The following is a 71,709-nucleotide window of genomic DNA, read 5'->3' as shown; positions in this document are numbered from 1 at the left end:
ATAAATTGGTACGGCTTCTCTTCTCATTAAACTGAACTAGTACAGCTTGTGTACAATTTTGTACAGACTAATCCCAAATTTCTGAAAAAATGGAAAGAACATGGTACGGAGGGAGGGATGAGAGCTTGGATTCCGGCCGGCACACCGGCAGGGAGGCGGTGGCAGCTTCAGTTCCAGGCGCGCATCGGCTGGGAGACGACGGCAGCTATGAGTGGGCGTGCATGGCGGTGAGGTCGGCAGTAGCTTCGGCAGCGGCGGATGGGTGAGGGAGGCTGCGACCGGAGCTCCAGCGGCCGGCGCCGGTGATCCCTATCCCAACTGGAAGCCTGGAAGTATTGGCCGGCGTCTCGTGTAAGGTAGATTTGGTTGTTCTACCGGTTTTGTATGTAGACAGAAATCAGTCTGAGACCGATTTGTCTCGGTCCAGACCAAACCAAACCAATCTACTAATTACTAAAGCCCATACCAAACCAAATTGAAACAGGGCCTCAGCCCATTACAACCAAACTTAAGCAGCACAATGAATAAACCAAATTAAAACTATGGTTTGAGACCAAACCATTCCCAGGTTTAGGCGCGCGGCTGCCCCTTGGCCGCCTCTCCTCTTCCACCAATTGGGCCCATGAGGCCCAATAACCTTCGGGGGGGTCCGGTAACCCCCCGGTACTCCGGTATATATCCGATAACCCCCGGAACCATTCCGGTGTCCGAATATAGTCGTCCAATATATCAATCTTCATGTCTCAACCATTTCGAGACTCCTCGTTATGTCCGTGATCACATCCGGGACTCCGAACAATCTTCGGTACATCAAAACATATAAACTCATAATATAACTGTCATCGAAACTTTAAGCGTGCAGACCCTACGGGTTCGAGAACTATGTAGACATGACCGAGACACGTCTCCGGTCAATAACCAATAGCGGAACATGGATGCTCATATTGGCTTCCACATATTCTACGAAGATCTTTATCGGTCAAACCGCATAACAACATACGTTGTTCCCTTTGTCATCGGTATGTTACTTGCCCGAGATTCGATCGTCGGTATCTCAATACCTAGTTCAATCTCGTTATCGGTAAGTCTCTTTACTCATTCCGTAATACATCATCCCGCAACTAACTCATTAGTTGCAATGCTTGCAAGGCTTAAGTGATGTGCATTACCGAGTGGGCCCAGAGATACCTCTCCGACAATCGGAGTGACAAATCCTAATCTCGAAATACGCCAACCCAACAAGTACCTTTGGAGACACCTGTAGAGCACCTTTATAATCACCCAGTTACGTTGTGGCGTTTGGTAGCACACCAAGTGTTCGTCCGGTAAACGGGAGTTGCATAATCTCATAGTCATAGGAACATGTATAAGTCATGAAGAAAGCAATAGCAACATACTAAACGATCAAATGCTAAGCTAACGGAATGGGTCAAGTCAATCACATCATTCTCCTAATGATGTGGCCCCATTAATCAAATGACAACTCATTTCTATGGTTAGGAAGCATAACCATGTTTGATCAACGAGCTAGTCAAGTAGAGGCATACTAGTGACACTATGTTTGTCTATGTATTCACACATGTATCATGTTTCCGGTTAATACAATTCTAGCATGAATAATAAACATTTATCATGATATAAGGAAATAAATAATAAATTTATTATTGCCTCTAGGGCATATTTCCTTCACATGGCTGTGTGCCTTATGGGCCCACGTCGCCATTTGGGTGGTATTAGGATCTTTTACTCCTCGATCCTTACTCTGGGACTCTGAACTCTCTTCTACTCGGGTTAAACGAATTTACTAACTCTAACATTAGAATCCCGTGACCGCGTTCACCCCAAAGTTGGATAAGCCCTAGTTATTTCTTAGAGTAGTATATTGAACATTATCCACACTATCATTTGACTCCTTTGAAACACCTTTGTTTTCAGATGGAACCCACGAGACAGGTCGTGCGCCACACGACGGCCATTGGTGCCTCAGGATCACCTACTGTGTTGGTTGAGATGATGACCTATCTGAGTTATTGCTGGCATCCTGAGTACACCATCTACGAGGAATACCAGGACTTTAACCAGGAGCAGTACCGGGCCATCGTCCACCTCTACTCTCGGGAGTATGACTCCACTACCGTGATGCACACTACTCATGGTGTTGGAGTGACTGTCGACATGGCGGTCCACGATGCTGCTTATGCTGCTCTGACACGTCTTCATGGAGAGTATCGGGAGTTGGACACCTCCCCTTTCAGGCACATTGCTACCGCATCCGATGTTGGTGCGGAGGGGTACTACACTATTGCCTACTCCACTATCACCCGAGAGCCCTTCTACCATCAGAACCTGGTTCTGCATGTTGATGGACTGGATAGAGCTAACCGAGCTCTTCTCCACGAGATGTACACCACCTGTCAGCACCTGTACCGTGCTCTGACGCTGTTGCACCCCTCTGTCCGATCTGGTGATCTGTCGCATTCTGTGATCTACCCTGCCAGGACCGTGATGCCCTAGGGTGTCGGCTGGCTAGATGTGGGAGGCTACTCTCTCGCACTTGGTCCTCTTCTGCCACCCGCGCGTCGGGTTCCGCACCAGAGTATCCGTGGACCCTAGGCAACTCACGTGGAGGACTTCCTGTCGCGTCACTACTAGCTGTCAGGCTACACCTACCTCCACAGTTCCACCTGGGACTGATGTAGGCTTGCTTGTTAGTGTTAGATGAATTCACCGCGAGCCTGCGTGCCGCCTATGATGTTCTTAGCCTATGTATTGAGCTCTGTGTACCGAACTCCATGCATGATCTCTTTTGTAAGATATGCCAACTACTATGTAGCATCTAATGTGTTCCTTTCATTATGCATGTTTCATCATGTATGATTCTTGTCCTTGCAATTTCTCAATGCTGAACTACCCCTGTTATATATTAGCAGGATGGTTAGACCAAGTGGTCGTGGTCGTGGTGGCCATGCCCCACCACCGCGTGAGTACATGGTTGGTATGATCCAACAGTTCGAGCTGAACCGCAATTCATGGAAAAAATGATGGCTCAGTTTCCTCGCCCCAATATGAACCAGCAGCCAACCCAAGTGACTCTGCAGGATTTCATGCGCTTCAACCCAACTGTGTACCGCAGCTCAACTTAGCCTCTGGATGCTGATGACTGGCTCCGTGACATCACCTATGAGATGGAGTCTGCTGATGTAGCCCCTGCCAGCTATGTCACCTTTGCTTCCTTCCTCCTGAAAGGACCCGCTGCTCAATGGTGGGACAGCCGCAGGCGTACTCTGCCGGTTGGAACAATCATCACCTGACCAGACTCTCAAGCTGCTTTCCATGCCCGCTTCACTCCTCAGGGAGTCATGGACCGGAAGAAGCGCGAGTTCCGCAACCTCACCCAAGGCAACAAAACTGTGGAAGCTTATCAGCGGGAGTTTCTGGACTTGTCCCGCTATACTGAAGAAGACATTGCAACTGATGCACGCAGACAAGAGAAGTTCCGTGATGGCCTTCAAGCTGACATCAAGCTCGCACTTTTAGTGCATGACTTTGCTGATTTTGCCACCTTGGTGAACAAGGCCATCAATGTCGAAACTGGTCTGCAGGAACACCAGAGCTCTCATAGGCGCAACCGTGACACAGGCTCATCTTCGGACCCGCCCTCACAGAAGCGTAGGATATGGATTCCCAACAGCATGTACTAGCCAACTAAACCTGCTCCAAGGCACTATGCTGCACCTCATCTGCCTCCCCCACCAACTAGACAGCTAAGACTCCCAGCTCCACCACCCCGAGCTCCTGTTCCCACTCCCAATAATGGTCTGTGCTACAAGTGTGGCCAACCGGGTCACCTTGCCAGGAACTGCTATCAGAATCAGAACTAGAATCAACTGGCCCTTCCTGCAGCTGGCCGTGGAAACAACCAGCCCCGCACCAACAATGCCAAGTCTTATGGTCGTGTTCATGCCAACCACGTTGATCTCAATGAAGTTCTAGACCAGCCTGCTACCGTGATGGGTACACTCCTCGTAAATTCAGTACCAGCATCTGTTTTATTTGATACAGGTGCATCACATTCATTCATGTCAGAGGATTTTGCATTCATGCATGGCATTAAAAGCAAAGACATGAACGCTTCGCTATTAGTACACACCCCCGCGGGCCAATGTCGGACCTCCATGATTTGCAATGACGTCCCCGTTGAAATTGAAGGACTGGAATTCCTTGTCTCTCCCATCGTACTGAAGTCCTGTAGCATCGACCTCATTCTGGGAATGGATTGGTTGAAAGAGCATACTGCTTCTATAGTTTGTGCCATTAAGACCGTCCATCTGCTATACCCTTCTGATGAAATAATTACCTACCAAGCTCATCTAGTTCAGAACACCGAGGCACGGCTTTATGCCTTGAATGTGTTGAACGCTGCACCACTCGAGGGCATTGAAAATATTCCCGTCATTCATGAATTCCAAGACGTCTTTCCGGAAGAACTTCCAGTGATTCCCCCTGCTAGAGCTGTCGAATTCATCATCGACTTGAAACCAGGCACCACTCCTATAGCCAAACGACCCTACAAGATACCGCCACATGAACTCATTGAGCTTAAGGAGGAAATCGACAAATCTCTTAGCAAAGGTTTCATTTGCCCTAGTTGCTCTCCTTGGGGAGCACCTTCTCTCTTTGTTAAGAAGAAGGATGGGACAAACCGATTGGTCCAAGATTATCGACCTATTAACCAAGCCACTATTCAGAACAAATATCCCCTCCCTCGGATCAATGATCTTTATGATCAACTGGCTGGTTCATCAGTGTTCTCCAAACTCGACTTGAGGTTGGGTTACCACCAGATCCGTGTTCGTGAAGAGGATATCCCAAAGACCGCCTTCGTGACTCGGTACGGATCATACGAGTACACCGTCATGTCATTCGGCTTAACGAATGCTCCCGCCACCTTCTCTTGTCTGATGAACTATATATTCATGGATTACCTCGACAAGTTCGTCGTGGTTTATCTGGATGATATCCTTGTATTTTCCAAGAACAAATAAGAACATGCTGAACATCTTCATCTTGTGCTGGAAAAGCTTCGAGAGCGTCAACTATATGCTAAGTATTCCAAGTGTGAATTCTGGCTCCCCGAAGTAACCTATCTTGGGCATGTCATCTCCAAGGATGGTATTGCCGTCAACCCTAAACGAGTCCAGGCTATTCTCGATTGGACTCCTCCGAAGAATGTCAAGCAAGTTCGAAGTTTTCTCGGTCTCGCCAGCTATTGCCGTCGATTCGTCGAGAACTTCTCCAAGATCGCTAGGCCTATGACTAATCTGTTGCATAAGGGCGTCAAGTTCCAATGGACAAACAAGTGTCAGGAAAGTTTCCAGGCGCTCAAAGACAAGTTGACTTCTGCCCCAGTGCTTGCTCCACCTGATACTAAGAAGGACTTCGTCATTTACTCCGGCGCTTCCCGTCAAGGATTAGGCTGTGTCCTAATGCAAGAGCGCGGAGTGATTGCTTATGCCTCTCATCAACTACGCCCTCATGAAGAAAACTACCCAGTTCACAACCTCGAGCTTGCTGCTTTCATTCATGCTCTGAAGCAGTGGCGACATTACCTTCTCGGTAATCATTGCGAGATCTTCACCGACCACCAAAGTCTGAAGTATCTGTTTACTCAACCAGACTTGAACCTCTGTCAGTAGAGATGGATGGAGATTGTTGCAGACTTTGATGTGGGTATATCCTATACCCCAGGCAAGGCTAATGTAATGGCTGATGCCTTGAGTTGCAAGTCTTACTGTAACCACCTCCAGGTTCGCAAAGTTCAGCCCTCGCTTGTTGAAGAATTTAGAAAGCTGAACCTTCATATTGTTCCCCTGGAGCACTCGCTCCCCCTCCCCCAGAGTTTCAAAAGATGAATCTCCGTGTTATTACTAAGGGTCCTCTAAATACCCTGGCTGTCATACCAGATCTCGTAGATGGTATAAAGACTATTCAAGGTTATGACTCTGAAGTCCAAAAGATTAAACGCCATCTGATACGTCTCTGTCGTATCTACTTTTCCAAACACTTTTGCCCTTGTTTTGGACTCTAACTTGCATGATTTGAATGGAACTAACCCGTATTGACGCTGTTTTCAGCAGAATTGTTATGGTGTTATTTATGTGGAGAAACAAAAGTTCTCGGAATGACCTGAAACTTCACGGAACACCTTTTCGGAAAATATAAAAAATCCTTGCAAAATATGAAGACCAGGGGGCCCACCACCTGTCCACGAGGGTGGGGGGCACGCCCCCTTACCTCGTGGGCCTCCTGGAGCTCCTCCGACCTCAAGACTAACTCTATATATTTGCTTTCGGGGAGAAAAAAATCAGAGAGAAGAATTCATCGCGTTTTACGATATGGAGCCGCCGCCAAGCCCTAAAACCTCGTAGGCTTGCTGGACGGTGATGGGTTGGATGAGATTTATCATGTAATCGAGTTAGTTTTGTTAGGGTTTGATCCCTAGTATCCACTATGTTCTGAGATTGATGTTGCTATGACTTTGCTATGCTTAATGCTTGTCACTAGGGCCCGAGTGCCATGATTTCAGATCTGAACCTATTATGTTTTCATCAATATATGAGAGTTCTTGATCCTATCTTGCAAGTCTATAGTCACCTATTATGTGTTATGATCCGTTAACCCCGAAGTGACAATAATCGAGATACTTACCGGTGATGACCGTAGTTTGAGGAGTTCATGTATTCACTATGTGCTAATGCTTTGTTCCGGTACTCTATTAAAAGTAGGCCTTAATATCCCTTAGTTTCCATAAGGACCCCGCTGCCACGGGAGGGTAGGACAAAAGATGTCATGCAAGTTCTTTTCCATAAGCACGTATGACTATATTCGGAATACATGCCTACATTACATTGATGAACTGGAGCTAGTTCTGTGTCACCCTAGGTTATGACTGTTACATGATGAACCGCATCCGGCATAATTCTCCATCACTGATCCATTGCCTACGAGCTTTCCACATATTGTTCTTCGCTTATTTACTTTTCCATTGCTATTACTATCGTCACTACAAAATACCAAAAACATTACTTTTGCTACTGTTACCTTTTGCTATCGTTACCACTACTATCATATTACTTTGCTACTAAACAATTTGCTGCAGATATTAAGTTTCCAGGTGTGGTTGAATTGACAACTCAGCTGCTAATACTTGAGAATATTCTTTGGCTCCCCTCGTGTCGAATCAATAAATTTGGGTTGAAAACTCTACCCTCGAAAACTGCTGCGATCCCCTATACTTGTGGGTTATCACCATCTCGCAGAAGGAAAGCCCTCATTCTTCACTATCGCCGCTGATGGCGCCCTGTACTTTAAAGGCCGCCTAGTGGTACCATGTTCGAGGAAAAACCTGGATCAGACTAAAAAGGTTATGAAAGAAGCTCATGATACGCCTTTGTCTATTCATCCCGGTAGTACAAAGATGTATCAGGATATTCGTCAGAGATTCTGGTGGTCTAATATGAAGCAGGACATTGCTCGTTATGTTGCTGAGTGTGACGTTTGCCGTCGTATCAAAGCTGAACATCAAAAGCCTGCTGGAACTCTGCAACCTATCTCTATTCCTGAATGGAAATGGGACCATGTTGAAATGGACTTCGTCACTGGATTTCCCAAATCGCAGAAAGGTAATGATGCTATTCTTGTCGTCATTGACCGGCTTTCTAAAATTGCACATTTTCTGGCAGTCAAAGAAACAATCACTGCTAGTCAGCTTGCAACTCTCTACATGTCCAGAATTGTTTCACTTCACGGTATTCCACTGGTTATCAGTTCAGACCATGGCAGCTTATTCACTTCAAGATTCTGGGCAAGTTTCCAAGAAGCTATGGGAACTCATCTGTCGTTCAGTACTGCGTTTCATCCTCAGTCGCGAGGACAGGTTGAACATGTCAACCAAGTTCTTGAAGACATGCTTCGAGCTTGTGTAATTTCCTTTGGCAAGAAATGGGAGGAATCTCTTCCGTATGCCGAGTTCCCTTATAATAATAGCTATCAGGCTAGTCTGAAGATGTCCCCCTTCGAAGTATTATATGGACGAAAGTGTCGAACCCCTCTGAACTGGTCAGAAACTGGGGAACGTCCACTCTTCAGTCCGGATATTATCCAATGGGCCGAAGAACAAGTCCACATTATTCGCGAGAATCTCAAGACTGCTCAGTCGCGTCAGAAAAGTCAGTATGACCGTCATCACAAAGACATGGTCTATCAACCTGGCGAAAAGGCTTATCTTCGAGTTACACTAATGAAGGGTGCTCACCGCTTCGGGATCAAGGGCAAGCTAGCTCCTCACTATATCGGTCCCTTCACTATTCTCGAAAGGCGTGGAAAAGTGGCATATCACTTGGAGCTTCCACCGAACCTTTCTCAGGTTCACGATGTGTTCCACGTGTCACAGCTCCGCCGTTGCTTCAAGGATCCAATCCGAGCAATGGATCATGAAGTGCTCGAATTGCAACAGGACCTCTTCTATAAAGAGCATCCGGACCGCATTCTCGACCAAGCTGAATGCCGCACACGTCAGAAAGCGATCAAGTTCCTCAAGGTCCAGTGGTCGCATCACTCTGAAGATGAAGCCACTTGGGAAGGCAAGGACCGCCTGCGTGATGAATAACCATCACTGTTTCCTTCTACATTCTAAATCTCGGGACGAGATTTCTTGTAGTGGAGCAGTTTTGTAATGCCCGGGTAATTAAGCTACAATAATCCCACGCTAATGGTGCCACGTGACCACGGTTACTGTTGTTAACCTTGCGATGATTCGAAACCATTTCAAAATTCAAATTCAAATTAATGTCAACAATAAAAGTTTTTCAAATATTAAAATAAAAATGTTCGGTTTGTACTAAATATTACATAGATAAATATGGTGTAGTAAACACATTTTTATAAAATGTATAAATAGTTTAAAACAATTTAAAACAGAAAAGTAAATAAATAAAAATAAAAGAAATGCAAAAAAGAAAAACAAAACTAACAAAAAAACAAACAAAGAGGAAGCACCCCCCCCACTGGGCTCCGGCCCAGCTGGCCTGCCCAACTGGGCCAAGGCCCACCCCCACTCCATAACCCCCACTCCTCCTGTACCCCGAACCCCACCGACACTCCCCCTCTCCAAAATATCTCCCCCCTCTCCCCCGATTAGATCGGGATCGAGGGACGAGACCGCCGACGCCGCCGTCCGGATCGTCCATCGCCGCCCGGACCCTCTCGCCGGCCTGCTTCCGCTCCGCCGCGTCGTCCCCGTCCCCCCACCACGAGCCTCGTTGCCTAGTCCCCTACTCCCCCTCGTGAGCTTCCCCTCCTCTCTCCCTCGCGCCCGCGCGCTGCGCTCGCTGCCTGCCCGCGCGCTGGGCTCGCGCCCACCAGCCGCCCGCGTCCGAACCACGCCCGTAGCGCCCGCGTGCTGGAGCTCATGCTCCGGGCCGCCCTCGCCACACCGCGCCCCTGCCGCGCTCACCGCGCGCTGCGTGTGGCTGCCCCCTGCTTCCCTCGTCTCGCTCTGCCGGGGCCTCGTCGTGCCCGTCGTTGCCCCAGCGCGCGCCCACCGCAGCCACCACGCCCGCGTGCCCTGGTCCTCCTCCTCCTCATGCCCGCGCACCGCGCTCGCCCTCGACTTGCTGCTGCTGCCTGCCGCGGCCGCGCCGCCACACTCGCCAGCTTTCGCGTGCGTCGCACGCTCCACGCCAATCACCCCTGCCGCCGCCTGCCACTAACCTCGCCCGCGTGTGCTCGCCCGCGCATGTGCGTCTGCCCGCGCGGGCCATCGCCGCTCGTGCACTGCCCCCCTGCTCTGCTTCGCCCGGCGCCGCGGATCGGCTCCGCTGGCACCACCACCGCCCTGCAGCCCTGCCGCTACCACCGACCCCGCGCACCCCGCATCTGCCGCGCCCATCGTCGCGCACTGCGCGTGAACGAGCTCGGCCGCGCGCCCACGTTGTCGCGCCCCTGGTGCTGCTCCGCCGCCTCCCCTGCACCCGCGCCGCCTCTCCACTCGCCGCGTCCGCCCCAACCGCGCCGTCGGGCGCCCATACGCCGGCGCCCCTACGCAGCCGTTACGGCCTCGCCGGTGCCCCGCGGCGCCCTGTCGGGCGTCCGTGCCCGTAATCCCGCAACGCTCGATGCCCGCTAAGAACCCCCTTGCCTATGACACAGTGGGCTCACCTGAGAACGTTTTATATAAAAAAGAATTTAAAAAATATAAATAATTTAATTAATTAATTAATTAAGTTAATCAATCCTATTTAATTAATCTAATTAACCTGTTAGTTTAATTAAACAGTAATTAGTTTAACCTAAACCCTAATCAACCTAACAGTGTATGAGAGGTGGGTCACCTCTGTTGACTGCTGACGTCAGCGTGCACTGTTCTGGATAATGTTGATTTAAAATAATTAAATAAATGCTAAAAATAATTTAAATCTTTTAAAATCAATATAAAATAAACCATAGCTCGGATGGAAAAACTTTGTACATGAAAGTTGCTCAGAACAACGAGACGAATTCGGATACGCAGCCCGTTCGTCCGCCACATATCCCTAGCATAGAGAACACGCAACTTTCCCCCTCCAATTCATCTGTCCGAAAACGCGAAACACCGGGGATCTTTTCCCGAATGTTTTCCCCCTTCACCGGTACCACCTCATACCACGTTAGGGCACCCCTAGCACCGCTACTTGTCATGTCATGCATCGCTATGCATCTGTTTGCTTAATATTTATTATTTCTTCCCCCTCTTCTCTTGCTAGACACCGAGACCGACGCTGTTGCTACCCAATACGACTACTGTGTTGACGACCCCTCTCTCTTGCCAGAGCAACCAGGCAAGCCCCCCCCCCCCTTGATCACCAGATATCGCCTATTCTTCTCTGCTGCTTGCATTAGAGTAGTGTAGCATGTTATCGCTTTCCATTAATCCTATCCCGATGCATAGCCTGTCATTGTTGCTACAGTTATTGATACCTTACCTGCAATCCTACATGCTTAGCATAGGTTGCTAGTACTTCATCAGTGGCCCTACATTCTAGTCCGTCTGCCATGCTATACTATCGGGCCGTGATCACTCGGGAGGTGATCACGGGTATATACTTACATATATACATACTATACAGGTGGTGACTAAAGTCGGGTTGGCTCGTTGAGTACTCGCAAGTGGTTTCGATGTTGGGGGCTGAAGGGGCAGGTGGCTCCATCCCGATAGAGGTTGGCCTGGGTTCCCGAAGGCCCCCGACTGCTACATTGTGGCAGAGCGACAAGGCAGGTTGAGACCACCTAGGAGAGAGGTGGGCCTGGCCTTGGTCGGTGTCCGCGGTTATTTCAAAATAACACGCTTAACGAGATCTTAGTATTTGATCTGAGTCTGGCCATTGGCCTATACGCACTAACCAACTACGCGGGAACAGTTATGGGCACTCGACGTCGTGGTGTCAGCCGAAGCCTTCGTGACATCAGTGACTGAGCGGTGCGCGCCGGGTTGGACCGCGTAACGCAACTTCCTTTGAAATGGAGGTTGCTAGGTCTACTCTCTGGCCGCCCTCGCAACGTGCAGGTGTGCAATGGGCGATGGGCCCAGACCCCTGCGCCATAGGATTTAGACCGGCGTGCTGACCTCTCCGTTGTGCCTAGGTAGGGCTGCGGCGTGTTGATCTTCCGAGGCCGGGCATGACCTAGGAAAGTGTGTCCGGCCAAAGGGGGTCGAGCGTGTTGGGAAATGTGGTGCACCCCTGCAGGGAAGTTAATCTATTCGAATAGCCGTGATCTTCGGTAACAGGACGACTTGGAGTTGTACCTTGACCTTATGACAACTAGAACCGGTTACTTAATAAAACACACCCTTTCAAGTGCCAGATACAACCCGTTGATAGCTCTCTAACAGGGCGACGAGGAGAGGATCGCCGGGTAGGAATATGCTATGCGATGTTACTTGGTAACTTACCATCTACTCTCTTCTACATGCTGCAAGATGGAGGTTGCCAGAAGCGTAGTCTTCGATAGGACTAGCTATTCCCCTCTTATTCCGGCATTCTGCAGTTCAGTCCACATATGATACCCCTTTTCTATTTGATACCAATGCATACATATGTAGTGTAGCTCCTTGCTTGCGAGTACTTTGGATGAGTACTGAAAGGATCGATATGGTTGACTAGAGGGGGGTGAATAGGCAACTACCAATTTTTACTTTTCTTTACCAAATTAAACTTTGCATCAAAGTAGGTTGTCTAGATGTGCAACTAGGTGAGCAACCTATATGATGCAATAACAACAAGCATACAAGCAAGCAAGAGAAGTAACACTAAAGAGCTTGCACAAGTAAAGGTAAGAGATAACCAAGAGTGGATCCGGTGAAGACAAGGATGTGTTACCAAAGTTCCTTCCTTTTGAGGGGAAGTACGTCTCCGTTAGAGCGGTGTGGAGGCACAATGCTCCCCAAGAAGCCACTAGGGCCACCGTATTCTCCTCACGCCCTCACACAATGCGAGATGCCGTGATTCCACTATTGGTGCCCTTGAAGGCAGCAACCGAACCTTTACAAACAAGGTTGGGGCAATCTCCACAACTTAATCGGAGGCTCCCAACAAAACCACGAAGCTTCACCACAATGGACTATGGCTCCGTGGTGACCTCAACCGTCTAGGGTGCTCAAACACCCAAGAGTAACAAGATCCGCTAGGGATGAGTGGGGGAATCGAAAATCCCTTGGTGGAAGTGTAGATCGGGGCCTTCTCAACCACTCCCGAGCAAATCAACAAGTTTGATTGGCTAGAGAGATAGATCGAGCGAAAATGGAGCTTGGAGCAATTAATGGAGCTTGAGCAATAAATGAAGCTTGAGCAATAAATGGAGCTTGGGGAGGAAGAGGTGGGTCAAAGAGAAGAAGGGGACTCCCTTTTATAGTGGGGGCAACAAACCAACCGTTGCCCCTCACCAACCAGCCCCGCACAGGGCGGTACTACCGCTAAGAGGGGGCGGTACTACCGCTAGGTCAGCGGTACTGCCGCACCAGCCAGCGGCACTGCCGCGCAGAGGAGACTAGTAGGGAAAAGGACCCAACGCGGTACTACCGCGGTGGTAGGGGTGGTACTACCGCTCCTGAAACGGTACTACCGCCTCTACAACCGCAACTAGTGCCGCAAAACCCGACACGAGAAAAAGACCCCTCAAGTCAAGGCGGTAGGAGCCAGACAGCCCAGTGGTACTACGGCAGCGGGGTCACGGGCGGTACTACCGCTGTGGAGCGGTACTGCCGCTTGTGACCCTTCGGCCGTACTACCGTTGGTAGTGCGGTACTACCGCTGGGACACTGAAGAGAGAGAGAGAATATCTCCAAAGAGGCTGAGGACGAGGCGGTGGTGCCAGGCACCCCAGTGGTACTACTGCTATGGAGACAAGGGCGGTACTACCGCTGTGGAGCGGTATTGCCGCTTGTGTCTCCTCAGCAGTACTACGGCTGGGTTGCGCGGTACTACCGCTGGAACCCAGACAGGACAAGGAAAAGTGGAGAGAGATCTCTACAAAGGAATGGACAGGCTCGGAGGGTGAGAGGCTGATGTGTACGTGTTGATTCCACCCATGCAATACCCCAGCGGACCCCCTCTTGATAGTATGGTGCCCTCTATGCAACTAGTCCACCGAGAGAGAAACGAAAGAGCTACACCGTCTTGAAGGACACTCCGAAGGGAAGGAAACGTCTCGTGCCAGGGGTGAATCTATGAACTATTCAAAGCACATGATTAGTCCGCAAACATGTTGTCATCAATCACCAAAACTACCTTGAGAAAGATATGTTGTAACAGTCTCCCCCTTTTTGGTGGATTGATGACAACTAGGGATTTGCGCAAGGAAAAGAAATAACTGTAAGAAAACTAAGAACTACATAATATAGACGGGCTCCCCCAGAATGTGTGCACCTAGTTAGAGGAGCAATCGGAAAGCAAGACACACACATCCGGATCAACACTCCCCCTATATTTTATAGTCCAACAATTCTAAGCACAATATATATGAGAGAAGAGAATAAAACAGGACAAGCATGCAACTCATAATAAACTACAGTACTGAATAGACATAAGTAAAAAGGTAGCGATAGGGAGCATATGTCTCACACCATATGTCTAGAACTTAGGTCTCACGGGCACCAAACCAAACCAAACAAAGACACCAAAAGAAAGCACAAGACGACACAAGACGACAAACTCAAACTCAAAGCACGGCAGCACGGCAACACAAATCCCTACACTCTCTCCCCCTTTGGCAGCGAGACACCAAAAAGGGAAAAGAGCGACGCTACGACGCCAGGTGATGACAAACTGAAGATCTCGAATCATCATATCTCAGCGTGATCGTCTGCATCTCCGTCGTTGGTCGAAAACTGCTCGGCGTCGGAGTCGGTCCAAGGGCAGTGCTGATGAATCCACTCCTCCTCTTCTGTGATCTGACCCTCAGATCCACTTGCAACTGTCGCTCCCAACTGACGCATGAGCTCCTTGTGGCGCATCCTGGCATGCTTCTCCGCCACATGAGTCATGTACTGACCATGAGACTCCATGCAGAAAAGCTTCTTCAACTTGTTTTTAAGCTTCTTCGCCCATGAGGGTTCAACACTAGAGGGGCCAATATCCTTCTCGTGAGCATCAGTGGCTGCCCCACCCTCGGTCTCCATGGCAGCAGCAGCAGCAGCAGACGGACCCTCTATTTGAGGCATTGGGGTGACCCAATTGTTCTTCTTCCTCAGACGCTTGATCTCATGAGAAACCAAGTCTTCAGTCTCTAGCAACACTCTGGGATAGGTCTATGCCCAGGCCCTCTCAATGAGCCTCATGATGAATGGACCATATATCGGGCACTTGCACTCAGACACGGCAGATAGAAGTTCAGACCACATGACATGAGAAATATCCAGGCTCTCTCCAGTGCTTGCTTCCTTCTCATGCTGACAGAAAAGGAGCATGTCCACAAGGTAAGAGTGGACCATATCCAGATTCCCGATCCGAGGGAAGAGAGTCTCAAGAAATATGCGATGAAGAATGTCCAGATACGGAGACAGCTCATAGGTTTTCTTCTCAGTCACTGGGTGAACTTTCACAGTGCAGTAGGGCCAAAGGGCTTGCTTGTGGGTGGACGTAGCATTGCGGTGAGGGCGGAAACCGACAGGAGTCTCAAGCCTGTGATCCACCACATCAAGTAACTCCATAAAAGCCTTCCACTTGATGGAAAGCAGCTTGCCATTGGTCATCCATGTCAGAGTTCTGTCGACATCCGTCCCAAGATGGACGGTGGCATAGAATTGAGCCACCAAATCTGCATTGAAATCCTTGTTGAATTGCATGATCCTGAGAATGTTCAGCTGAGTGCACATCTGAAGGGCTTTGCCAAAGTACTCCGGGTCCTTCTCCATAGCATCAGTGTCAATGGAGCGAACATCAACAAAGAGATTCTTCTTGGCCTTGATCACATCAAAGTAGATGGCAAACTGAAAATGGTTCCAGAACGGGCGGTTGACCAAAGTGGGTTCTTGGTCCACCGCATAGGGGTTGCGGCGACGCTTTTCCCAAAACTCCTTGTTGGTCATCTCAGTCACAGTCTTCCCTTTTGGCTTGTTGGTGGATCTCTTCGTGTGCTGAGGAGGTGGAGGAACACTTGCGGATGCACTTGCTGGAGGCGGTTGGGTGCTCGAGGAACCACCGGCTGGCTCAGAGGTGCGGTAGCGCTTTGATGTTGCACGCCCGGGGTTGATACGGCGAGCTTGATGCTCAGAATGGTCATCACCTGGAGCCAAACACAAGAACATGCAAAACAACCAGAAAGAACGAGCATAAGCCAACAAACACAACAAAAAGGATCAAGGTAAGGTAGGAATATGATGGAATCTGACATGTAGTGGTAGTACCGTGACATGCCCGCGGTAGTACCGCCCCAAGGAGAGCGGTAGCGTTCATGGTCAAGCGGTAGTACCGCTCCAACGAGAGCGGTAGTACTGCTTGAGGCGGAGAGACAGCAGTTTCCTACAGCACAAGGCGGAGAAACAGCGGTTTCCTACTACCGTGGTCAGATCCGGCACTACCGGCCTGCCAAATTCAAAAATATTCCTACCCAACTCTAATCGAGATAGTCTAGTTGCCTTCTCCAACCAACTCAAGCCTAGATTTAGCCAAAAATCTAGAGATGCTACCACCATTGCCCCTAAGAAACAAGATCTGGAAACGAGACAAAAAGAGACAAGGAACGGGGGCAATACCGACATCCATGGCAAGAGAACGGGGTGGGGATCGACTCCACCAAAGGAAATGGAGAGGGACGCCCCGGAGACGGAGATCCGCCGGAGCCCTCCCGCGACGAGTTGAGGCTGGAGAGAGGAAGAGGAAAGAGGGGGTGAAGCGAATGGGTATGGGGGAGAAGAAACCTCCCCCTGCCCCGATATAACCCCCTGGTCCCGTCCCTCAGCGGTAGTACCGTGCTGGGGGGCGGTAGTACCGCTTATGAGCGGTAGTACCGCGCACCACCAGCGGTAGTACCGCCCAGCACACTGCGGCAACCAAACAACATGGCTTTTGCTCGAAGGAAAGACAAGAACGGCAAGAAAAGAGAGCACACCAGCAAACGACCAAGACACACCTCTTCAAAAGAGGGCGGTGGCCGATGCCACCTATGTTTGAGTCAAGAGGTATGGCGCCGCGAAGATTTTAACCTTGGGCCCATAACCACAACTCGTCTTTGAAACACAAGTACCACCAACAATGGCTAAAGTGAAAGACTTGATCAATTTATGCATAATGGGGGGAGGGAGAGTTCATTGAGAGAACAACACTCCCCCTATGTCCATGCCTACACCTAAACTAGAAAGCAAATCGAGCGTGGTGGGGTGTGCAAGGGTTCAAGCCACATTGCTCGAATCAATGATATTTAGCTCATGCCTTAACTCGTGAAATCTTGCTTCATCCAAGGGCTTCGTGAAAATATCTGCAAGGTTGTCATGAGTGTTGACATAGTTGAGCTCGATCTCTCCTCACCTAATGTGATCCCGGATGAAGTGATACCGAATCTCAATATGCTTCGTCTTGAAGTGTTGCACCGGGTTGAGAGAGATCTTGATGGCACTTTCATTGTCACACCAAAGAGGCACTTTGTCACAAGTGACACCATAATCCTTTAAAGTTTGCCTCATCCATAGGAGTTGTGCACAACAACTACCGGCGGCAACATACTCCGCCTCAGTGGACGAGAGAGACACACAACTTTGCTTTTTGGAAGACCAACTTACCAAAGAGCAACCAAGAAATTGGCACCCTCCGGAAGTGGACTTCCTATCCACTTTGTCTCCCGCCCAATCGGAATCTGAGTACCCTACAAGCTTGAAGTTTGATCCTCTTGGGTACCATAAGCCAAAGTTTGGGGTATGAGCCAAATATCAAAAGATTCGTTTGACCGCCACATAGTGACTTTCCTTAGGTGCGGCTTGAAACCATGCACAAATTCCCACACTCAACATGATGTCCGGTCTAGATGCACAAAGGTAAAGCAAGGATCCAATCATGGAACGATATACCTTTTGATCCACCACTTTACCATTGGGATCTAAGTCAAGTTGGCACTTGGTGGGCATTGGAGTGGAAGCCGGCTTGACGTCACTTAGCTTGAATCTCTTGAGCATGTCTTGCGTGTATTTGGATTGATTGATGAAGGTTCCTTCTCTTCTTTGCTTCACTTCGAACCCTAGAAAGAACTTCAACTCTCCCATGGAGGACATCTCGAACTTTGAGGTCATGAGAGCGGCAAATTCCTCATTGGAAGCTTTGTTAGGAGAACCAAAGATAATATCATCAACATATAATTGGCACACAAACAACTCCCCTTTGACCTTCTTAGTAAAAAGAGTGGGGTCGATTAGCCCAACTTCAAAACCACGGTCTTGTAACAACTCGGCAAGGTGGTCATACCACGCACGTGGGGCTTGTTTAAGGCCATAGAGTTCCTTATCGAGTTGATACACATGATCGGGAAAGTAGGGATCCTCGAACCCGGGGGGTTGCTTGACGTAAACCAATTCATTAATAGAACCATTAAGAAAAGCACTCTTCACATCCATTTGTTGTAACTTAAAGTTATGATGAGAAGCATATGCAATCAACATGCAAATGGATTCAAGACGAGCAACGGGAGCAAAGCTTTCACCGTAGTTGATACACTCGACTTGGGAGTAGCCTTGTGCTACAAAACGAGCCTTGTTACGAATGATAATTCCATGGGCATCTTGCTCGTTCTTAAATATCCACCTGGTTCCTATGACATTGTGATTCCCGATCGGTCTTGGCACCAATCTCCACACTTTGTTGTGCTCAAAGTTGTTGAGTTCTTCATGCATGGCATTGAGCCAATCCGGATCTTCTAGCGCTTCATAGACCTTGTGGGGTTCCACACAAGAGACAAACGCGTGATGCTCACAATAATTTGCTAATTGTCTACGAGTGCTTACCCCCTTTCTCAAGCTTCCAAGCACATTCGTCATGAGATGATCCTTGGTGGAGAGCTTGGAAGCAACCTTGGCGGCACGACGCTCTAATTCCTCCTTGGGGGTGAGACGAGGAGTGGTCACTTGATCATCTTGAGCATCGTCTTGGGCTTGTTCTTGATCTTGAACTTGCTCGGATGAGAGAACTTGACCTTGGGCATCACTTGATGTGTCAACACCGTCTTGAGCATGATCTTGCCCTTGGTCATGTTCTTGAGGATGAGGGCCTTCATGTTGTTCTTCGTAAGCGTGTGGGCCTTGGGTTGGTGATGGCTCCACTTGAGTGGAGCTTTGTCCTTCTCCTTCGGCCACAAGGGGTTCCTCAATGGGTAGGATAAAACCAACACCCATTCTTCTTATGGCTTGAGGAGGAATTTCATCACCTACATCACAAGTGCCACTTTGCTCCACTTGGGAGCCGTTATTCTCATCAAACTCCATGTTACACGTCTCCTCAATAAGTCCCGTGGATTTATTGAGGACACAGTAAGCATGAGAGTTTGTAGCATAACCAACAAATATGCCCTCATAAGCTCTAGCCTCAAATTTAGACAACCGAACACCTTTCTTGAGAATGAAACACTTACACCCGAATACCCGGAAGTACTTGAGATTGGGCTTGTTACCGGTGAGTATCTCATATGGAGTCTTGTTCAAGCCCTTGCGGAGGTAGAGCCGATTGGATGCATGACACACGGTGTTGATGGCTTCGGCCCAAAAGTTGTACGGAGACTTGAACTCCGCCATCATGGTCCTTGCCGCATCCATCAACGTCCAGTTCTTCCTCTCCGCAACACCGCTTTGTTGAGGGGTGTATGGTGCGGAATATTGATGCTTGATTCCCTCATCACTAAGAAATTCATCCAAGGTGTAGTTCTTGAACTCGGTGCCGTTGTCACTTCTTATTGTCAAGATCTTTGCATTGTGTTGACGTTGTGCTTCATTTGCAAAGTCAATGACGGTTTGTTGGGTCTCGCTCTTCCTCTTGAAGAAATACACCCACGTGTACCTTGAGTAGTCATCCACAATCACCAAGCAATACTTCCTACCTCCAAGACTATCGAAGGATGGAGGCCCAAAGAGATCCATGTGAAGGAGATCCAAAGGCCTCTTTGAATAAATGATAGTCGTGGGAGGGTGAGCCTTCTCATGTAGCTTTCCTTCGATACAGGCACTGCAAGCACGATCTTTAGCAAAACTAACATTCGTTAATCCACGGACATGGTCCCCCTTGAGGAGACTTTGCAAAGATCTCATATTGACATGGGCTAAATGGCGATGCCAAAGCCATCCCACATCAACTTTAGCCATTAGGCATGTCGCGATCTTAGTGGGTCGCTCCGAAAAGTTAATCACATATAGACCGTTCTCGACATGCCCAACAAAAGCTACTTTAAGAGTCTTGCTCCACAAGAGGGCCACGGTATCGATATCAAAAAAAGTGGCAAACCCCATGATTGCAAGTTGATGAACGGAAAGTAAATTGTATGCAAGGGACTCAACAAGCATGACCTTCTCGATCATGAGATCATGAGAGATGACCACCTTGCCAAGTCCCAATACCTTAGAAGATGAGGCGTCACCCCACTCGACATTGGTGGGCATAGATGGAACCTTGTGCACGTCCACCACCAAGTCCTTGCTTCCGGTCATATGATTTGTAGCTCCGCTATCGAGCAACCATGATCTACCACCGGAAGCAAACACCTACAAGAGATCAATGCTTGGTTTTAGGTACCCATTTTGTAATGGATCCTTTGATGTTAGTAACAAGGGTCTTAGGAACCCAAATAGACCATTCAATGTACTCATGAAGAGAACCAACAAATTTGGCATAAACATGCCCATCACTAGCACGGCATAACACATAAGAAGGATTAAAATTGCCGGCTTTGTTGGGAGGGGTGACATTGCCCTTCTTGACATTGTTCTTCTTCTTCTCCTCGGAGGCACTCTCTCCCTCCTTCACAAAGGTTTGCATGAGAGGAGGAGGTCGTTTGGTCTTGTCATTCTTCTTCTTGTTCTTGGAGTCGGGCACGTACCCAACCCCTTCCTTGGCCACAACTCCCTTTTGGTTGATCAAGAGATCGTTGAGGTTCTTCTTGCCTTGTATGCAAGTTGCAAGACCTCTCTCAAGTTGCCCATTTAGCTTAGCGTTCTCCTCAACGAGATGCACATGCTCACAACATGGGTTAGTAGCATTTGCATTATCAATTAACATCATGCGAGGGAAAGTGGCTTTTTCCTTGGTTAGCTTTACTTGAAGTTGATCATGAGACTCTTTGAGGCTACCATGAGCACCCTTCAAGACCTTGTGAGCCTTGTCAAGTAGATCAAACTCCTCTTTGAGTCGAGCAAGATCAACCTCAAGTTCGGCCTTCTCAGAGTTTAGCACATGAGAAACTATGAGGACATGATCATAATCTTTCTTTAACTTAGCATGATCAACGTTGTGTGACTCCTCAAGAGCCAAACGAAGACCACGCTCTTCCTCAAGAGCATTGGAAAGATCCGAAATCTCATCGGCATAGTCACGACTATGCCCTTCCATCTTAGTGATGGTGTCTTTGTGAGCCTCGATCATGTCATTGGCTTGACCAAGTTGTTCCAAGAGAGCAACAAAGTGCTTCTTGGATTTTCCCTTGAGTTTGCCCATAAAGGCCTCAAACTCGTTAGCCTCCACATTAGCTCCCTCAAGTTCATTAATGCTATCCGTTGGAGAAGGATGATTAATGATGGTAGTTTTGATGTTGGGGGTTACCTTGTTGGTGGCTTTAGCCATGAGGCACTTGGCGGTGATGCTCTCATTGGGTGAGTCGAAGAGAGACACCCGTGAAGTCGTCGCAATGTCAACGGAGGCCATGGCAACCGACTCATCATCTTCATCATCGTCATCATCCTCATTGTACTCTTCTTGTACCACCAATGCCTTGGGAGGAGTCTTCTTGGTGAAGTTCTTGTTGGGGAACGACTTGGCCTTGTCCTTTCGGATGAGCTTGCCACCATTGTCTTCCCTCTTCTCATACGGGCATTCCGCAACAAAATGACTCACGTTGCCGCAATTGTAGCAAGTCCTTACACGTTGCTTGCCCCTCGTGCCACTCGAGTTGTTTTTGCTAAAGTTTGGCCTCGAGTTTTTCTTGCTCCAAAATTGCCTTGAAGCAAGTGCCATGTGTTCACGATAAGCATACTTCGTATCTTTGGGGTTGCTCTCCTCTTCTTCCTCTTCTTCTTCTTCAACGATGAGCTTGGCCTTCAATGCAAGGTTAGGCTTCTTTGCCCGTTAAGAACGGAGCATCACATTGTCGGCGGTCTTGTCCAAAATGTTCATGGCCACAAACTCATCCAACACTTCGCTTGAGGTCAAAGTGTGGAAGTCCGGTCTCTGACGTATGATGGAGGACATGGCCTTGTGGTAGGGCATCATTGCCTTGAGGAATTTGCGCTTGATCCAATTGTCATCCGTGTCCTTACTCCCGTGATCTCGTAGTGAGACCGCGAGTTTGGTTACTCTCCGATAAAGCTCACGAGGTTCTTCATCTTCTTTCATAGCAAACTCATCGGCCTCATCTTGCACCACTTCATAGTTGGAGCGTTGAATGCTTGCGCTTCCCCGGTAGAGAGAGACAACACAATGCCATGCATCTTTGGCGAAGGCGAAGGGACGAAGATGGGGTAGGTCTTCGGGTGGAATTGCATCTTGAATGATGAAGAGAGCATTCTCATTGAATTGATTATCCGCGGCTTCTCGAGGAGTGAAGTTGCTTGGATCATGCGGATAAAAACCTTTTTCAATGATTCTCCAAAGGTTAGTGTTCACATGATTTAAATGACGTTTAAAGCGGTAAACCCAAGAATCAAAGTCCTCATTTTTCACAATCTTAGGGAGAGGACCGGCATGATTCAAATGAGTGGAAGGAACCGGTCCACCATAAACAAGTGGTGGTTCCACATGGGCAAAGATGCCGGTGCCATTCTTACCATTAGAAGAAGGAGCCTTTTCACTACTAGCTTCCCCCTTGTCGGGGATAGCATCCGTCACCTTGTTGGCAGGGTCACCCACTTTCAACGGTGCGGTGGATAGTTTAAGCCCCTCAAGAAATTTAGTAAACATGCTTTCAACTTCGGTCGTCATGGAGGTTTTCAATGTCTCCAAGGCCATATTGAACTCCTCATGAGAGACCGAGGTTCCCCCATCGCCTGTAGACGAGATCGGATTCACACCGGAGTGTTCCTCCACACCGTCTACGGTATCAACCATACTCTTTGGACGGTAAAGTCGTTAATAAAGAGACGAGGCTCTGATACCAATTGAAAGGATCGATATGGTTGACTAGAGGGGGGGTGAATAGGCAACTACCAATTTTTACTTTTCTTTACCAAATTAAACTTTGCATCAAAGTATGTTGTCTAGATGTGCAACTAGGTGAGCAACCTATATGATGCAATAACAACAAGCATACAAGCAAGCAAGAGAAGTAACACTAAAGAGTTTACACAAGTAAAGGTAAGAGATAACCAAGAGTGGATCCGGTGAAGACGAGGATATGTTACCGAAGTTTCTTCCTTTTGAGGGGAAGTACGTCTCCGTTAGAGCGGTGTGGAGGCACAATGCTCCCCAAGAAGCCACTAGGGCCACTGTATTCTCCTCACGCCCTCACACAATGCGAGATGCCGTGATTCCACTATTGGTGCCCTTGAAGGCGGCAACCGAACCTTTACAAACAAGGTTGGGGCAATCTCCACAACTTAATCGGAGACTCCCAACAAAACCACGAAGCTTCACCATAATGGACTATGGCTCCGTGGTGACCTCAACCGTCTAGGGTGCTCAAACACCCAAGAGTAACAAGATCCGCCAGGGATGAGTGGGGGAATCGAAAATCCCTTGGTGGAAGTGTAGATCGGGGCCTTCTCAACCACTCCCGAGCAAATCAACAAGTTTGATTGGCTAGAGAGATAGATCGAGCGAAAATGAAGCTTTGAGCAATTAATGGAGCTTGAGCAATAAATGAAGCTTGAGCAATAAATGGATCTTGGGGAGGAAGAGGTGGGTCAAAGAGAAGAAGGGGACTCCCTTTTATAGTGGGGGCAACAAACCAACCATTGCCCCCCCACCAACCAGCCCCGCACAGGGCGGTACTACCGGTAAGAGGGGGCGGTACTACCGCTAGGTCAGCGGTACTGCCGCACCAGCCAGCGGCACTGCCGCACAGAGGAGACTAGTAGGGAAAAGGACCCAACGCGGTACTACCGCGGTGGTAGGGGCGGTACTACCGCTCCTGAAACGGTACTACCGCCTCTACAACCGCAACTAGTGCCGCAAAACCCGACACGAGAAAAAGACCCCTCGAGTCGAGGCGGTAGGAGCCAGACAGCCCAGCGGTACTACGGCAGCGGGGTCACGGGCGGTACTACCGCTATGGAGCGGTACTGCCGCTTGTGACCCTTCGGCCGTACTACCGCTGGTAGTGCGGTACTACCGCTGGGACACTGAAGAGAGAGAGAGAATGTCTCCAAAGAGGCTGAGGACGAGGCGGTGGTGCCAGGCACCCCAGCGGTACTATTGCTGTGGAGACAAGGGCGGTACTACCGCTGTGGAGCGGTACTGCCGCTTGTGTCTCCTCAGCGGTACTACGGCTGGGTTGCGCGGTACTACCGCTGGGACCCAGACAGGACAAGGAAAAGTGGAGAGAGATCTCTACAAAGGAATGGACAGGCTCGGAGGGTGAGAGGCTGATGTGTACGTGTTGATTCCACCCATGCAATACCCCAGCGGACCCCCTCTTGATAGTACGGTGCCCTCTACGCAACTAGTCCACCGAGAGAGAAACGAAAGAGCTACACCGTCTTGAAGGACACTCCGAAGGGAAGGAAACGTCTCGTGCCAGGGGTGAATCTGTGAACTATTCAAAGCACATGATTAGTCCGCAAACATGTTGTCATCAATCACCAAAACTACCTTGAGAAAGATATGCCGTAACAAGTACTCACGGTTGCTTTGCTCCCCCTTTTCTCCTTTCCTATACCCGATTGCTGCGACCAGACGATGAAGCCCAGGAGCCAGACGCCACCGTCGACGACGACTCCTACTACACTGGAGGTGCCTACTACTACATGCAGGCCGCTGACGACAACCAAAAGTAGTTTAGGAGGATCCCAGGCAGGAGGCCTGCGCCTCTTTAGATCTGTATCCCAGTTTGTGCTAGCCTTCTTAAGGCAAACTTGTTTAACTTATGTCTGTACTCAGATATTGTTGCTTCCGCTGACTAGTCTATGATCGAGCTCTTGTATTCGATCCCTCGAGGCCCCTGGCTTGTAATATGATGCTTGTATGACTTATTTTATTTGTAGAGTTGTGTTATGATATCTTCCCGTGAGTTCCTGATCTTGATCGTACATGTTTGCGTGTATGATTAGTGTACGATTGAATCGGGGGTGTCAAACATATCTATATATTTCTACGATTTTTTTGGGGCTCAAAGTTGCCATGTCTATTGCACATGAATTGTCATGGTGTCTACACTGAAGTTGTCATGATATATTTCAGCTATTTTCTTCTACATTTAAAAGTAATTTTTGACATATTATAAAATGAGAAATTAAGAAACTAGACTTGTCATGAACCATAAACTAAAATTGCCATGATACATGCACTTAAAATTGCCATGGTTTATACAAAAAATAATTTTCACGGTCAAAGTACTGAAATTGCCATCATAAAAAAACTAAGACTGCCATGCTCTACAAACTAAAATTGCCACATGGCAACTTTACTTTAAGCACTATGGCAACTATAGTGTAAATATCATGGCAACTTTTGGGTAGAAAATTTTTTATCGAAACATATCAACATGGGTTCTAGTTTTGAAGATCTCATCGAGACGGATTTAACGGTGAAAACGGATTTTTAATTCGATTTTTTAATTAGGAGAGATAAAACATTTTTAAGCCGAAAATCAAAAAAATTCCTGCTGATGTTATATGTTCATACATGACAAAATGAGTGAAGATGTAGGCGTGTGGGCGATGTGCAAGATGCCACACGTGTGAGCGTTAGTTTTTTTCTTAAATAAATGTCTAGGAAATGTTTTGTGTTTCGAAAAATTGTTTAAAATTTCAGACAATGTTCTCGTTTTCAGAATTTGTACTCAAATTCAAAAAACGTTTGTGTTTAAAAAATTGTTTGGAATTTCAAAAAATGTTCCTGTTTTTTAAATTTTATTCACAAATTAAAAAATGTTCACCTATCCAATTTTTTATATTTCCAGAAAAATATTTGGATTTTTCTAGAAATATCCGTGTTTTTGAAATATGTTCCAATTAAAAAACTACTCTAAATAAAAAAAATCAAAAGATGTATTCATATTTTAAAAACATTATTTTTTAGAAGACGTTTGAAATCAAATAAATTGACTAAAAAACCAGTTGCTACAGTCACCAAGTCGTTATAGTACCCGAACCAACTCGCTATATTGCCCCCGAGCCGCTACGCTACCCTTTTTACTAAGCCACTATAATGCACCGGGATCGAGTCGTATACAACATCTTGCGTCACATAGAAACCCCACATGTGAAGCAGAGGGAAGCAACTATCCAAAAGGTACCCCTTGCGCTCGGGACATAACAAACGCTTGAGGACGCACATGCAGCTGTTAAGTGGTGCATCCAGTCGTTGCCATGTGTTGCGCGCTGGACCTGCGAGAGCGTGTATTTTTGTCTTCTATACACGTTTCTTGTTTTTTTGGATTTTGCTTTGTTTTTTCTAGTATCCTAAGAAAAAAAATATCAATTTTCCCAGTTTTTTTCCCGCGTGAAGCATAATTATGAAGTACAACTTGTGCTTTCCAAGAAATGAAAACACAGTGTGCATTGTGTGAAAGCACAAACATGTGCTTCCTGAAAAGTGAAAAGGACAGTTGTGCACCGCGTGAAGCACAACATGTGCTTCCTGAAAAGTGAAAAATATAGTTGTGCACCGCGTGAAGCACATGTGTTTCCCATAAAATGAAAAGCACGGTTGTCCACTGCGTGAAGCACAACCTTTGCTCTCTCGAAAGTGAAAAGCATACCTATGCACCGCCCGCGTGAAGTACAATTTGTGCTTCTCAAGAAAAGTGAAACACAAAAATATGCTTCCGTGTGAAGCACAGTCGTGCTTCCGGTATCCCTCCTTTTTTGATTTTCGTTTTTTTGTTCCCATTTTTTTCATTTTTCATTTTTTTAATCTGTCTGAAATCCAGTTTCACATATCTCGATGTGAGAAACACAAGCTAAAAAGGTTCGTGATTTGCATACAGAGATAAAAACATTTTGAAAACTCTAGAAGAAAAACAAAAAACTCCCAGGTTACGACAAATGAGTGCATCACTTCTACTTGTCACCTTGAGAGAAAGAAAGTGGGAGTGACCTTGCACCTTTGCAAGGGGTACACCTGATGATTTTGACGGGGTTGGATCGATTTCCATGGTTGATGATTGAAATAGCTGATTGCTAATGGGTCAGAAATGGAGCAGCCCTAGGGGATGCAGAGTCTGACCCCTAGTTTGTTAGTAAGACCCGGGCTCCTTGGAGCCCTTTTTTGAAAAAAAAAAGAAAATCATATTTAAAAGTTTTGAAAAAAATTTAAAAAATTCCATGAAGACTTATATGCGTTCACCACGAGCATGTGAAAAATCATTTGAAGATATTGTGATTTGTAGGCTGTACAGAAAATTTCCAGCCCAATAACAAAAAAAAGCCAGCCCATTTTGGAAATAGGTATTTGTCTTTTCTTGTACGCCACGTGTGAAAGTATGATGTTAGTATTAAATTTTACACATAGGTAGTATATATGCATATGTATGTATATCCACAAAAAAAGTTCAAAATTTTTCACGCTGTAGAAAATTATATTTTGAATGGCGCGTCTTGATGGGCTCGGGACATTCTAGTTTATCTCCTTTCTTTAAAGGAGGTCAAAAAAAGTGCAGGAGTAACGAAGAGTCAAACTTGCAACCCTTCGGTTGCCCACACTGCGTTCAAACCACCAGGCCATAAAATGCTCTTGTTACATTAACTTGTTTTTTATTATTTTATTTCTTTCTTTAGTTCGGTTTATTCTTTTTCTTTTTTCCATTCCTTTTTTATTTTCTTAATGTGTGGTTATTGTAAAATTCGTGAACCTTTTTTCAAAATGGATTATTTTTTTTCAAATTTGATGAACTTTTTTTCAAATCTGATAATTTTTCTTAAAATTTTATGAACTTTTTTCAAATTTATTGAACTTTTTCAAAATCAGTGAAATATTTTTCAAATTCAATGAACTCTTTTGAAGGTTGATGAACTTTTTGTCAATTTAATGAAATTTCTTTAAAGAATTGATGGATTTTTTTCTTCAAATTCATGAATTTTTTTCTCAAATTAGTTAACTTTTTCCAATTTCCTTGAACATTTTTGTATTTCGTGAACTTTTTCAAATCCATGAACTTTTTTTAGACTTGTGAACTTTTTTCAAACTCATGAACTTTTCTTAAATTAATGGTCTTTTTTAAATTTTGTGAAATGTTTTCAATATTCGTGAACTTTTTTGAATACGCGAGCCTTTTCTTTTCTGAAAAAAATCTGAAAACAGTTCTAAAATTTATGAACTTTCAATTATTTGGAACCGCACAGCCACTAGTCCTTAGGAATTCTCAAGTTTCAACTGATAACTAGTACTCCCTCCGTTTCAAAATAAATGACTCAATTTTATATTAATTTTATATCAAAGTTAATATAAAATTGAGTCATCTATTTTAGAACGGAGGAAGTAATAGGTAGCCGTATTGGTTTGCCGAGCGGGTGTACTATGCATGTGGCGTAAGTTCGATTCGTTTTTTTTTTTTGAGGGTCCGCGTAAGTTCGATTCGTGGGAGCATAAACTTTCTTTTAGGATTTTGTTTTTCGCTGGCTTTGCGCGTTAGTGGGCCGGCCCAGCAAGGCGGCGCTGTATAGGAGCTCCCTCCATGGACCCCCCGGTATTATTAGTTTCTTTAGGGAAGGCCCAGTATAGTTAGCCCAACAGCCCAAGCATCTTCTTCCCCCTCTCTCTCCGGCGAACTTCTCCGACGACGGCGATGGCAACCTACGCCGCCCCCCTGCCTTGTGCCGTGCCGTTGCTCCCCGCTCCTATCCCGCTACCACTGCCTGTACATCTACTGCATCCGGCGAACTTCTACTGCCACAACGCCAGCAATTCGTGCCGCGTTCATCCTGCCTCTTCTTCTTATTATTTTTGTCACGGGGATCCCCTGATGTTTAACTGGCTGGGCAATCGGACCAAGACGATCTCCTTTCTTCGAGGATCCCTTATCTTGGAGATACATCGTATCCGTGGGAAGATCTACCTTCGGCGGCTCTGCTGACGGATCGTGCTTCCGGGGGTAACCTCAAAGAAATCGCATGCTCGATACACCGTCCCCTTCAGCTTAATTTGCCTTTTGTCATTCGGTCACTGATGCCTTTTCCCTTTTTGGATGGTTTTTACTGGCTGAGGTAGATGATTGGTGACTGATGATGCCGTGATATGAGGTAATGAATCTGCACACTTCTATTCTTTCCTGTGTGTTGAAATTCTCTCCTTTTGACAGTGACCGGTCTTCAGTTCTTCTTTGTGCAATTTGTTCTTCTCTTTCACATTCCTAGAAACTTCACTCGGCACAACAGCTCAGTTACTGAATCACTGTCTTGTTTAGCTTAATTTACCTTTTGGTTTCACCAATGAAGTGATTAGTTTTTAAAATAATTCTGATCGACCGAGGTAGCTGAAAATGGTGCCACATTTGCTTCTGGGAATGTGAATGGCGATCTGGAGTACAATCTTCTCTTCAGAGAAACATATTACGATCTTCTTACAAATGTGAATGGCGATGTCATGTTCCTCGAAGCTGAGTCTGACCTCCTAACAAATAGTCTTGGGTGTCCACACAAGAAATTTCCACTGCCTTTTGTTTTTGCTCAAGAAAATTTCCTAACCTTGTCCGCTTCCCAGTTTTATATTTGCTATGGTGGTTAGTGTGTGGAGTCGTGGACTAATGTAGCAAAGTCCATATTTGCACAACTGTGTTAATTTACTAATCTGGCATTGGCCGCTGAAGTAATCACATATTACCTCGTGGTAGGTGATCATTACTTATTTGCTCCTGTTATGGGCAGAGGAGCGCACGGAGGCGCATGTTGACAATATTTTCTCCAAGTAACTAGGGGAAGTTATCTGGTAAAGGGAAGATACTTCCTCCGCCCAGAAATCTAAGGTGCACATACTTCCCAAGAATTGTCTTTGATTAAGACTTTGTTCGACAACACGTCGATTACGTTATATAAATTCATATTGTTGGATTGAAAAACACTTTCCAGTTGTGTCGACTTTGTATCAAATCGGCGGTCAAAGTTAAACCTTCGAAATCATGTGCACATATGGTTAGGAAAGATTAATTTAAATATGATGATGGAGATATGGTTTAGTAGGAAAGTGGTAATTCTGTTCTTGGTGTTCAAGACGATTTTTGCCCACAAAAGGGACACACCATGTAGGCTTCATCAATTAAGCAATGAGAAGAATAAACTGTAGTAAAGATCTAATCACGGTCTCTGTCTTCATCCCTCTTACATCAGACACCATGGCTGGCCTACCTTCGCTCTTCAGAGCCATAATCCCAACCTTGTCAGGTTCACTGGTCTCGAGACCGGTACCATGTTTAGCATGTGAGGAAGAAACCTATTCCTTTTGTTTAGCTTTATTGCCCTGCCCTTTCTTTCATTTACTAGTTTAGGTGGATCTATGGTGATTTATATCTTTCCACTTGATATACTCCTAGATTATTGGAATGTTGATATCGTTATACGTTAATAGTCTTCTCATTTGGTGGCTTATGACTTCTTCTCTTGACTAAACGACTGACTTTGCAATCGTGGTGCAGGCAATTCACACTTCCTTTCCTTCTTGACAACTTGACTGCTTTTGAAATGTGCTTTGTACCATCTGTGCTTTTTATATGGTAAGATTCTGCGGGCACCTGACCTGCTCACTCGCTATGCCGTCTTCACTTGAGCAATCATTTTAATGTCTTGTTTATGCATACTTTGAAAGGTTATGCGTGTATAAAAGGCTTGAACCTTCAAAGTGGCAGGGACACAAAAACTTAAGCCCAGAGACAGGGTGATGGAGGCCACTGTATGTGCAACACATGGGGCCATGGGTTCTGTGCTACGGAAGCTGGGTGCTTTGCTCTCTGATGAATATAAACTTCTCACCAGTGTGAAGGGTGATATCATGTTCCTTAAAGCTGAGCTTGAGAGCATTCATGCTTTCCTGAAGAAGATATCCGAGTTTGAGGACCCTGATGAGCTGTCCAAGTGCTGGATTAAGGCAGTGCGGGAGCTGTCCTACGACATCGAGGGTGGCATTGACAGTTTCATGCTGTCCCTGGGTGCCGAGTCCAGCCGCAAATCCCGTGGCTGCAAGGGACTCCTGAGCAGGTGCATGGATTTAATGACAAATTCCAAGACACGCCATCGGATGGCCAAGAAAATCAAAGTTCTCAAACAAAGAGCTATTGAGGTTAGTAGTCGGCGTGTGAGGTACAAGGTTGATGATGTTTTCTCCAGGCTGAGTAGGACAAGCATAGATCCCCGCTTACCAGCATTTTTCACGGAGATGACGAGGCTCATTGGCATCGATGGCCCAAGGGATAAACTCATCAAGTTGCTAACAGAAGGGGAATGTTCAACGGCGCAGCAGCTAAAGGTGGTGTCCATTGTTGGATTTGGAGGCCTTGGAAAGACTACTCTCGCTAATCAAGTGTACCAGAAGCTCGAAGGGCAATTTGAATATCAAGCTTTCGTGTCGGTGTCCCAAAAACCTGATCTGAAGAAGATTTTGAGAAATATACTCTCTCAGATCTGCTGGCAAGAGTGCACCAGCAATGAAGCATGGGATGAGCAGCAACTCATCAACAAAATAAGACAGTTCCTCAAGCATAAAAGGTATGCAACCTTATTTACTCATGGCAATCTTATTTTGGTCTAATATGCATGTGGTGTCATCACTAATTTATTATACATTCGTATGAACTTTGTGTTAATGCTACATCAATTTCATCCATAGGATAATATATGTACGCTTTGCTTACTACTGCTTCACCGGTTGCAGCTTTAGGAATACATGTTTTAACTTGTAAAGTTTGTGATAGGTACTTCATAGTAATCGATGATATATGGGGCACACCAGTATGGAGAACAATCAAATGTGCTTTTCCTGAAAATAATTCATCCAGCAGAATACTTACAACAACGCGTATCATCACCGTAGCCAAGTATTGCAGCTCTCAGCACCATGATCGTGTGTATGAAATAAAGCCTCTTAGTGCAACTCACTCTAAGAGCTTATTTTTCAAACGAGCGTTTGGCTCTGAAGGTGGATGCCCTCTTCAACTGAGGGAAGTTTCAGATGAAATATTAAAAAAATGTGGTGGCGTGCCATTGGCGATCATTACAGTAGCTAGCTTATTGGCAAATAAAGCTAGTACCAAAGAAGAATGGCTGAGGATACGGAATTCTATTGGTTCAGCACTTGAAAAGGATTTAGACATGGAAGAGATGAAAAAAATATTGTTCCTTAGTTACAATGATCTCCCCTACCATTTGAAGACATGTTTGCTATATCTAAGTATATTCCCTGAAGATTATGAGATCAAGAGGGATCGGCTGGTAAGGAGATGGATTGCTGAAGGTTTCATCAATCCAGCAGGTGGACAGGATCTGGAGGAAGTAGGAGAAGGCTATTTCATTGAGCTGATCAACAGAAGCTTGATTGAACCAGTTGAAATCCAGTATGATGGTCGAGCTGATGCTTGCCGTGTCCATGATATGATTCTTGACCTAATAATATCCAAGTCAATTGAAGAAAATTTTGTGACATTTTCTGGTGATAAAAAACTCAACTCATTGCCGTATGATAAGGTTCGTCGACTATCCCTGAACTATCATGCTCAAGAACATATTATGGTACCATCAAACATGATTGTCTCTCATGTTCGATCCCTCACTATCTTTGGATGTGCTGAAGCTGAACATATGCTTTCTCTTTCAAAGTTTCATTCCGTAAGAGTGCTGGATCTAGAAAATAGAGAGGTTTTGGAACACAATTATCTTAAACACATAAGCAGGCTTTCTCAGCTGAAGTATCTGCGACTCGATGTAAGAAGAATCACCGCACTTCCTGAACAATTAGGAGAGTTGCAGAATTTACAGACCTTAGACTTAAGATGGACATGGGTAAAAAAGTTGCCAGTGAATATTGTTCAACTACAGAAGCTGGCATGTTTATTGGTTAATTGTACAGAGTTACCTGAAAGGATTGGGAATATGCAAGCTCTTCGGGAACTATCAGAGGTTGAGATCAATCAGAACACCTCTCCGTCTTCTTTGCAGGAGTTGGGCACACTGACCAAACTAAGGATACTTGGTCTGAACCTGAATTGGCACATAAGTAATACAAATGGTGGCATGAAAGCTTATACAGATAACTTGGTCATGTCCCTCTGCAAACTAGGCATGCTCAACCTTCGAACCATACAAATTCAAAGCTACAATTTCTGTTCCCTTGATTTCTTACTTGACTCTTGGTTTCCTCCTCCTCGTCTGCTACAGAGATTTGAGATCTCTACAGAATACTATTTCCCCAGAATCCCAAAGTGGGTAGCCTCACTTGACCACCTCTCTTACCTAGGCATCTACGTTGATCCAGTGGATGAGGAAACATTCCGAATCCTTGGGGACCTTCCATCTCTATTATTTCTCTGGATATCTTCAAGAACAGCAAGGCCTAAAGAAAGGCTCATAATCAGCAGCAATGGATTCCGATTCCTGAAGGAATTCTACTTCACTTGCTGGGACAGCGGGACAGGGCTGGTATTTGAAGCAGGAGCCATGCCTGAACTTGAGAAGCTCCGGGTTCCATTTAATGCGCATGATGTGTTCCCTTTGAGTGGTGGTCTTGATTTCGGCATACAGAACCTCTATTCGCTCAAGCATCTCCACGTTGAGATAGTTTGTTATAGCGCGAAGGTTAGGGAGGTGGAGGCCTTGGAGGATGCCGTCAAGAATGCAGCTGGCTGTCTTTCAGATGAGCTCACTCTTGAAATGAGTAGATGGGATGAAGAGGAAATTGTTAAGGATGGGGATCATAAACTGGCAGAGGAGGTTGATTCCGACAATTGAGTGCATAACACATCACCGAGGTACTATTCATTCTCGTAGGCCACAACTGCTGTATATTTCAGATATATTACTGTTTGGGGCACTTAGAGGGGTAGAGACTGGAGTAGGCATGTAGGATGGGCATGGAAACCACATACAATTTGTGTTCTAAAATTTTGGATATACTAGGTGATTTCCCCGCGCGTTGCTGCGGAAATTTAAAGATTGATTTTGGATGAATTATGTATGAACGAATGACCTAGATCATGAGGTTTGCCACTGTTTGTTCTCCCCTTCTATCAATGGAATGATACGCTCCGCGCATATTCGCGAAAAGAAAAAAAGCTATTACTTTTGGAAGTAATTGTGTGTGGAAAAAGTATGCAAGTACGCTGGACCATTGGAGTTGCAACAATTATATGGACTGCTTCTATAGGAAAATGTGAGCAAATACAGATTGATTCTTTGTTAATTGATATTGCATATTCAGTGCAATTTTTGTTCATTGAGAAACCAGATCGGTTGCTGCTACTTGCGCATCATATGCATCTTTTTTTCTTCTTCTGAGAAACCTCATCATATGTATTTCTTCCCACTTCCTGAGTGGTGCAAGGATTGTCCACAATCAGACAGTTTAGTAAACTATATCATGGTTTTGCTCTGGTGTTGGTGCTACTATCAGTATTTTGTCTTCCCATTTGTTCAGTGTCCACAAACATTTTTCCACCACTTGATGTTACATTCTGCTACTGCTAATTTATAAGCAGGATCTTATCATTACTAGTTGATTCATAGTAAAATTTCATCTTTCTCAGTTTGCCAGTTATTCCTGGTATTTTTAGGAAAAAAAATCTCACTTAGCCTAGTTTCATCTGCAGGGTTCACGAAGGGTATTCATTCTGAGACGCTGAAACTCGCTGCCCCGGTGCCATGATTAGCTGAGTACTCCATGGGAGTGTGGACTGCTCTTACCAATGTTTTATATTTTGGTCGTTGAAGATTTTTCATGTTGGGAATGATCGACTGTGGCAACTAAATACTCGAAGACCCCATTTGGAACTCTGGAAGTTGCTCCTACATCTGCTGGAAAATGGACCAATTGATGCGAAACAGAAATGGCATGTGATTTCAGTTCTGTTCTTTTGGTAGGAATGGGTTGGCGGAAACCCTTTCCGTCTTCCAGTTCCACCTCATATATCTTATGTAATTTTTTGTTGATTAACGCATGCTAGAGTTTTTTTTTTTTCCGAAACGGAGACAAAAGATTTGCCTCATCTATTAAATGAGAAGGATAGAGTTTTGGAGTGTTACACATGCTAGAGTTTGAACATGATAACTTTGGTCTTGTAACAGCCTTGTTGTTTCCGAGACTTTATTGACTACAATTTTTTACTTGTCCAGTGGAAATTATTAATTACATGACATATACACACCTCTTGATGATTGTATGCAACCCAATAACTGGAAATTGCAGTGAAATATTCTACGGATCAATAATTCTATTTGTGTTTCTTTCTAGGCTACTCTCTGGGAAAAGCTAGAACCATAGAAAAACAATTGCCTGCTAACAGGGATGTTTTTTTTTGTCAGGGATGTTTTTTTAGTGAACAAGCAACCTAATTTTATCATTTTTAAAATCATTTTAATTTTAAATTATTAATATTTAAAATTAAATTGATTTTAAAAATGATAAAATTATTAATATTAGAATGTGTCAAGAGAGGGCGGGGTAGACCGAATTTGACATGGGAGGAGTCCGTTAAGAGAGACCTGAAGGATTGGAGTATCACCAAAGAGCTAGCTATGGACAGGGGTGCGTGGAAGCTTGCTATCCATGTGCCAGAGCCATGGGTTGGTTGCGAGATTTTATGGGTTTTACCTCTAGCCTACCCCAACTTGTTTGGGACTAAAGGCTTTGTTGTTGTTGTTGTTGTTGTAATATTAGAATGTAACTTGATCCATTGCTAATCCAGCCACAAATTACAATTCAAACTGTGTTAAAAAAATACAATTCAAACTTCTCTAGCAAAAAGTACAATTCAAACTGTAATTTCAGTGGCTAGATTTGCAATGGTAAGCAAAATGGGCCAGCGGCCGCGCTACCCAACGAGACAGAATCATATCAGAGGCCGGGCCACCCAACGAGAGAGACGACAATATGGGCCTAAGAGAGGCATGCGTTGGCACCTCTGTAAGCCCAAGACAGCCCAGTGAGTGAGCGCACACTTGAGACTTGACAACTCGACGCGACGAGTCGAGGTCGAAGGCAAAGGGAGAAGAGAACCCCCAACCTCGGCCGCAAGGAAGGAAGCAGGAAGGCATCGGCTGCGGCGGCGAAGATGGTGAAGGCGCGGATGACGACGGCGGACGTGGCGGCGGAGGTCAAGTGCCTCCGCCGCCTCATCGGCATGCGCCTCTCCAACGTCTACGACATCACCCCCAAGGTCGGTCGTCCAGTCCCCACGCCGCATCCCCGCTCCCCTCCCAGCTCTTCCGCTTTCGTCAAACCCTAGGTGCGGAACACTAGCGGCATAGCCGGCCTCCCGGGGAGGCGAGTAGATACGGCGCACGACGATTAGCTTGGGAGGCTTGTGTAGGTTTCTACGTGGCTTCCCCGGGGGCTGTGCTCCGATTTGGCGGTACTTGGATTGGTACTGGAAGGCTTTGTGTAGTTCACTTTAGCACTGGCGGGGTTCCAACGAACGAATTACTCTATTTGGAAATGAATCTGAACAAACAGCCGGGGTAGGATTGCTTAGCTGATGGTTATTCTGCCCTGATGGCGATTCTGGGTGCCGTGAGGTTACCTTGTGTTGGATGTGTAAATATTTGATTGTCTTAGTCTCTGAAAATTCTGTTATCAAAATTGCCAAATTGGATAGATTCACCGTGCTATTTGCCGCCAGGGAGGCGAGTAGAGGTAGATGCGGCGCACGATCAGGTTGGGAGGCTTGCGTAGGTTTCTACGTGGCTTCTCCGGGGGCTATTCTCTGACTTGGCGGAACAGTCAGTCGGAACTTGGATTGGTACAGGAAAGCTTTGTGCAGTTCACTTTAGCACTGGTGCCACTAGGTTCCAACAAACAAATTACTCTATTTAGAAAGGAAATGGGACACACGGTTGGCGTAGGGTTGCTACCCTGATGGCGATTCCACATTGCTGTGAGGTTGCCTTGTGTTGGATTGTGTAAATATTTGGTTGTCTTAGTCTCTGAAAGTTTTGTTGTGAAAATCGCCAAATTGGTTAGATTCATGGTGCTTTGTGCTGTCTGTCGTGTTATGCGGGCTGCCGGTACACATTTCATGCAATTCATTGGGATATTAGATTGTTGTGTTGTCTTCCGCTTTTAGAGGACCAATGTTTTTTTAATATATGCTGTTTCTGCGGAGGAACTGCTGGCAATCCAGTGCATCATCTCCTTTTCTGGAATATATTTGCTTCTGGTGGACCAAATGTTCTTTTTAAACTTACCTGTTTCCACCAAGAAACTGCTGGAAATCAAGTGCACCATCTCTCCTCTAGTGGAATGCATTCAAGCTCTAGCAATCTTGCACACCGTATCTGTTTTTGATATGTACTGTGATGTTTTACATAAGCCTTTTTGTGCTTGTACAGACTTATCTTTTCAAGCTGATGAACAGCAGTGGAATCACCGAGTCAGGGGAGAGTGAGAAGGTTTTGTTGCTGATGGAAAGTGGTGTCAGGCTGCACACCACTCAATATGTTCGGTGAGATGCTGCTCACCGTTGTTGGTATATATTTATCTGATGCCACTGTTTCAGAACATTAATGTACAAATCTCCTTTTGTCCCTATTTTTCAGTGATAAGAGCACCACACCTTCTGGATTCACTCTCAAGCTGCGGAAACACGTTCGTGGCAAGAGGCTTGAAGATGTTCGTATGCTGGGATATGATAGGGTACTCCTCACATTTCATTTGCTCTTGAATATCCTTTGAAGTTAGTGGAATTGTACTTGCTGAGGGTTCAGCCGTTTAATGATGTCTTTGTTTGAACTGCAGATGATCCTCTTTCAATTTGGACTTGGCAGTAATGCACACTTTATCATTCTTGAGCTGTATGCACAAGGAAATATCATTCTCACAGATTCGGAATACACAGTGATGACACTACTACGTTCTCACAGGTTATTGTCTAATTCGTGCAGTACTATTTTCGTTCTCACAGGCTGTTGCACAAGTGAGGACTTAGGACAAAAAAACGTCGATTATATGTTTGCAATCCGAGAATTTGATTATTCTCTTAAATTCTTATGCTTACTGTTTGTTTATTATACTTATCTTCTACTGTAAAACTTCCAGAGATGACAACAAAGGATTGGCTATCATGTCACGGCATCGCTATCCAGTAGAAGCCTGCCGTACTTTTGAAAGGACTGACTTTACAAAGTTAAAAGACACACTGAAGCTGTCTAATACAGTCGATGATAAAGAATCTTCCCAAGTTACACCTAGTTCAGCTGATGCTCAGCAGCCTTCTGAATGCGCCAATGATGGAGTGCCTGCTACCGATAAACTGGAAGAACCAGCTAATAGAACAGGAAAGAAGTCTGCTGCAAAATTTAAGCAGTCAGGTTCAGATGCTAAAGCCAGTAATGGCACTCAATCAAATAAAGCTACTCTGAAGACACTTCTTGGGGAGGCATTGCCTTATGGTCCAGCACTAGCGGAGCATATCATATTAGATGCTGGGTTGCTTCCAAGTACAAAGGTTGGGAAAGATCCAGAGAGCAGTCTTGATGATCATACTATTCAGTCTCTAGTAGAATCTGTTGCAAGGTTTGAGGACTGGCTTGTAGATATCATTTCTGGCCAAAGGATCCCCGAGGGGTACATACTCATGCAGAATAAGATGACCGCAAAGAAGAATGTCACACCATCAGAAGGGTCTTCTACTAACCAGAAGGTGTATCTATTGTTATTCCTGTGTTTTTTTGTTTTGTTCATTAGTGATGTCCGTTGCAGACCTATATTTAGGTAGCAGTACATTTGCATTTGATATGGTGGATTCCATGTCAAGGTACTTACTATTTTATTGTTCTTGTACACAGGTATATGATGAATATTGCCCTATCCTGCTGACGCAATGTAAGTCAAGGGAATATGATAAATTTGAGACATTTGATGATGCACTAGATGAGTTCTACAGCAAAATAGAAAGTCAAAGGGTGAATCAACAGCATAAAGCAAAAGAGGATTCAGCAGTCCATAGGCTCAACAAAATAAAGTTGGATCAGGTTCCCCCACCTCACTCTCCAATGCATGCTTGCAATCAAGTTCATAATTTGCTTGAGTTTGATTTCTATTTGGAGAATTTTATTTCCTTGTAAACATGCACTATTTACTCCGCTGATGCATTCTGCCATGCAGGAGAATCGTGTGCATACATTGAGAAAGGAAGCAGACCATTGCATCACTATGGCAGAACTAATCGAGTACAATTTGGAGGATGTGGATGCAGCAATCAAAGCTGTTCGTGTTTCCCTTGCAAATGGAATGAGTTGGGAAGCTCTTGCTCGCATGATTAAAGAGGAGAAAAAGGCTGGAAACCCAGTAGCTGGTCTAATTGATAAGCTCAGTTTTGAAAAAAATTGCATTACTCTACTTCTTAGCAATAATCTTGATGACATGGATGAGGAAGAGAAAACTGCGCCTGTTGAGAAGGTATGTTCCACAAACAACTAGCTTGTTACATATACATTTCCTGTGTCATGAAAATGCTGTTTTTCTTTGAACACCTGAAATGTATCTTATTGGCAATGTTGGTCTATGGGGTTCACCTAAGGTGTCATATGTCAGAAACAGTTCTATTTGGATTATTGAATTGTCGACCCCTGTTATTTTTACTTGTGTTAGCGTTCCATTGATTCAGTTTACGTTCTCCATGCTGAACTGCTTGAGTAATCTCCTCATTTATCCACCTTAACTTGAATGACGTGAAGTTTCTAGTCTTGCAATTCTTTAGGCAGCCAGTTTTACTAAGTTGTAAGTACATATGCCTATGGAGAGCTGCCCGCTGCTCATCAACACTATTTTACTCCCACCATTCCAAAATAGATGAAATTTTATTGCATTCTCGGATTCTCCAGTGAGCAACTCTGATCATTAGTCTTGGTATGAATGTAAGTAAATAAGTATAAAAAATGTTGTGAAACTATTTTGATGACAAATCTAATGGTATAAATTTTGTTTAACAAATCTAAATAGTTTATCGTTAAGTAGCCATCTAAGATAGATAAATTTGAGCATGCTCCTAGGACGTCATCTATTTTGGGAAGGAGGTAGTATTAATTTATTGTTATGTTGCATGAAAAAATCCCATGAAGATTTATTTCGTAATTGAGCAACTGAAGATTGATTGATGGAGAGTTAATGTCTTACACAAAAAGGGCGCATCAGCATGCAAATGAGGGGGCTAATTAGATACATGCTGCATGTGACCTTGCTTGCAGATTGTACCTGGATTTTACTTGTGTGACTCAGTTACCACTATCGCTTTCTCCATGTTCCCGATTTTCATAATACACTTTTGTTTCATTTCTTTTAGGTTGAGATTGATTTATCACTTTCAGCACATGCAAATGCTAGACGGTGGTACGAAATGAAGAAAAAACAGGAAACCAAACAAGAGAAAACTATCACTGCACATGAGAAAGCTTTCAAAGCAGCCGAGAAGAAGACACGTCTTCAGCTTGCTCAGGTTTCTTACTTACAGCTGTACTGTGTACTTGTATGCATTACCAAGCAGAAGTTGTATGTTAACATTTTAGTTCTCATCAGAACATGTTGATTAAGTTTTCTTTATAAGTGCATAAGCCTGTTCAAACCAGCCTCATCCTATATCCTCCTCTTGAATGACAGGTTTTCTTCTTAGTGGAATATAAATGAACAAATAAAAAGCTTTAGCTGTCATCTAAACCACTCATTCGTGTACGTTAGCCTGTTTAGTGGTGTCATATGCTGATAATATTATGCTCTTACTAGCAAGATGCCCGTGCATTGCACGGAGCGTCAAGATGCATTTTTTTTATAAAACACATGTTGTGATTGACCCATGCGGAAGTAATCCCATGTGTAAAAACTAATGATATCTCGAGAAAGAGAAGAGATAGGGTGAGGAGGAGTGTAAAAACCCATGCGGCCACCATGCCAGATTGTTCCAGAGGTTTCCTTTTTTAATTGCTCAACAATGAGGTTGTGGGAGATAAGGATGAACAAGGGAAGGCCTTATCTGCAAATGTGGAGAGAGGTGCGGGTATCTTTTTGCAAAATTGCCATAGTTTGCTTTCTATCCGTCAGATATAGATCAAACGGTCTATCTTGCAAGATGGCAGGCACACCATCATCACCAACTCGGTTTTTTATAAGAGTAGAGATACAGTAATAATTCCAATAATCATTGTCTTGTGTATATTATATTAAATTATATTATATTTAAGAACCTTCATATCATGACATTTTTAGGAAAAAACTGTGGCTGCAATCACTCATATGAGGAAAGTTCACTGGTTTGAGAAATTCAATTGGTTTATCAGCAGTGAAAACTACCTGATTGTCAGTGGCCGAGATGCTCAACAAAATGAGTTGGTCGTCAAGCGGTACATGTCTAAAGGAGATTTGTAAGTACCCCTGTTAGTTATCACCCATTTGTAAGCTTATTGCCAGATTACCAGTGCATTGTTTTTCTTCTGTCTGGTATTTTGCATGTAATCGATCATCAAAACATTACTTGATGGACATACCTCATACGTTTTAAACAGCAGTGCTATGCTTTTTATTCTTTGGTTTTCTTACAGAAGCTATTGGCTTATATCCAATCTTGAATAGGTATGTGCATGCGGAGTTACATGGAGCTTCCAGTACAATAATCAAGAACCACAAACCTGACAGTCCAATACCACCCTTGACATTGAACCAAGCAGGATGTTTCACAGTGAGTCAAATATGTGATTATGTTATCATGCAGTGTGTTATGTGATTATGTTATCACGCAATGCTTTTGAAGAGTGAGTGTTCATATAAATTAGGCCAATTGACCATGAGCTTTTCTGCAGGTTTGCCACAGCAAAGCATGGGATTCAAAAATTGTTACAAGTGCTTGGTGGGTGTATCCTCATCAAGTTAGCAAAACAGCTCCCACTGGCGAGTACCTCACTGTTGGTAGTTTTATGATCCGTGGCAAGAAAAATTTCCTTCCACCTCACCCCCTTGTTATGGGCTTTGGTATCCTCTTCCGTTTGGATGAGAGTTGCTTGGCATCTCATCTAAATGAAAGGAGGATTAGGGGTGAAGATGAGGCCCTTCCAGAAACCGAAGCAGAGCCTCGTCTAAATGAAAGGAGGATTAGGGGCGAGGATGAGACCCTTCCAGAAACCGAAGCAGAGCCTCAAAAGCAGCAAAGTAATCCTGAATCGGATGACAAACTTGCTACTGACAATGAGATGAGCAAAGGAACTCATGATAATGAATCAAGCAGGGATCATACTGGCGTTCACCAGAATGATGATACCAACCATTCTAATCTGCCTAATGTGGATACCGCCGACAAATCTCAACAAGTCGCTGAAACGAAAGCAGTGGAAAACAGTGGAACTGATGCTTCCGTTTCATCTCGACTAGAGGATCTGCTTGATAAGAGTCTTGGTCTGGGCCCTGCCAAGGGGTCAGGTAAAAGCTCTTTGCTTGTCAGCAGTCTTTCAAGTTTAGGAGAAGACACTGATGATCTTGATGTGAAAAAATCAATGGTAAGAGAGAAACCATATGTATCAAAAGCAGAGAGAAGAAAACTTAAGAAGGGTGAGAATGCCTGTGAATCTAGTGATCCTCAGAAAGTTGTCAAAAAGCCAGATAACCCACAGCAAGAAAAGGGCAAGGATAATACAAAGGCTGCTAATCCTAAAACAAGTCGTGGACAGAAGGGCAAGCTTAAGAAGATCAAAGAGAAGTATGCAGAGCAGGATGAAGAGGAAAGAGAAATCCGTATGGCTTTGCTTGCGGTAATAACACTACTGACACTTTTTTTTCCGTTGCACTCTTTCCTCCTTTTGTCATTGGAACTGACAACCTTCTTCTCCTGATACTAGTCTTCTGGAAAGGCTTCACAAAAGGACAATCCTTCACAGGATGGAGAAGATACCACTGCAAAACAATCAAAACCATCAACTGGTGCTTATCACAACTCTCTCCTTATTATGGTTTATTTGCAATTTTGTGCTTATAATTCTACACCATACCATAACTATGAGGACCTGTGCCAAACTGCCAAGGTCATTAATCATCTTCATTTGAGACAAGATATCAGTAGTTTGTTCATGTTGTTCCCAAATACTGAACTGAAATGATTGGCGTGAATTGCAATCTGTTAGTGGCTATTCTTGTCTCAGCTGAGCTGTTATTCCTTTTACCCTGTCAGGCGAAGACGACTCATTAAAGGTTTGTTATAAATGCAAAAAGTCTGGACATCTATCTCGTGATTGCCCTGAAAGTACATCAGCTGTTGATCCGACTGATGTCAACGTTGGTAGAAGCAGAGATGGTATGGATAGAAGTGCTACTCCTGTTGATGGCAGCATTGCCATGGATGAAGATGATATAAATGAACTTGGTGATGAAGAGAAAGAAAAGTTGATTGATTTGGACTACTTAACTGGAATTCCAGTGGCAAGTGACATTTTGCTATATGCAGTACCTGTATGTGCACCTTATAACGCGTTACAGACATACAAATATCGTGTAAAGATCACCCCAGGCACTGCAAAGAAAGGAAAAGGTATCTTCTACTCATTCTTGAACATGGAAGTAACAACATTTTGTGCATCTTTTCATTCTTTTGGGGTGTTCTGATCACTTTGCTTGTTGGTTTCAGCCGCTAAAACTGCTATGAGCTTATTCATGCACATTCCTGATGCCACGAACCGTGAGAAGGAACTAATGAAGGCATGCACTGATCCTGAATTGGTTGCTGCGATTGTTGGAAATGCCAAAATCACCGCACCTGGCCTCACTCAACTGAAGCAGAAGCAGAAGCAGAAAGGGAAAAAGGCTGCGAAAAGTAACTAGATTGAAACCACCATGACAATGCACTGAAGTTTTGATCCACTGCTGTCTGCAGAACGCGTGTAAATCCTGTGGTATGATCTGTCTGCGCTCTGTAGAAATCATGTAAATCCCGTGATATGATCAGTTGAGGCATAGGCAACAAATACACTTGCATATAAGGTGTTTTACACCTTGGCATTTGAGAGGCCAGGGGCCGGTGCAACAGAGACGGCGGCCTAAAAGAGCAAATATACACTTTGTGGTGTTACCTTGAGAAATCTCTGCCTCAGTAAACTCTCAAATTTCATCTCAATGTTGCATACTCTGTATTTTTATGCGCGATGTTTTTTGACACTATTTTTGCTACTATAATACAGCACACGAAGTACATGTAGTCCCTTATGCAAGCCAAGGAAAATTAAACGATAGTGGCAGGGAATAAAGAATGGCGTCGGCTATACAAAATTCTGTTATCTCCAGGCAAAACATTGCTCGCTGCTGCGGCACATTTTAGCACTACGCTTGTATCTTGTTGACCCTGAAGGAGTCCATGACTCTCCTCAGGTCTCCCTCTTCCTCCGAGAGCAACCGTTCCGGCGTCTGCAGCCGTAGCGCATACAGCTGGTTGTTCTCGACGCCGAGGACTGTCAGGTACCGCCGGTCCCACTCCAGGCTCTGCACCCTGTCTTTCGGCATCACCGCTAGCTCATTGTTGCTTGCGTACGACTTGATGTTCACCTGGAAAGCAGACGCATCTTGATTCTCATGATGATTTGTGCAATTCAGAAGCAGGGTCCAGCAAACAGGGTAGAAATATAAGTCAAATCTACTTCTTGATCACAGCGGACTATGATATCTGCATCGACTATTTGATTTACCTCGACCTCGTAGTAGAGCTTGCCATCGTTGGCGACCTTGGACGACGCTGACAAGACATTCGACTCGCGTCGAACACCTAGTCTGGTCGACATGAACTCCGTCAAATACTGCTTCAGAACTCCCTCTGCAGCCTTCTCAGGGGGGCCTAGGTCCTCGACCGTCTTGTACGTTGACGAAGAAGGGGATGATATGTCGACGGACATGTTCACGTCCAGGAGGACCGGATCTCTGAAGAATATGTCCGCGCCAGCTCCTTTGACCTGGATCCAGCCCTTTGGGTATATGAAGGAGTAGCCGTCAAATGTGTCGATGTACTCCCTGAATGCACCGCCGGTGGTCTCAGCTAAGGTGATCTCTCTTGGTCCGAGAAGTAGCACCGTTGAAGCGGATAGCAGTGTGGATAGTACATTCCTCCTGGGAACTGCAAAAATATTTAGTTCACTTGCAGTTTGCAAACAAATGTAGTTTGATGACATGCAGTAGTGATCATGGAAACAAAAGAAGCTCTTCAAGAATTGCAAGTTTGCTAGTATTGTTTGTGTTTAGTACTTTGCGTATTTGGCAAATAATGCAGATGCATATTATTATTAGCACATGTCAGGCTTCAGAAAACAGGTGGCAAATTCATGAGTAACAATAAAGGTATTGATGATGCCGCTGTCTGAAATTAGTCTCTACTACACTCTACAATAGTTCACTGGTTTACTTGTCAGCATTTAGTACACAGTAAACAAGAAATTCTTAGCTCTGCCAGTGGCACAGTGGGGCGATGTTCTTGGAGTGAGCCATGGACTCCAGGATGACAACTTTCTACTTTGAAAGGTAGAACAGTGACACAATTGGTACGTTCAATCTGTTTTACGCATAAACTTTGTCTGATTGCATGACTTTCTACATCAGGACTTCTCTTCAAGCTAACCAGTTTCTGTTCACATCAATCCTATCAGTACTTACATTGTCTGTAGTGTGGATTTTAGCGACAGCAAGCCTTCAAAGTATGCAATGTGTCAAAACAAGTCTATGGAAGACTTGTACTCCCTCCGTCCGGAAATACTTGTCCTCGAAATGGTTGTATCTAGACTTATTTTACCAAAGTTCAACAGTTTGAACATCTCAACTGTACGGATGTTTTGGAGATTAGCTCTTGTGCACCGACTTCCAAACCAGTGGTCTACTTCGACAAACACAGGAATATCTCCATGAAAGCGGGTTCAATCTGTAATAGTCTCTACTCTCTACATACATTTTGTCTGTTTGCATGACCTCCAAAGTGTGCATGCATGCATATGAGCATTTTCTTCTGTACCATGTTTCTTAAAAAACAGTCATTGCGGAGAAAAATATTTTTCATGAAAGCGGTGTACTACCAATTTGTAGTCTCTAGGTACATGTTGTCTGTTTGCATGAACTCTAAATAACAGGTCATTGTAAAGTTCATAACTAACGAATACTAAAACTGTCCCCATCAATGCGGAGAAAAATGAGTGTTAGTCTTGATCAATTCCACAATAGACTTGAGAGCCCTTGTTGTGTCATTCTTCGTGGTGAATCCAATCACAAGAAGGCTAATTCTAACATCAATATGGAAAATTTCACTAGCCCAGCCCATCAAATTCCACAATAACTGACAATGCTGTCTATAATTCACTGAAGTAGTAAGCAGGAACTCCAGAACGGCTGGAAATTAAGGAGTGTATGCCTCGGGATGAGCAAAAACCGCACGATGAAACAACAAGAGCGCAAGACTTGGCAGGAAGCGGCAACACTGCTAGCTGGCAGCAGTTAGTAGCTTTCAGGAATTACTGTGACTTGCTGGCAGCTAGCTGGTAGCTTTCGGGGATTACCATAACTTGCTGAGGAACTATACAAGAACACAATAGAACTCGTGCGTCTTGGAAAGTGCTGCGTGGAGTAGAATGTCAAGGCTCAGGAACATTCCATCCGTCGGAATCATGGAAATTCGACATGAATCTCAAGTCTGGAGCAGAACCGTCCATGGGAAGACTAGACATCCAAGTCGGTCAGGTACCACCGTATCAGGAGGATAGGTGCACTGCGGAACCTAACATAGAGTACTGACCTCGTGCGACTGAATGGAAAACATGGATGAATGCATGGGTTGAATTAGTATGCTACTACCAGTCTACCAAGCAGGCTAGGTATCTTTACCGGAACAAGAAGCGACCACCCGAGTCCGCGCAGTGCTGGTGCAGCAGAACGGAGGAGGACGGCCGCGGCGGCTAGAAGAGCCGAATTCGGGGGCGAAGGAGAGGCCACAAGCCGCCGGGAGTGGGAGGGTGTGGTGGCCCGCCTGCCGGCGAGGCGTCGCCGGGAGGCCGGAGCAGCAAGTTCGGGATGACATGGGGATGGGGGCGTTCGCAAGTTCGGGATAGGGTGGCAGCTACATGAATGAGCCATCTTACATGCATCTGTCCGTCCATGTGGCATCAGACGGCGGGGAATAAACACGATTCACACATTTCTTATTCAAACCCTACCCTATATTTTTGCCGCGCTCGCTTTTCTCACACGAATGTTTTCCTGGCTCATTACATTCGATTTACTTATCAAACCTGATGACCTGAAAAGAGTGTTTTTTTTTCGAAAGAAGACCATTTTTTATTGAACCTTGGACCATAGACAATTGTTCTATGGTATATATTAATAACCCCGCAAAAAAGTATATATTAATAAATAAAGTGTATATACATAAGGCAAATTCCAATGCTAGATCTCAAACAGACACGAATTTTGTTTCTTTTTTGTTCGTTTGAGGCAAAAAAAAAATGACAGACGAACAACGCCGGACAGGCGGAAGATCATGGTACCCAACGCAAATACCCATCCCAAATGGACACTTAAACTTTTTGGAAAAATAAAACAGAAAAATGCAGCATTGCCGCCCGCACCTGCTTGCGCGTCGGCCGCTGCCGCTCGCCACGCCTCGCTGCCGTCCTCACATGCCCGCCGCTGCCGCCCGCCACGCCCCACTATCGCCCGCGCCTTCTCGCGCACCCGCCGCTGCCTCGCCATGCCTGCTTGCGCGCCGGCCGCTCGCCACGCCCCGCTGCCGCCCACGCCTGCTCGCACGTCGGTCGCTGCCGCCTAGGCCTGCTTGCGTGCCCGCTGCTGCGTCGCCACGCCAGCCCCCGCGCCCGTGCCCGGCCGTTGCGCCATCGCCCTCGCCCGGCACCCGCGCCGCCTCGCCCCACCTCGCCACCCGCCTGCGCCGGCCGCCCTGCTTTCCCACCTACTCGCTCGCGCCGCGCCCTCTCTCCCTGCACGCGCCTCGCCGCGCCCTCGCAAGCGCTGGGTCACCGCTCGTCGCGCCCCCGTCCATGCTCACCCGCGCCCTCGCCGGCGCTCGGCGTCTGCTCGTCGCGTGCCCGCCCATTCTCGCCGCGCCCTCGCCCATCGCGTCGGCCCGCCCGCGCCGCGCCCCGCGCGTCGCTGCGCCCACAGCGCCAACCACCGCACCCTAGCGCCGGGATGGCCGCGGTGATGCAGCCTAGCGCTGGCCTTCGAGCTCCTGTGGCTGGAGGTGACCCCGGCATGGAGCATACCTGGCCAAACGGGCCGGCCCGGCACGGCACGACCCGGCCCATCGAAATCGTGCCTGGCCCGGCACGGCCCGCCAGGGCACGATTACTATACGGGTCGTGCCGCGCCGGCCTGCGTGCTACGCCCTCAGGCCCAGGCACGGCCCAGTTAGTAAACGGGCCGGCAGGTTGGCCGTTTAGCATGGTGGGCCGCATATTTTCAGTCTATTATTTGACGCACTGAGCGTTTTTAGCCTATTTTTACATGTTAGGCCATATATAGATGTATAAAAAAATAAAAAAACTTAATCGTGCCGTGTCGTGCCGGCCCGCGTGCCCAGCCTCCAGGCCCAGGCACGGCCCAGGGCGTGCCGCGTGCCGGGCCCGACCCGTTTAGCCCGTGTCGTGCCTGGCCCAAGGCGGGCCGTGCCGGCGTGCTCACGGTCCGGCCCGAAAAAACCGGCCCATTTGGCCAGCTATAGCATGGAGGACTGGTGCTGCTACTCCGGGTCTGGGCGACGGGGTGGGGTGGGGTGGTGGGTGAAAAGGTGGAGAGAGAGAGCGCGCGATGGGTGGGGTCCCTTTGTTTCGATGACAGATGGGCCACCACCAGGCTGCAACACCACGGCCATCCCGGCCGTTTCGATGACAGATGGACAGACGCAGCCGGACACGCAACGTTCGTTTTTTGTCTGCTTTGGGCCCAAAGCCAGACCAACTTCAGACTGGGAATGGAGCAGAACGGACACGGGCCAAACAAAAAATGGGGATGCTCCTGCGCATTGGGACCCTCAGTCTGTCCGTTTAACCCCAAACGGACACCCACGGACGATTTGGGGACGTGCGTTGGAGTTGGCCTAAAGAAAGAAAAAGAGAAAAAAAGGTAGAAACTCAACCAATGCCCTCTCCAAGAAACATTAACAAAGAATTACAGATTATTATCTATCCAGGCCTAAATATTCTGAGACTTTGCTGGTTTTGCTCTGTAAGAAGCAGCAGTGAGTCCCTCTTTGAGATAGTACTTCCAATTCGGAGTGTGAGGAGCTGCCTTCATGAAGATCTTATCATTTCTGACTAACCAACTCCCCCAACAACTCACGATAATAATATCTATGGCAAAATATTTTTTATTTCACAAATATGTAAAGGTTTCGTATCTTTTCGTTGATAGAAGGAGAGTGGCACAACATGGGATTACAACAACTCACTAAGCCATGTACATATAGAGGCATGGAAGTGAGCTCGGAGAAACCTCTAAGATTAGCCCTCTAGGATGATGTTTTGGACTCCGATGGCACCGGCCCTAGCCCACAGGGGCACTTCATCTTTGATGTTGTCAGATAGGCGGGAGATAGAGGGCTGCTCGCCGTCAAAGATGCAAGCATTCTGGTGCTTCCAGAGGCACCAATCGGTGAGGATGATCAGGGAGGCCAATCCTTTACGCACCGGGGATGGTGATCGGTCGCAGGATGCGGCCCACCGGGTATAGAAGTTGGCGTCGGTGCTCGGTAGCTCGACGGTTGACCGAACCCAGCCGAGTATCTCATGCCAAACTTGGCGGGAGAAAGAGCAACCCGCCAGCAGATGTTGCATAGTTTCCTCATGTTTATCATAGAAGGCGCAAGAGTCCACGTGCGGTAGGCCATGACGAGCGAGGCGCTCAGCTGTCCAACAATGATCTAGCAGCGCGAGCTAGATGAAGAATTTGATGCGTAGCAGCGCCCAATGCTTCCAGGTGAGCTGCCAGTGTGGGTCTTCGTAGGCACCCAAGAATAGTGTCTAGTAGCACGAGCTTGCGGAGTACGTAGCTGACGTGGTCCAGTGCCACCGCAAGCGATCTAGTGAGTCGGAGAGTGTAATGTGGCACACGCAATGCCAAAGCTCCACGCACTGAACCAAGGCGGTCGGGCCTAAGGCACCCTGAATGTCTTTCACCTCCATGGCAAAATCTCTTGGCAGAGCTTGGAGGGAGTTACACATTTCATCGTAGCAGGAAATTCCCCGCTTCCTCTTAAGCAAGAAGTTCCAACATTCTCTAGCAAAAGTGTAGTCCCAGAACAGATGCATGAGAGTTTCTTTAGTCTTATCATCACGGAGAACACAATTATAGTCATCTATGTGCATAGATCTTCTATTCAACATATTCCTGGTATTGACTCTATCATGGAGAAGTAACCAGAACAAGAATTTGTGTCTAAGTTGATATACACATTTCCAAAGACGATTGAATAAGCAATGAGTCTAGCAAGGGCCTTTGATGCTTTATACCTTTTCATGGAGGAGTAAATTGAGTGTTGCAATGTTTGCATCCATACATCTTTCCCTGCATGCACCTCTAGCATAGCCATCTCTGTAGTGAGAGCCAAAAATTGTTGGTGGGCCTGGGTGGATAAAGGTCTATGAAACAGACCCTCCAAATCCTCCAAAACTGTAACATACTGAAGATACACATCAAAATTGATACAGTAGGAATAAAGTTTTGGATAGAAAGACTATAAGCAAAGCCCATTCCATTTATCTGACCAAAAAAGGATAGTACTGCCATCACCAATAGTAATCAGAGTATGTTGCTTGTATGTGGGGACTAATTTGAGAACAACTTTTCACCAAAAGGATCCCACATGTTTATCCTCAGGCATAGTAGTGGAGTAGTAGGTTTCCCAAAAACTGTTGACCCATGGCATGTCATCCTTGTTCAAGAATTTGTGCAAAAAAATATCATCAATAGAGTTTGGTTGTGAATAGAGACACATAAAAAAGAAGGCCATTGCATAGATTTAGGGAACCGGGGCCTCAAAGGTTCACAACACAACGAAACAAACATAAACGGTACAACTATAAGGTATCCAAATGACATAGTACAAACCCTCACATGAATTCATAGCTCATAAGCCACACACACACACACGCAGAGGAGACATACACCACAACAATGGTGACCACAACTCAAGCACGTCAGTCGCCGGGCGTACTTGCTTGTATTGTCACAACATGGAGTCGAAGTGTTTGAGCCAAAGCATCAACTGTTGATGAGTCTTGGATCTTCTTTCTTAAAGTTGAGTACATTAAAAGGACAATAATAAAACAACCATGACAAGATATGCAAAATCATTTACTACACTTTCCTTCTTCCTATATGTAAAAGTGCCTTCAAGAAGGGGAGACACAGCCTGTCGAGCCTGAGATGGCCAAAACAAGGACTTTCATCCCGGATGCCGAGTCCAACCAATTAAGACCAAAACATCACACAAAACCTTCAAGAAGGTAACAACACAAGTTCGTCATTGTTCAGTCCTGTTGGAGATATGCCCTAGAGACAATCATGTATGATGATATTTCCTATGTGTTTATGAATAAAGATAGTCCTTGGACATTATCAAAGATGTGTATCAACAAGTACGTGACTTGTTTGTGGGACTATGCATTGTATGATGACTGTCATAAAAGGTCCCTAGTTGAAAGGGCTGTGTGGACGCGCAACCGACTAGACTAGCATATGACACGGTCCATGGCTTGGTCTCACTAGCCATGGAGCATTGGATGCTAACCGGATAATATGTACTCGGAAGGATCTGGTCGGTTTCGACGTAGTCGGGTTCGAGTTGAGATAAGGTCCGAGTCGGACAGACCCAACTATGAGACGCATCGATATGTCATCTGTGAGTCTCTAGTACAACATACGTTCTATGTCCTAAGACTTGAGCTGGCGCATGTACTTGAGATGGTGACATACTTGCATTGGTCCAACCAAACGCCACTCCATGACTGGCTAGTTACAAAGGTAGGTTTCGGGCTTGTCCAAACCCATGCTGTGAGACATGGTTGAGCAAGATGGGATTTGACCCTCCGATCAGGAGAGATATACTCTGGGCCCCTCGTGTGATCCGACTAAGATAAGCATGGCCATGCGATTATGATTATGAAGTGTGATGTACGGGTTCACCTAACCAACTTCATCTAACACTTGGAGTCGGCACGCTTTGCTAGTGGCTGCTACCGACTAGCTGCGTCGGATGTGATATGACTCGCAACAAAGTGAACGAGAACCTAAGGGGTCACACGCTTAAGGGAAGGAACCTATGAGGCCCGGTCCGACTCCACGAAGAAGTGATCCTACTCGGATTCGGATCCAGGCCGACAGACTTTGGGCTTTAGGATCCGTGCGAGGCCCAAGTGTTGGGCCCGCGACGGATGCCTATATAAAGAGGGGGTGCGGCACACTCATGCGATTGATCGCTTCGGAGCTGTCACTAGGGTTTGCATGTGTTGTGAATAGCAACCTCCACTCGCCGTTGACTATGTGATCGGACCTAGCAGTCCGCCGCACGGTGTCCCTCCTGCACGTGTGGATACCATCAGAGGCGGTGCACTTGCGTCGCTCCGGCGAACCTGTACGTAGGATCCGACGACCGGCTGTTCGAGGGAGATCGGTCGAGGAGGAGACGATCCACGCGGACTCGCTGCCCCAACTCTTCTTCCGCTGCACGGCACTGCGCGTCTAGTGGTAACGATTTGTGATCCATCTCCCGTAGCATATTCTTGGTTGTTCTGCGCGTAGGAAAATTTTATTTGCAGTCGACGCACCCTACCGTAGATCCTAACAGTGATATCAGAGCCTCTGCTATAGGATTTGGATTCAGATCGTATGCATATTAGATATGTGGAGGCGGCAGATGAGATCTGTTGTCATTTATGAGATCGGCTATGTGCACCATTGATGAGATCAACTACACATGGGGATCAATGAGGCTATGTTTTCCGTCAATCAGGATCGATGAGGTCGTGACACAACCTACCCCTACCGGTCGGTATCCACCATCGGGGTTAACAGTGAAACGTAAATCCGAATCGGATTCGGGATGATCGATAAGATCGGTCAGATCAGAAAATTCGGCTTGGTCGGTATCCGCCATCAGGGACCGCCATGTGCACAGCGCCTTGTATTTCGTACACGATCACTCAAACCGGTAGAATGCGATTCTATGCATGACTTTATTTTGCAGGGTTTGATGTGAATAGTATGGCTCATGTGTATGTGATGCATGTGTGTAAATTATACATGGCCTGCGTGTCATGTTTGTCAGCCGGCAGGAGCCAAAGTGGTGTCATTATTGTTGGAGATATGCCCTAGAGGCAATCATGTATGATGATATTTCCTATGTGTTTATGAATAAAGATAGTCCTTGGACATTATCAATGATGTGTATCAGCAAGTACGTGACTTGTTTGTGGGACTATGCATTGTATGATGACTGTCCTAAAAGGTCTCTAGTCGAAAGGGCTGTGTGGACACGCAGCCAACTAGACTAGCATATGACACAGTCGATGGCTTGGTCTCACTAGCCATGGAGCATTGGATGCTAACCGGATAATATGGACCTGGAAGGATCTGGTCGGATTCGACGTAGTCGGATCCGAGTCGAGATAAGGTCCAAGTAGGACAGACCCAACTATGAGATGTAGCGATATGTCATCTGTGAGTCTCTAGTACAACATATGTTCTATGTCCTAAGACCTGAGCTGACACATTTACTCGGGATGGTGACAGACTTGCTTTGGGCCGACCAAATGCTACTCCATAACTGGGTAGTTATAAAGGTAGGTTTCGGGTTTGTCCAGAACCATGCTGCGAGACGTGGTCGAGCAAGATGGGATTTGCCCCTCCGATCAGGAGAGATATACTCTGGGCCCCTCGTGTGATCCGACCAGGATAAGCATGGCCATGCGACAAGGATTATGAGATAATCCGGTTTGTGGTCAGCATCACTGGAACGAGAAAGAGGTTGGGCTAGCACAAGGATGAAATACTCGCCTTGAGCTCGACAACATATATCGTGTGGCAAAAGGAATGGAAGTATGATGTACAGGTTCGCTAACCAGCTTCATAGCCTGCTTGGTGTTCGGCATGCCTTGCTAGAGGCCGCTACCAACCATGCATTTCGGAGTTGATCCGAACTGCGACCAAGCTGACTTGAACCTAAGGGGTCGCGCGCTTAAGGGAAGGAACCTACGAGGTCGGATCCGAGGACACTGGTCGGATGTGATCCGAACTGTATTCGGATTGTGGCCGAGTAGACTTATGGGCTTTAGGGTCCGTGCGAGGCCCAAGTGTTGAGCCCGCGACGGACGCCTATATATATAGTGGAGGTGCCGCACACTCACGCGGTTGATCGCTTCAGCGCTGTCACTAGGGTTTGCATGTGTTGCGAATAGACACCTCCACTCGCCGTCGGTTGTGTGATCGGACCTAGCAGTCAGCCACACAACGTTCCTCCTGCACGCGCGGATACCGTTAGAGGCAGTGCACTTGCGCCGCTCCGGCGAACCTGTACATGGGAACCGACCACCGGTTGTACGAGGGAGATCGGATGAGGAGGAGACGATCCACGCGGACGCGCTGCCCCAACTCTTCTTCCGCTGCACGTCACTGCGCGTCTAGTGGTAACGAACTGTGATCCATCTCCCGTAGCATGTTCTTGGTTTTTCTGCACGTAGGAAATTTTAATTTGTAGTCGACGCACCCTACCGTAGACCCAATAGTGGTATCAGAGCCTCTGCTATAGGATTTGGATTCAGATCATATGCATATTAGATATGTGGAGGCAATAGATGAGATCTGTTGTCATTGATAAGATTGGCTGTGTGCACGGTTGATGAGATCAACTGCACATGGGGATCAATGTGGCTATGTTTTCTGTTGATTGGGATCGGTGAGGTCATGACACGATCTACCCCTACCAGTCGGTTATCCGCCATCGGGGTTAACAGTGAAACGTAAATCCGAATCGGATTCACGATGATCGATGAGATCGGTGAGATCAGAGAATTCGACGTGATCGGAGTTCAGATGTGATCTGTAATTTTTGAAAACGTGTGCGTAGCGCCTTGTATTTCATACATGATCACTCAAACCGGTAGAATGCGATTCTATGCATAACTTTATTTTGCAGGGTTTGATGTGAATAGTACGGCTCATGTGTATGTGATGCATGTGTGTAAATTATACATGACCTGCGTGTCATGTTTGTCAGCCGACAAGAGCCAAAGTGCTATCATTATATTGTATAACGACCTGCGTGTCGACTTGTGACTCTATGTAAAATTCATTACTAGATGTAGTAGTTGGATAATAGAGATCAGGTTGGTGGCTTGGCGTCTCGGCGTGACAAACAAGATGGAGTTCCTAGATGGTCATCAGAGTCGGAGCCAACCTGGAAGAACATCCATGAAGGAGCCATACTATTTCACAATATGTGTTTATTTGTGATTGTTATGCTTCCTTGTTTTCTATGCATGTTAGAATGGTAGAAAGATCCCTCATGAATATCAAGCGAATTGCCATCCCCAATGTTGCACCTTCGCACGTCAAGTACGTCTAGTAGTGGGCTCATAAAATTGGGGTGCTGCTAGGTGTCCTTGAACTGAAGGGTTCATGTCGGACACGGACATGCACTGCATTAGGTTGACTTGACAAGGCTATCAGAACGGTTTTGGGCCTTGTGGCAAAAGAGGTCGGGAGCCGGGGTATGAGATACCTACCCGACCGACAAGAGTCGTATAGAGATACGATTAGCAAGGAGTTGCTTACCGGATAGGCATGTTGTCTAGCAGTGATGCTAAAGCTCACTAGTCGCATGTGCTAGTCGGATCCTGAATCACCGAGAGTTTGCGGAGGGATGCTGACTTTAGTGGTAGTATTTCTGTTTAAGGCTAGAATTACTCTACATAAACACATTGCTTAGTGATTGCATATTTTTCTGTTGTAGATCAATGGCACCACCTGCTCAACCCAACTTTGCATTGAAATCAATTCTGGAAAAGGATAAACTGAATGGAACAAACTTTACTACCTGGTATAGAAATTTGAGAATTGTTCTCAAGCATGATAAAAAGGAACATGTTCTAGAGGATCCACTTCCAGAGGAACTTGCCAATAATGCTAGTACCACAACCAAGAATGCCTACCAGAAACTCGTTGATGAATCAAACGAGATCAGCTGCCTCATGTTGGCTTGTATGGAGCCCGATTTGCAGCAGCATTTCGAAGACGTTGGGGCTTTCGATATGATCGAGAGTCTCGAGAGCATGTTTCAGGTGCAAGCTAGGACCGAAAGGTTCAACGTCTGGCGATCCTTGATGGATTGTAAGCTGAAGGAAGGTGATCCACTGAGCCCACATGTGATCAAGATGATCGGATATGTGCAAGCTTTGGATCGGTTGGGCTTCCCGCTCTTGGATGAGCTGGCTACTGATGCAGTTCTGGGTTCTCTTCCGCCCAGCTATGGGACGTTCATCTCTAACTATCATATGCATGGCATGGATAAGAAGCTCACTGAATTGCATGGGATGCTCAAAGTGGCAGAGTAGGATATTAAGAAAGGCACACATCAAGTGTTGATGGTGCAGAAACCGGCTAAGTTCAAGAAGAGTTGGTCTAAGAAGAAGGCTAAGGCAAAGGGCACGAAGATGGTAACCTCCGCCGCTGTGCCGAAGTCTGGACCGCACCCAAGACCATTTGCTATCATTGCAAGGAAACTGGTCACCGGAAGAGGAACTGTAGCAAGTGGCTTGCAGAGCATGGCAAGAAGGCCGGGAATGCTGCTTCAGGCAAAGGTACACTTGTTGCATATGTTATAGACGTTTACCTTGCTGACATACCTAGTAGCTCTTGGGTATTTGATACTGGATTGGTTGTTCATATTTGCAACTCAATGCAGGGGCTGGTAAGAACTAGGCATGTGGCACAAGGGGAGATTGACATCAGGGTCGACAACTAAGCAAGAGTTTCTGCATTGGAGGTCGGCACGATCCAGCTCCAGCTTCCTTCTGGATTTATTTTGGAATTGAATAATTGTTATTACATTCCTGCACTTAGTCGGAACATTATTTCTGCCTCATGCTTGATGAGTCAGGGTCATGAATTCAATTTAAAGGACAATGGTTGTTCGATTTATTTGAATGGTATGTTCCACGGCTATGCACCCATTGTTGATGGGTTATTTATATTGAATCTAGAACAGGAACCGGTCTATAACGTGAATGTCAAGAGGCATAAGACCAATGAGATAAATCTGACATACTTCTGGCATTGCCGGCTTGGACACATTAGTATGAAACGCATGAAGAAGCTCCATGATGATGGACTCCTAACTTCGACCGACTTTGGGTCGTTCGAGACATGCAAATCATGCTTTCTCGGCAAGATGACTAAGTCTCCTTTCGCAAAGAGTTGTGAGAGGGCATCCGAGCTGTTGGAACTGATACACAGTGATGTGTGTGGACCAATGAGCACAACTGCCAGAGGTGGCTATCAGTACTTCGTGACTTTTACCGACGACTTGAGTAGATACGGAGATATCTATTTGATGAGGCACAAGTCAGAGACTTTTGAAAAGTTCAAAAAGTTTCAAAACGAGGTGGAGTATCAGCTCGGCAAGACTATAAAACTCCTACGATCTGATCGTGGAGGTGAGTACATGAGCCAGGAGTTTGATGATCATCTGAAAAGCAGAGGTATAGTACCTCAGCTCACACCTCTGGGTACGCCACAGAGAAATGGTGTATCAGAACGGAGGAATCTCACCTTGTTGGACATGGTTCGATCTATGATGAGCAAGTCGGATTTACCCTTGTCATTCTGGGGATACGCTCTAGAAACTGCAGCTTTCACACTTAACAGGGTACCATCAAAATCCGTAGACAAGACACCACATGAGATGTGGACCTGGAAGAGTCCCAGTTTGTCTTTTCTAAAGATTTGGGGTTGTGACGCATTTGTCAAGAAACTTATGTCAGACAAGCTTACACCCAAGTCGGATAAATGCATATTCGTGGGATATCCGAGGGAAACCTTGGGATATAACTTCTACAACCGGGAAGAGAACAAAGTGTTTGTTGCTCGGAATGGGGTTTTCCTTGAGAAAGAGTTTCTCAGTTAGGAGGCCAATGGGAGGACGGTCCGACTCGAAGAAATTCGAGGGCCACTCGGGGACGGCCCAGATTCCGAGGCATGGCTGGAGGCCGTGAGATCTGAGTTAAAGTCCATGGATGAGAATCAAGTTTGGGACTTGGTTGATCCGCCGCCTGGCGTAACTGCCATTGGTTGCAAATGAGTCTTTAAGAAGAAAACCGATGTGGATGGAAATGTTCAGATCCACAAAGCTCGGCTTGTCGCTAAAGGTTATGGACAAGTTCAAGGAATTGACTACGACGAGACTTACTCACCGGTAGCGATGCTGAAGTCGGTGAGGATCGTACTAGCTATAGCTGCATATTTCGATTACGAGATATGGCAGATGGATGTCAAGACGACTTTCCTTCACGGAAATTTAACCGAGGACGTGTATATGATATAGCCCGAGGGTTTTGTCGATCCGACTAGCACTAGTAAGGTATGCAAGATCAAGAGATCCATTTATGGGTTGAGGCAATCATCTCGGAGCTGGAACATTCGTTTTGATGAGGTCGTCACTGGATTCGGCTTCATCAAAAGCGAAGAGGACTCTTGTTTATACAAGAAGTTAAGTGGGAGCTTGATAGTGTTTTTGATCTTGTATGAGGATGACATACTACTGATTGGAAATGATATTTCGATGCTGAACTCGGTCAAGGAGTCATTGAATGGAAAGTTTTCGATGAAGGACCTTGGTGAGGCAATGTACATTTTAGGCATTAAGATCTATAGAGATAGATCAAGGAGGCTGCTTGGCTTAAGCCAGAGCACGTACATAGATAAAGTGTTGAAGCGGTTCAACATGAGTGAGGCAAAGAAAGGGTTCTTGCCACTCTCACATGGTATAAGGCTAAGCGAGACTCAGAGTCCTTCGACATCTGATGAGCGAAGCAGGATGAGTAGGATTTCATATGCCTCGGCAATCGGATCCATCATGTATGCCATGATATGTATGCGGCCCGATGTTGCTTTTGCAATAAGCCTAACAAGTAGATACCAGGGCAACCCAGGTGAGAGTCACTGGACAGCGGTAAAGACTATTTTGAAGTACCTGAAAAGGACTAAAGAGATGTTCCTAGTTTATGGAGGTGAGGAAGAGCTCGTCGTAAGGGGTTACGCCGATGCTAGTTTCCAAACTGACATAGATGATTGTCGATCACAGTCCGGATTCGTGTATAGGAGCAGTGAGCTGGATGAGTTCCAAGCAAGATACGGTGGCCGATTCTACTACAGAAGCCGAATACATTGCGGCTTGTGAAGCTGCAAAGGAAGGTGTTTGGATCCGGAACTTTCTGGATGATCTTGATATTTTTCCAGCCTCGGTAAAACCGTTGGACCTTTATTGTAATAATTTTGGTGCCATCGCACAAGCCAAGGAGCCGAGGAATCACCACAAGGTCAGACACATAGATCGGAAATATCACCTGATACGAACGATCATAAAGAGTGGTGATGTAGAGTTATGCAAAATTCACACGAATGCAAATGTTGCAAATCCATTGACTAAGCCGCTTCCACAACCCAAGCATGAGGGGCATGTTAGAGCTATGGGCATTCGATGTCTATTTGATTGACTCTAGTGCAAATGGGAGACTGTTGGAGATATGCCCTAGAGGCAATCATGTATGATGATATTTCCTATGTGTTTATGAATAAAGATAGTCCTTGGACATTATCAATGATGTGTATCAGCAAGTATGTGACTTGTTTGTGGAACTATGCATTGTATGATGACTGCCCTAAAAGGTCCCTAGTCGAAAGGGCTGTGTGGACGCGCAACCAACTAGACTAGCATATGACACGGTCGATGGCTTGGTCTCACTAGCCATGGAGCATTGGATTCTAACCGGATAATATGGACTTGGAAGGATCTGGTCGGATTCGACGTAGTCGGATCCGAGTCGAGATAAGGTCCAAGTCGGACAGACCCAACTATGAGACGCAGCGATATGTCATCTATGAGTCTCTAGTACAACATATGTTCTATGTCCTAAGACCTGAGATGACGCATGTACTCGGGATGGTGACAGACTTGCTTTGCGCCGACCAAACGCTACTCCGTAACTGGGTAGTTATAAAGGTAGGTTTCGGGTTTGTCCAGAACCATGCTGCGAGACGTGGTCGAGCAAGAAGGGATTTGCCCCTCCGATCAGGAGAGATATACTCTGGGCCCCTCGTGTGATTCGACCAGGATAAGCATGGCCATGCGACAAGGATTATGAGATAATCCGGTTTGTGGTCGGCATCACTCGAACGAGAAAGAGGTTGGGCTAGCACAAGGATGACAGAGTCGCCTTGAGCTCGACAACATATATCGTGTGGCAAAAGGAATGGAAGTATGATGCACATGTTCGCTAACCAGCTTCATAGTCTGCTTGGTGTTCGACATGCCTTGCTAGAGGCCGCTACCAACCATGCAGTTCGGAGTTGGTCCGAACTGCGACCAAGCCGACTTGAACCTAAGGGGTCGCGCGCTTAAGGGAAGGAACCTACGAGGTCGGATCCGAGGACACTGGTCGGACGTGATCCAAACTGTATTCAGATTGTGGCCGAGTAGACTTATGGGCTTTAGGGTCCGTGCGAGGCCCAAGTGTTGAGCCCGCGACGGACGCCTATATATATAGTGGAGGTGCCGCACACTCACGCGGTTGATCGCTTCGGCGCTGTCACTAGGGTTTGCATGTGTTGTGAATAGACACCTCCACTTGCCGCCGGTTGTGTGATTGGACCTAGCAATCCGCCGCACGACGTTCCTCCTGCACGCGCGGATACCGTTAGAGGCGGTGCACTTGCGCCGCTCCGGCGAACCTGTACGTGGGAACCGACCACCAGTTGTACGAGGGAGATCGGACGAGGAGGAGACGATCCACGCGGGTGCGCTACCCCAACTCTTCTTCCGCTGCACGGCACTGCGCGTCTAGTGGTAACGAACTGTGATCCATCTCCCGTAGCATGTTCTTGGTTGTTCTGCGCGTAGGAAATTTTAATTTGCAGTTGACGCACCCTACCGTAGACCCAACAATTATATTGTATAACGACCCGTGTGTCGACTTGTGACTCTATGTAAAATTCATTACTAGTTATAGTAGTCGGATAATAGAGATCAGGTTGGTGGCTTGGCATCCCGGCGTGACAGACAAGATGGAGTTCCTAGATGGTCATCGGAGTCGGAGCCAACCTGGAAGAACATCCATGAAGGAGCCATACCATTTCACATTATATGTTTATTTGTGATTGTTATGCTTCTTGTTTTCTATGCATGTTAGAATGGTAAAAAGATTCCTTGTAAATATCAAGCAATTTGCCATTCCCGATCTTGCACCTTCGCACGTCAAGTACATCTAGTAGTGGGTGAGGGAGTCCTGGATTAGGGGGTCCTCGGACAGCTGGACTATATCCTTTGGCCGGACTGTTGGACTATGAAGATACAAGATTGAAGACTTCGTCCCGTGTACGGGTGGGACTCTCCTTTGCGTGGAAGGCAAGCTTGGCAATTTGGATATGTAGATCTCCTCCCTTGTAACCGACTCTGTGTAACCCTAGCCCCCTCCGGTGTCTATATAAACCGGAGGGTTTAGTCCGTAGGAGAACAACAATCATAATCATAGGCTAGCTTCTAGGGTTTAGCCTCTACGATCTCGTGGTAGATCAACTCTTGTAATACTCATATCATCAAGATCAATCAAGCAGGACATAGGGTATTACCTCCATCGAGAGGGCCCGAACCTGGGTAAACAATGTGTCCCCTGCCTCCTGTTACCATCCGCCTTAGACGCACAGTTCGAGACCCCCTACCCGAGATCCGCCGGTTTTGACACCGACATTGGTGCTTTCATTGAGAGTTCCACTGTGTCGTCACCATAAGGCTTGATGGCTCCTTTGATCATTAGCAACGACGCGGTCCAGGGTGAGGTTTTTCTCCCCGGACAGATCTTCGTATTCGGCGCCTTCATACTACGGGCCAACTCGCTTGGCCATCTAGAGCAGATCGAGAGCTACGCCCCTGGCCATCAGGTCAGGTTTGGAAGCTTGAACTATACTGCCGATATCCGCGGAGACTTGATCTTCGACGGACTCGAGCCCATTTCAGGTGCGCCGCACAGTCACGACGAGCATGACTTAGCTCTGCCACCGGACGGTGTTCAGGAGATCACACCTATGGCTACTCCGGCCCTCAATTCGGAGCATATCATGCCGTCCGAGGACAGGTGGATGGACCCCGCCACGGAGGCCACACACTCAGCGGCGATAGAGCCGAATACTGACTTCACTTCCTACGAGACCTGTGTTGCTGGACCCTGGGATTCGTCCCCGGCCACAGGCCCCGAACCGCCTACATCTGTGCCTACCGAATCTGATTGGGCACCGATCATGGAGTTTACCTCCGTGGATATCTTTCAGCACTCGCCCTTGGGCGATGTGCTAAATTCATTGAGGTCTCTCTCCTTGTCAGGAGACCCTTGGGCGAACTATGCCCGGCTTGAGTGGGAAGCGGACGACGAAGAAATTCATTCCCCACCCACCACCCACTTAATAGCCACTGTCGATGACCTAACCGACATGCTTGATTTCGACTCCGAAGACATCGACGGTATGGACGACGATGCAGGAGAGGAACAGGAACCACCGCCCACAGGGCGCTGGACAGCCACTTCATCACACGATATATACATGGTGGATACACTCAACGAAAACAATGACGGGGAACGGAAGGATGCAGCGGAGGATAATTCCCTCGAGAAGCAACCAAAGCGACGACGTAGGCGTCGCTCGAAACCCTGCCTCGGCAAAAACAGCGATAACAACGCAAGAAAGAATAATACCCCAGTCGACTCCAAAGCAAGCGACGACCACATGAACCCAGCGACAGAGCAGGATGAACCATTGGACGGCGAACATAGTATGGAGCCGCTGTCCGATCACGGCGACACCGAGGGTAAAGCTCATCAACCTGTCTCCGGAGAGGAGAACAGTCCGGACGACGATGAACACATCATCCCGGAAAGGAACTTGGAGCAAGAGGACCTCCATAGAAGGCTTATCGCCACCGCGAGGAGTCTGAAGAAGCATAAGCAAAGGCTTAAGGCCGCGCAAAATACACTCAACAGTAGATGGAACAAAGTACTCGACACTGAAGAAAAGTACGGGGGCAGCCACCACACAAAGAGCTATCCAAAGCGCAAGCTGCTGCCCGAATTCAACGACAAGGCCTTAGAGCCTATACAACCGAAAAATAAAATGGCCGATCAGCCGGATCAACCACCCCGTGGCCGCGATAGGGCGGCTAACGATGTCACACATAAGTCAGCACCCGATTTATGTCAGGACTTGCACCAAAAAGCCGGTATGACCAGGTCCATCTACGGATCTAGGAAGCGTGCTCCGACACAAAATCAAAACCGAACACTACAACCATCAGAATGCCATGACACATCCAAATACAGGGGTGCCACGCACCCCCTATGCTTCACCGATGAGGTTCTGGATCACGAATTTCCAGAAGGATTCAAACCCGTGAACATAGAGGCATACGATGGAACGACAGACCCTAGGGTCTGGATTGAGGACTTTATCCTTCATATCCACATGGCTCGCGGAGATGATCTCCACGCCATCAAATACTTACCCCTCAAGTTGAAAGGACCAGCTAGGCACTGGCTGAAGAGCCTCCCCGAACACTCAATTGGAAGTTGGGAAGAGCTTGAAAATGCTTTTCGGGCTAATTTTCAAGGGACCTATGTCCGACCTCCGGATGCAGACGATTTAAGTCACATAATTCAACAGCCCGGAGAGTCAGCCCAAAAGCTTTGGAATGGATTCCTCACTAAGAAGAATCAAATTGTCGACTGCCCGGACACCGAAGCCTTAGCGGCTTTCAAACACAGTGTCCGGGATGAATGGCTCGCTAGATACCTCGGCCAGGAAAAACCAAGGACAATGGCAGCCCTAACAAGCCTTATGACCCGCTTTTGCGCGGGCGAAGATAGTTGGCTGGCCCGTAGCGGCACCAGCGACCCAGGCACATCCGAAGTCAGGGATGGCAATGGAAAACCATGACGCAATAAAAGCAAGCATCGAAACAAGGAAGACAGCCCAGACAACACGGCGGTAAACGCCGGATTCAGGAGCTCTCGACCTGGTCAACAGAAAAAGCCATTTAAAGGTAGCAGAGATGGACCGTCCAGCCTAAACAAGATTCTAGACAGATTATGTCAGATTCATGGCACCTCTGACAAACCCGCAAATCACACCAACAGAGAATGCTGGGTCTTCAAGCAGGCCGGCAAGCTAAACGCCGAACACAAGGGGAGGGATACACCAAGCGAAGACGAGGATGAGCCTCGCCAGCCAAACACTGGGGGACAGAAAAAATTCCCACCAGAGGTCAAAACAGTGAACATGATTCACGTAACGAAGAGGAGGAGCAAACGCACACTCCGAGACGTACGCGCCGTGGAGCCCTCTACCCCCAAGTTCAACCCTTGGTCGGCCTGCCTGATCACTTTTGATTGCAGGGATCACCCGACTAATATCCGACATGGAGGATTAGCTGCCTTGTTACTAGACCCAATAATTGACGGATATCATCTCACCCGAGTCCTTATGGACGGTGGCAGTAGTCTTAATCTGGTATATCAGGACACAGTCCGCAAAATGGGGATAGACCCGACAAGAATCAGCCAAAGCAATACTACCTTTAAAGGAGTAATACCAGGCTCAGAGGCCCGCTGCACGGGCTCTCTAGTACTAGAGGTTGTATTCGGTTCTCCCGACAACATCCGAAATGAAAAGTTAACCTTTGACATCGCTCCATTCCGAAGTGGCTATCAAGCACTACTCGAAAGAACGGCCTTCGCTCGTTTTAATGCAATACCGCATTACACTTATCTTAAGCTTAAGATGCCCGGTCCACGTGGCATCATCATCATAGTTAGCGGAAACACAGAACGTTCCTTACGTGTGGAAGAACGTGTGGTGGCTTTAGCAGCCGAACACTGAACGCCCTCTCCAACCAGAAAAAACGATAGGTCATCATGACCGCGAACACGGCTAGACGAGTCCGGCGCACAACTAGCTGTAACAGCTCAGATAAACTCAAGACTGGGTCGATGGATATACCCCATAGGTGGTGCTAGGGGCTTCCCATATGTAAAAAGGACTACAGTTCGGCTTGATCTTATTTAGATTGAATTTTAAAGGTTTATTAAGAATAACCAATTTTTCGCACAAAAACATTCACCTGGGCTTTTCTCTCTTACAGATGATCGTCGTGCTACACCCTTCCAGGATACGGCACAACGGAGACACAGGCGCAGACGTGCAGCAGAGCCTCGTTCAAAGGTTTCTTTTTAGATTAAGACCCTGTGTAAACCTTTTTCACCGTCTCTTGTTGCTTCACCCCTCAGGATACTCAACATAACCAAGAGGGATGCTGGTGTTATTGACATTTCATCACGTCAGACTAATGCACGTACCTGGAAATTCAGGGCTTATTATCGAGGGCGTTACTCAGCCCAGTATACATTGTAAAGACCGAATACCTTAGGGAGTGTTCGGCGTCTCGAGTTTGGCCTTATATACATCAGCTCCGAATCATGTCTTTGGTCAATAGTTGGGTTTGCCCGGCTCCCGTGTTTTGCTACCTTACGTTCCGCTCTATCGGCTAAGGTGGCACCGGGAGAACTACTGCGATTGTGCCCTGGTTCATCTGGACGAGCACCTCAGTAGAGAAAGCCAAAAAATGACTGTCATGATAAAGCGCGAGACTGGTCAACCACTCGAGGACTCAGCGGAATCTTCGCGATTCCTCCGCATTAACTAAGGACCGGTTTCCCAGTCATGTATGTACGCGCACCGCATTCGGATAAGCGCGGAAGTACCAGGGGCTATATAGTAGCCCCACTGTCAAACTCCTATGGCTAAGTGAAAGTGTTAAAGCAATATAGTCTGATTTCCTTGTTCGCCGTGCTATCACCTCCTTAATGGACCAAGACGTTGGATCATGTGTGAATACGCGCTTTTCCGAACACCCCCGCATTATATGCGTGGGGGCTGAAGCCGACGACTTCAAACTTTCAGGTTATATACATACATAAAACGGCCGCACATGAGGCATCATAATATTTTCAGGAAAAAGTATAAACACGACCTTTTATAAACCAAATAACATTGTTTTTACAAATTTGGATACATGTCACTCAAACATGATAATCTTCGAGCACTGAGCCTCTATTAGACGAGCGCCTTCTAGGACTTCTTCAAAATAGTGCTCGGACGAGGCCTGGCCTATGGTCGGACCCCGGGTTGCAATAGCGGTGGCATCCATCTCTGCCCAGTATGTCTTAACATGGGCAATAGCCATCTGCGCACCCTCTATGCACGCCGACCTCTTTACAGCATCGACATGTGGCACAACACCAAGGAATCTTTGCACTAACCCAAAATAACTATTCGGCCTTGGTCCTTCCGGCCAAAGATGATCCAGGACAGACCTCATGGCAAGCCCAGACAACCTATGGAGCTCAACCCACTCGGCCATTTGCTCATTTAACAGCAGCGAACGCGTTGGAGCACTGAACTGCGACCATAACAACTTTTCCACTTCATGATCTTTTTGATCTTTGAAAAACTCAGTCGCATCAGCAGCACTCATTGCCAGGTCCAAATACGTGTCTGCAACACTCCATAATTGATCGAGAGGGGCATACTTCGGATCTCCGAACTTCGTCCGCAACAAAAGGGCTTCCCAGCCGTGATATCTCAAGCTTGACGAAGCTCCTCCATCGTCGCTTTGATTTTAGAGAGGGTCTCCTTGGCTGCTACCATGGTTTTCTCCAGGCCCGCCACTTTCGCTTGGCTTTCCTTTTCAAGAAGCTCATACCGGTCGGCGGCATCCTTTAGCTCAATAGCCATCTTGGCTATTTTATCTTCGCTCTGGCGACGAGCAGCCTGTTCGGCTCTTAACTCTTCGACCGCCTTTAGGGCGGCCGCATCACTCCTCCCGGCTTGTTCCTTGGCTTGGGCAAGTTCCGCCCGAAGGGTCTCCACGGCGGCAGCTCCATCTGCAGTCACAACATATTATAGATACTAGCATCATGCTCCTCTTAATATTTGTTGACCACCCGAAAATACATACCCTGTGCCTCGTCAAGCCGCTTGTTCACAAGCGCGATGTCAGTATCTGCCGTGTCAAGTTGCCAGCTAAGTCCGGCAAATTCAGCAGTCTGGCGAGCCACCGGACCGTCAGCCGCCTGCACATGAAAGCAGCGCAATCATTACCTGGGACTACGATCCTCTGTTTGCCGCCTCCGGACAGCAACCGGAGTCTCAGGGGCTACTATCTGTATAGAGCACACCTAGCGTGTGCGGTACCATCAAATTTTTTATATATTACCGCGCGTACCTCAAAGCCTCTTAGCAGACTCACAAAAGCTTCATGCAACCCACTTTTGGCGGTTGAAATCCTCTCAACCACTATACCCATTAAAGTACTATGCGCCTCTGAGATAGCTGCTTTCTCCAAAAGACTCATCAGTGCGTCCAGTTGCGCACCGGATAGTCCTGGACTCTTTCTGTTGCTCTCCGTAGGAGATGAATATTCTGGACTTCCGGTGGCCGAAGGGTTACCTTCTGGCCTTGGCGGGTCAGGAGAAACCCTCCGTGATGACACCTCAGGGTCGTTTGCCCCAGGAGGCGGGGAGGCAGGGGGAGGCGTTTCGCTCTCCATCATCTCCGGAAGAAGATCCCCCAAAGACGAACTCTGTTGAGAAGGGCTATGAGCTGGACTGCAAGATATATGTCTCGGTTATTGTCCTTGGAGATAAAGCAGGATATATTCACCAAAAATACTCTTGATTCACTTACAGCTTGGTGGAGGGCTGGTCCCCTTGCGGGCACTGTGCGGTAAGGACGCCCTCCGGGGCAGGGCCCCCTGGCAAAGGTTTCTTCCCTTGTTTGGAAACCTTCGTTTCCAGGTCTTCAGGGGCGGTTCTTTTCCTTCCTTGGGGAGAGGGGATTCTAGATTCTTCTCCCCGATTATCCTCCTTCACGGAGACACTAATTCCCCCGGTTTGGATGAATAATGCGTGAGGCCTGCTTTCGGCTTCTTTATCTCTCCCTTTATCTTCCCTTGATGGCATTTGATAAAGTGCGGGCTCGAGCATCCTGGCTAGCACATGATCCGGTGAGCCTTCGGGAAGGGGGGCCGAACACCTGATCATCTTCGCCTTTCTTATCCAGTCCTGGCCAAGAGCAATTTTTTCAGAACGATGTTGTGATAAATAAAGAGATAACATGTTCGGCTGCAGAATTACTGACATGGGTATCTGGACAATTGCAGTTCAGACCCGCATCCTCGGTGGTGTCCGGACACTTTATCCATGATCCGAAGAACAATCCATACATCCCTTCGAGCGTCATGCCAAAGAATTGCTGAATAGTTCGCGGTCCTTCCGGGTTGAACTCCCACATACGGAGAGATCGGCGTTGGCATGGCAGGACCCGACGAACTAGCATAACCTGCATTACCTTGACGAGACTGACATCCCTCTTGAGGAGATCTCGGGTGCGACTTTGCAATGTCAGCACGTCATTAACTGCCCCCCAGTCCAGCCCCTTGTTGACCCATGACGCCAGTTGTGGCGGGGGGCCCGAACGGAAGGCGGGGGCAGCTACCTACTTAGTACTTCGGGGAGCTGTGATGTAAAACCATTCCCGCTGCCATAAGTTTGACACCTCTGGGAAGGAACCCTTTGGCGATGGACCATTGGCGCCTTTGCTTATTATGGCACCTCTGCATTCCGCGTGTCACCCATCGATCATCTTCGGCTTCACATTGAAGGTCTTGAGCCATAAGCCGAAGTGTGGGGTGATGCAGAGGAAGGCCTCACACACGACGATAAACGACGAGATGTGAAGGATGGAATCCGGGGCTAGATTGTGGAAATCAAGCCCGTAATAGAACATAAGCCCTCTGACAAAGGGATCAAGACTAAAGCCTAGCCCTCAGAGGAAGTGGGAAACAAATACGACGCTCTCGTTGGGTTCGGGAGTGGGGATGACCTGCCCTTGAGCAGGAAGCCTGTGCGAGATTTCGGCGGTCAGATACTTGGCTTCCCTTAGCTTCTTGATGTCCCCCTATGTGACAGAGGAGGCCATCCACCGGCCTTGAAGGTTGGATCCGAACATGTTTGAAGGTCCAAGGCGCTTAGCCTGAACCTTGGGTGTTGGAAATCGAGGTGGGGGAGGGGAAGGATTGAGCGCGAGAAGAAAAGGATAGGCGTTGGCCCCTTTATAAAGAGGATGAATATCAAGCGTCCTCCGCGTGGCCGTTCGGAACCTGCCTAAAATCAAGGAGTCATACTAGCAGGCGTGGTTGGGTTACCCATGCCCGTATTGATGAGAATCCCGTGATAAGGGGACACGATCTCTGCTTTGACAAGACGTGCCAAGAAAACCGCCTCGCAATATGTGCAGTAGCTGGTTGAGAAAAACGGTTCGAATAATGACCGGGCCATGACGTGATGTCACGTTATGAAAAGTTGTCAGCAGATTGGATTTGTGGAAATATTATACTCTCTACAGTGGTATGTGGAATTTGTTTTGCAGAGTCAGACACAATCCTTGTGTTCAAAATCTTCTATGGAGTATTCGGAGAAGGAACCCACCTTGCAATGCCGAAGATAATCTTCATGCCGGACTCATCGTCATTGAAGCCTGGTTCAGGGGCTACTGAGGGAGTCCTGAATTAGGGGGTCATTGAACAACCGAACTATATCCTTTGGCCGGACTGTTGGACTATGAAGATACAAGATTGAAGACTTTGTCCCGTGTCCGGGTGGGACTCTCCTTTGCGTGGAAGGCAAGCTTGGCAATTCGAATATGTAGATCTCCTCCCTTGTAACCGACTCTGTGTAACCCTAGCCCCCTCCGGTGTCTATATAAACCGGAGGGTTTAGTCCGTAGGAGAACAAAAATCATAATCATAGGCTAGCTTCTAGGGTTTAGCCTCTACGATCTCGTGGTAGATCAACTATTGTAATACTCATATCATCAAGATCAATCAAGCAGGACGTAGGGTATTACCTCCATCGAGAGGGCCCGAACCTGGGTAAACATTGTGTCCCCTGCCTCCTGTTACCATCCGCCTTGGACGCACAGTTCGGGACCCCCTACCCGAGATTCGCCGGTTTTGACACCGACAGTGGGCTCATAAAATTGAAGTGCTGCTAGGTGTCCTTGAACTGAAGGGTTTGTGTCGGACACGGACATGCACTGCATCAATTTAACTTGACGAGGCTATCAAAACAGTTTTGGGCCTTGTGGCAAAGAAGGCTGGGGGCCGGGGTATGAGATACCTTCCCGACCGACAGGAGTCGTATAGAGATACGATTAGCAAGGAGTTGCTTACCGGATAGGCATGTTGTCTAGCAGTGATGCTAAAGCTCACTAGTCGCATGTGCTAGTCGAATCCTGAATCACTGAGAGTTTGCGGAGGGATGCCAACTTCAGTGGGAGTATTTATATTTAAGGCTTGAATTACTCTACATAAACACATTGCTTAGTGATTGCATATTTTCTGTTGTAGATCAATGGCACCACCTACTCAACCCAACTTTGCATTGAAATTAATTCTGGAAAAGGATAAACTAAATGGAACAAACTTTACCACCTGGTATAGAAATCTGAGAATTGTTCCCAAACACGATAAAAATGAACATGTTCTAGAGGATCCACTTCCAGAGGAACCTGCCGATAATGCTAATGCCACAACTAAGAATGCCTACTAGAAACTCGTTGATGAATCAACGGAGATCAGCTGTCTGATGCTGGCTTGTATGGAGCCCGATTTGCAACAGCATTTCGAAAATGTTGAGGTTTACGATTTGACCAAGAGTCTCAAGAGCATGTTTTAGACACAGGCTAGAACCAAAAGGTTCAACGTCTGGCGATCCTTGATGGATTGCAACCTGAAGGAAGGTGATCCACTCAGCCCACATGTGATCAAGATGATCGGATATGTGCAAGCTTTCGATCGGTTGGGCTTCCCACTCTTGGATGAGCTAGCTACTGATGCAGTTCTGGGTTCTCTTCCGCCCAGCTATGGGGCGTTCATCTCGAACTGTGATATGCATGGCATGGATAAGAATCTCATTGAATTGCATGGGATGCTCAAAGTGGCAGAGTAGGATATTAAGAAAGGCACACATCAAGTGTTGATGGTGCAGAAATCGGTTAAGTACAAGAAGAGTTGGTCCAAGAAACGGCTAAGGCAAAGGGCACGGAGACAGTAACCTCTGCCGCTGCGCCAAAGTCTGAACCGGACTCAAAGACCATTTGCTATCATTGCAAGGAGACCGGTCACTGGAATAGGAACTGCAGCAAGTGGCTTGCATAGCATGACAAGAAGGATGGAAATGCTTCTTCAGGCAAAGGTACACTTGTTGCATATGTTATAGACATTTACCTTGCTGACATACCTAGTAGCTCTTGGGTATTTGATACC

The 71,709-nt window shown here is 46.7% G+C and overlaps 3 protein-coding genes across 10 annotated transcripts; 2 read left to right on the top strand and 1 right to left on the bottom strand.

Moving 5' to 3' along the window:
* Positions 1–28,580: 28,580 nt before the first annotated feature.
* Positions 28,581–35,202, top strand: LOC125508116 (disease resistance protein RGA5). Of its 8 annotated transcripts, none has more exons than XM_048672711.2 (7): positions 28,581–28,962; positions 29,079–29,110; positions 29,735–29,832; positions 30,499–30,576; positions 30,669–31,564; positions 31,771–33,819; positions 34,657–35,202. In XM_048672711.2, the coding sequence occupies exons 5-6, from the start codon at positions 30,741–30,743 to the stop codon at positions 33,797–33,799; spliced, it is 2,853 nt and encodes a 950-aa protein (XP_048528668.2). In that variant the 5' UTR covers positions 28,581–28,962; positions 29,079–29,110; positions 29,735–29,832; positions 30,499–30,576; positions 30,669–30,740; the 3' UTR covers positions 33,800–33,819; positions 34,657–35,202. The 8 variants fall into 8 exon arrangements, with proteins under 8 accessions (XP_048528668.2, XP_048528667.2, XP_048528663.2 ...); XM_048672710.2 differs by having other exon boundaries at positions 29,701–29,832; XM_048672706.2 differs by having other exon boundaries at positions 28,581–29,110.
* Positions 35,203–36,015: 813 nt separating this feature from the next.
* On the top strand, positions 36,016–44,170 carry EMB1441 (zinc knuckle (CCHC-type) family protein). The gene is made up of 14 exons (XM_048672703.2): positions 36,016–36,222; positions 37,394–37,506; positions 37,601–37,697; positions 37,800–37,924; positions 38,100–38,703; positions 38,849–39,034; positions 39,168–39,461; positions 40,345–40,497; positions 41,262–41,416; positions 41,625–41,730; positions 41,852–42,793; positions 42,881–42,962; positions 43,210–43,566; positions 43,663–44,170. The coding sequence occupies exons 1-14, from the start codon at positions 36,118–36,120 to the stop codon at positions 43,854–43,856; spliced, it is 3,513 nt and encodes a 1,170-aa protein (XP_048528660.2). The 5' UTR covers positions 36,016–36,117; the 3' UTR covers positions 43,857–44,170.
* Positions 44,101–47,148, bottom strand: PPD1 (Photosystem II reaction center PsbP family protein). Its single transcript, XM_048672704.2, has 3 exons — positions 46,884–47,148; positions 44,714–45,135; positions 44,101–44,573 (listed from the first exon to the last, which is right to left on the bottom strand). Exons 1-3 carry the CDS (start codon positions 47,074–47,076, stop codon positions 44,352–44,354), a joined length of 837 nt encoding a protein of 278 aa, XP_048528661.2. The 5' UTR covers positions 47,077–47,148; the 3' UTR covers positions 44,101–44,351.
* Between the last annotated feature and the right edge of the window lie 24,561 nt (positions 47,149–71,709).

This window comes from Triticum urartu, chromosome 5A (genome assembly GCF_056163025.1).
Source record: "Triticum urartu cultivar PI428250 chromosome 5A, HENAU_Tu73, whole genome shotgun sequence".
NCBI lineage: Eukaryota > Viridiplantae > Streptophyta > Magnoliopsida > Poales > Poaceae > Triticum > Triticum urartu.
Note: the sequence above shows the minus strand (reverse complement) of the source record. Positions and strands in the feature narration are given on the sequence as shown.

Coding starts and splice junctions, on each gene's coding strand:
- EMB1441 (XM_048672703.2), top strand. CDS start 36,118: ATGGTGAAGGCGCGGATGACGACGGCGGACGTGGCGGCGGAGGTCAAG. Junction 37,507..37,600: donor CACACCACTCAATATGTTCG/GTGAGATGCTGC, acceptor CCTATTTTTCAG/TGATAAGAGCACCACACCTT. Junction 37,925..38,099: donor ACACTACTACGTTCTCACAG/GTTATTGTCTAA, acceptor TAAAACTTCCAG/AGATGACAACAAAGGATTGG.
- PPD1 (XM_048672704.2), bottom strand. CDS start 47,076: ATGTCATCCCGAACTTGCTGCTCCGGCCTCCCGGCGACGCCTCGCCGG. Junction 45,136..46,883: donor GGTGGTCGCTTCTTGTTCCG/GTAAAGATACCT, acceptor ATATTTTTGCAG/TTCCCAGGAGGAATGTACTA. Junction 44,574..44,713: donor AGCTCTACTACGAGGTCGAG/GTAAATCAAATA, acceptor TCTGCTTTCCAG/GTGAACATCAAGTCGTACGC.
- LOC125508116 (XM_048672711.2), top strand. CDS start 30,741: ATGGAGGCCACTGTATGTGCAACACATGGGGCCATGGGTTCTGTGCTA. Junction 31,565..31,770: donor CAGTTCCTCAAGCATAAAAG/GTATGCAACCTT, acceptor AGTTTGTGATAG/GTACTTCATAGTAATCGATG.